This window comes from Prionailurus bengalensis, chromosome A1, assembly GCF_016509475.1.
Source record: "Prionailurus bengalensis isolate Pbe53 chromosome A1, Fcat_Pben_1.1_paternal_pri, whole genome shotgun sequence".
In the NCBI taxonomy this organism is placed as follows: Eukaryota; Metazoa; Chordata; class Mammalia; order Carnivora; family Felidae; genus Prionailurus; species Prionailurus bengalensis.
This window is the reverse complement of record NC_057343.1, coordinates 209,346,198-209,418,286: the sequence shown is the minus strand read 5'-3', so window position 1 is coordinate 209,418,286 and position 72,089 is coordinate 209,346,198. Positions and strand designations below refer to the sequence as shown.

Below are 72,089 nucleotides of genomic sequence, written 5' to 3'. Positions count from 1 at the left end.
ACTCCTGATAGTATAGTACTTGGGGTCTCAACAGAAAACAGAGTACATTAAGGGTCAAACCACTGACGGTCAAATTCCTCCTATCAAACAGTTCCTCTCCCACCTTATAGCTCTTACTAGGTCCCAGTAACTCCGCCTTCTGTCTTGCCCCTTCAAGCCTAGGGGTGGCGATGCCACTCACTGTTTCAGCCCCTTGGTGCCTCACTGTCCCTTCTGACCCCCTCTCCACACCTCTGCAAGTAGTTCCCTTTTTCATGCTCTTCAAATATTGCCCTTAATGTACTCTGCTTTCTGTTGAGACCCAAGTACTATACAACATTATAAACACTGGAGCAAAAGACATCACTTTCAGTCGAGATTTCCAGCCGCGTTCACCCATTCCCTGCCATGCACATCAACCAGTCACCTTCAAGAGAGATGCCTCTTTTGGATGCCCTGCCGCTCACATGCATATCTCCCTGCACAGATACCGTCTATAAGCGAAGTCAATCAATGCGCAGGGAGAGCATAGCAGCAGGTGAGTGTCTGCATCCTAAGCGTGTGAGCTCTGCATGACTTAGAACCTTTGACATTCTAGAACTCTTCAACCTCCCTGACATTTAGAGATGAAAAAATGTGATGTGATTATAAATTTCACAACGCCTTTTGCATGCCTCTCAATATCCACTGAAAATACAAATAATACTGTTATCACTATCCCATGTGTATTTGAAAAACAGATTTTTATTACCCCACCTTTCCTCCTACAAAAAAGGAATTGAGGAAAAAATGACATGGCTTCAAAGTATAACAGTAAGCTGAACTTTTCTTCAGGAAGAAGAAGAAAAATGTGGGGCACCTGGGTGGCTCAGTTAGTTGGGCAGCCAGCTTCAGCTCAGGTCATGATCTCGTGCTTCGCAAATTTGAGCCACGTCCTGCACTGGGCTCTGTGCTGACAGCTCAGAGCCTGGAGCCTGCTTCAGGTTCTGTGTCTCCCTCTCTCTTGCCCCTCCCCTGCTTGTGCACTTTCTCGCTCTCTCTCAAAAATAAATTAAAAAAAAAATTTTTTTTAATTTAAAAAAAAAGAAAGAAAAATGTAATGTTTTTATGCCCTCCTGAACTTTGCACTAGATGTGCTATGGAGCAAAACTCATGACTCTTTATTTAATTAGAAACTCTTTTACTCTTTGCCGTGTGCAATACTAAATGAATTGTTGCGATCAGATTTGGAGTTCATTAGTCTTGGTCCATTTGCTTTCAGAGTGTTTGTTGAATATTCTGGAGTTTAGGTGGGAGGAACAGTGAAAGGTGCTTGTCTTTGTTGGACATTTTCCAGTTGGTCCTCAATGTGCAGAAGTTTGGCCTTGCTGATTCTGGACAATAGAGAATAACGCACTTAACCATTTATTGAGCATACATAATGAGACAGATACTGTACTAGGCATTTTACATGTGAAATCTCCAATATTCACCATAATGGGGTAAAAGGTTATGATCATTCCTGTTTTACAAACTGAGAAACAAAGCAATGAAGTGATTTCTCTACAGAGATAGAGCTAGTGAGTGTTGTTCAAGATTGGGATTCAGGTTAAAAACCTCTAAAATTCTAAAATACTTCTGTCAGTCTGCCATTAGGTCCCTTGTTTTGGGGCAAAGACACCGTTTTAACTTTGTCACTAACTATATGATTTTGGATAATTCTCTTTACCTCTCTGGGCCTCAGTTTCCTCATCAGTAAAACAAAGAGGCAAAGTTAAAAGAAGTTTAAGCTCTTAGGGTGCCTGGCTGACTCAGTCGGTAGAGTGTGGGATTCTTGATCTTGGGGTTATAGGTTCAAGCCCAGCATTGGGTTTGATTACTTTAAAATTTTTTTTAAAGGGGCACCCAGGTGGCTCAGTCGGTTAAGCATCCAATTCTTGATTTTGGCTGAGGTCTTGATCTCCGGGTCATGAGTTCAAGCCCTGCATTCGGTTCTGTGCTGGGCATGAAGCCTACTTAAAAAAATAACAGTAAATAAAATAAGTTTAAGCTCTAAAATAATTTGATACTAATATTTATATAAAAAAATATTCCCTGATAATAGGTTGTATTAGTCAGGATTTGGTCTCTCTAGTTACATAGGCTAAAAGAAAGTAATTCAGGGATTTAGGTATTTACACAAGTGACTAGAAGGGCCAGAGGAGCAGATACTGGGGAGGTCTGTCAGGAACAATTCCCACAACAACTCTCCTGATTAGCAGGTTGGGATGTGGGACCCCTGGATGAGAGGCAGGTGTTAGGCAAAATAACTATGGACTCAAAGTCAAATAGCCCTTGGGAACAACTCCAGCTTTTCTATTTTTGAGTTGGGCAATGTATACAAACTCTTTGATCCTTAATTTCTTCAGCTATGAAATCAAACAACAAATGGGAAAATACCCATGACAGTTATTAGCACATAGTAGCTAGTCAATCAAGTTTTTTCCCTCTCCTCATTCCCTGGGGGTGCAAACAAGCTTGAGACTAGAGGAGGTGGGTAGGGCAGGCTGAAACAATGGGAAATAATGACAGAGAGGTAATATGGGGCCACAGAACAGAAGTCTTCCTTAAAAAAAAAGTAAGTTGGGGTGCCCCGGTGGCTCAGTTAGTTGAGCCTCAGACTCTTGGTTGTGGCTCAGGTCATGATCTTGAGGTTCGTCTTGAGGTTCGTGAGTTCAAGCCCTGTGTCAGGCTCTGCACTGACAGTGCAAAGCCTGCTGGGGATTCTCTCTCTTCCTCTCTCTGCCCTTCCCCTGCTTGTGCTTTGTCTCTCTCAAAATAAATAAGTAAATAAACATTTAAAAAAAGTAAGTAAACAAGCTTGAATTCTATAGGCAATAGGGCTGATGACAATTTTTGGGTAGGAAAGTAATAAGAGAATTTGGTTCTTTGGGCAAAAATATGGCAGCCATATTCAAGAAGCAAGTTGTTCTCATAATGGTTAATAAGAGATGCCTGCCTTTGCCAATCTCTTGAAAAGAATGTTCCTTTCAGTTTCATGGAAAATGCCCCTTGGGAAGCCATAGAAGTAGACTTAAGTCCTTATTGTTGGGAAATATTTAATTGAAACAATGCTTCCCACTGTTAAGCTTGGAAGTAGATTATATGTTCCCAAATAGGTGCAATATGGTGGGTCTGGGACCCACTCCCCCTGAGTCACAGATAAAAGGACTGAGAAATAGAGTGATCATGGTAAGACAGAACTGATATAACTTCAAGAAGACTGTGTCCCCCAGAAGGTAATTGCATAATGAGAAAACAGTAGAGATCCTCCAATCTGCCCAGGCGTAAATTTGGGCTGAGAAATCATGTGACCCCCTTAGGAACATGGCATCTGTAAAACCACTCAGGATCTCAAATGATCACAACTCAAGTGAACCTGGACATAGAAAAAAGAAATCCTTTCCAATTTCAAGACATTTTAGAACTAAAATGCACTTTAGATTGTATGTGGTAGTTGCTTAGAAGTAGATTGTATCCTCTGAACACATGCTTAAAAAATTTGAGTGCTTAGGAAATTTTGATAAAAATCACACATCATCTACCTCCAAACCCTCATGTTTTAAATAAGGTAACTAAGCCCAGAGGGTTAGGTAATTGGCCAAAGGTCACCAACTAGATAGTGGCAGAGTCAGAATTAGGACTCAAATCTCCTGACTTTCAATCGAATGTTTTAGCCTTCACTCTGTCTTGCCTTTGGCTCTTGTTTCTGAGGGAACTGGGTGTCCATGCATCATGGTGTTGCATATAAAAAAAACAATCAACTCATCTCTGTTTCTGGGATCAAAAGTAGGCCATTATAGGGGCACCTGGCTGGCTCAGTCCAGTCCTGGCTGGTGTCCAACTCTTGATTTCTGCTGGGGTCATGATCTCGTGGTTCATGGGTTTGAGCCCCACATTGGGCTCTGTGCTGGCAGTTCAGAGCTTGCTTGGGATTCTCTCTCTCACTCACTTGCTCTCTCTCAAAAATAAGTAAACTTGAAAAAATAGGCCATCATAGCCATCTTCCCAGTCCTCTGAGGTTCTTCGGACCCAGGGGTCTTCATGATGACATCTTGGAGGGGAAGCATGACTCCTATAATGCACCCAAGAGAGCCACACCAAGGACTGGCTCATATGGTCAGGCCAAAGAACAAGTTCCAGGGTGGGGCTCCTCAGTATTCACAGTTTTCTTCTGAACCCTTTACTGTTACTCATTGTATTAAACATTTCCTCTGTTCTCGGGTGTCAAAACATGAACACCACAGAGGCTAAGTAGGGTCTTAAAATACTACTAACAAATCTTACACATATACAAGAGACCAAGAAAATGAGAAAGAGAAAGAGGATAAGGGGGAGAGGAAGGGAGAGAATTAAAAAAAATAATAATAAGGACTAGAGGAGAGAGAAAGTAAATAGATGCACATGCCAATAAAGCCATTTTTTCCTGGGCCACACCCGCCATCAGAAATCTGAAAGTTGGGCTCTAATTCAAGAGCTCTGAAGATGTTTTGAGTTTCTTTCCATAGTTTCTAGGCATCTGATGCTTACCAAGGATTCCCATGGGAAACTGTTATTCTCTCAATTTGGTAACGATTATTGACAAAGACCAATTCTCTCTATTCTTCTCTGTAGGTAAAGAGTGACTCACTAAGGCTGAGGGAGAAAGTCCAACATCTCTAAGAGTTAAGAACCCCCAGCCTAACAATTTGCCATAGTAGTCACTCCTGCCAACGGGAGCATCTTGCCACAGTTCAGTCAGCGGTAACAGATGCTTCACGGAGGGTGGCCCTTAGTGACAGTATCCAAGAGCAATGACTCATCTCACAGACAGTAGAAGCTCCTCTGTGAACCGGGGGACAACTGTCAGCACTTACTTAAGTCAGTGTCTTTTCTAGGTCTCAGGGCTTTCAGCTCTTCTAGTAGTTTCTACACTTTTAACCAGAGGAAGACTGCATATGACTCTCCCAGCTCCACTTCTGAGACCAACTCCCAACAAGTTCCTGGTACCCTTTGATCAACAATTCTGTATTTTCATACATACCCTAAAGAAAAATCTCATCCGGGTTCACAAGGAGACCTGACAAGGCTAGTCACTGAAGCATCGTCTGTGATAGAGAAAAACCTGGGAGCAACTTAAACGTCCATCCATAGGAGATGAGATGAATCAATGCTGCTGGCCTTGCCAAATGGAATAAATACAGTAGATAAAATGAATGATACATAGATAAATGTAGCAACCTGGATGAATTTCAAAATATTAAGAATGAAGAAGAAAAGCAAAATATAGTAGCATTTATATAAAGCATGGAAGCATGCAAAATAATGCTTTTTATTCTACACTGAGAAAGTGAGTAGAGATCCAAAGAAAATGGAAAAAAAAAAAAGTCATGAAGACATCTGGGGGAAGAATGTTCAAGTGGACGAAAAGCAAGGGACTAAGGCCTGAGGTGAAAACACGTTTGATGGGTTTGAGTAAGAACAGGCAAGTCAGTGTGGCTTGGATAGAGCACACAAAGGAAGGGAAAGGGTAGGAAATAAGGCCAGAGAGGTAGCCAGATGTCAGACCGCGGAGGGCCTTGTAGGTGCCATTGTAAAGTTTTGACAAGGAAGCTTGTGGTGTCACACCTAAAAATAAAGTCCAATGTTATGTCTTCCATTGACAGCTGGGGGATACTAGGGAGGCCTGAAATGGCCATCCATGAGTTCCCCTCCCCGTCCTGCTTCTGCGGAATAGATGCCCTAGCCAAACAACTGGCTCATCATGGACAAGGTGCAGTTCTTGCTTATCCGTAAATTATTCAACCAATCACATCCTCCTGTGGGAATCAGGGGCATCACAGCCTTGATACTACAAAGCTTGCCTCCCACCACCTGTGGTTGCTCACTCTGTTTCTGGTGCAACCACCAGGCAGGCCATGCATGCCAGGCAGCGTGCTTCCCCAGACTGTGAGTGTGCAGTGACTAATAAACTGTTGTCAGTCTCATCTGTCCAGTGTTGGGTATCCTGTGTTGGAGCCATTAGCCACACCAGGGGCCCAAGGTGGGAACTCCTCCTTCACCAATGGGATGGATAGGCGATGATGCTAACAGGGTCACATGATCTGATTGATGCTGTAAATAGATGCTGGCTACTACGAGATGAACTATAAAGAGGTGAAAGCAAACACAGGAGTCCCAAACACAAGGTTGCGCACCATCCAGACGTGATCGTTAGTTCACGTAGACGAGAGTGGAAGTGGTAGAGGGGAGAGATGGCTGGATTGGAGATGGATTGTAAAGGTGCAGGCAGTATGATTTATTCAGAAAGTGAATGAGTGTGAAAGAAAGAGAGACATCAGAGTCAGTGCTTTTGTTCTGATAACGGGTTGCCCTTTATTCCTATGGGGAAACCGGGAGAAGGGCTGTTTCGTGGTGAATCTCCTTGTTTTCAGCAAGCTGTTGCACAAATAAGACTCAAAGGGAAAGGGTCAAACTCATTTTGTGAGGCTCGTCTAGTCTTGACACCAAGTCCAGTTCAAGAAGACAAACTATAGATCAGTTTCACTCATGAACATGAGCACAAAATCCTAATTAAAATACCGGCTATCAGAATTCAATAATTTATTTAAAACATAAAGTATGGTCAAATAGGGCCCATTAAAGAAAAATGGTTCAGGAAGAGAAAATGTAAAACTATTAAAATAATTCATCACGTTGACTGAGTAAAGGAGAAAAATCACGTGATCAGCTTGACAAATGCAGAAAAAGCATTGGATCGGGGTGCTTTGCTGGCTCAGTCAGTAGAGAACGTGACTCTTTTTTTTTTAATTAATTTATATTTTAATTTAAATCCAAGTTAGTTAACATATAGCATAATAATGATTTCAGGAGTAGAATTTAGTGATTCATCACTTACATATAACATCCAGTGTTCATCCCAGCAAGTGCTCTTTTTAATGCCCATCACCCATTTAGCCCATCCCCCCAACCCACCTCCTCTCCAGCAACCCTCAGCTTGTTCTCTGTATTTTTTTTAGACTTTTTTTTTTGGGGGGGGACAGAGAGAGACAGAGCATGAACAGGGGAGGAGCAGAGAGAGAGGGAGACACAGAATCGGAAACAGGCTCCAGGCTCTGAGCCATCAGCCCAGAGCCTGACGCGGGGCTCGAACTCACGAACCGTGAGATCGTGACCTGGCTGAAGTCGGACGCTTAACCGACTGCACCACCCAGGTGCCCCTGTTCTCTGTATTTAAGAGTGTCTTATGGTTTGTCTCCCTCTCTGTTTTTATCTTATTTTTCCTTCCCTTCTCCTATGTTCATTTGTTTTGTTTCTTAAATTCCACATAGGGGTGAAATCATATGATATTTGTATTTCTCTGACTGACTTGATTTGTTTAGCATAATGCATTCTAGTTTCAACCACATTGTTGCAAATGGCAAGATTTCATTCTTTTTGATCACTGAGTAATATTCCATTACACACACACACACACACACACACACACACACACTACATCTTCTTTATCCATTCATTAGTCAATGGACATTTGGGCTCTTTCCATACTTTGGCTATTGTCAATAGTGCTGTTATAAACATTGGGGTTCATGTGCCCCTTTGAATCAGCATTTTTTTGTCCTTTGGATAAATACCTAGTAGTATAATTGCTGGGTCATAGGGTCGTTGTATTTTTAATTTTTTGAGAAACTTCCATACTCTTTTCCAAATGCACTAGTTTGCATTCCCAGAGCATGTGACTCTTGATCTTGGGGTTGTGAGTTCAGCCCCACGTTGGGTATAGAGATTATTAAAAATAAAATCAAATCTAAAAAGAAAAAAAAGTAAAAACACTGGATAAAATTCAACATCTAAGTTTTTAAAATAAACTCTTAGAAAATGAGGAATAGAGGGGAACTTCTTTAACTTGATAAAGGCTTTCTACTAATGATCTATTGCAATCATCAAATTTAATTTAAAAATTTTAGATGCAATTTCCTTTTAAGTTAGGAACAAGACATGAATGCCTTGGTGTTACCGCTACTCTTTAACAGAGTTCAGGAAGTCCTGGTCAATGCATTAAGTAAGACCAGGAAGGAAGGAGACCAAATTGTTACTATTTACAATTGTAATACCATGATCAAATGCTTAGAAAACCTAAGAAAAGTAAACAATTATAATTAAAAGGGAGTTCAGCAAGTTTATTTCATATATATATATATATATATATATACACACACACACACATATATATATACACACACACACACACAATACACACACACAAAATTAACAGTGTTTCTATAAACAAGCAATAATCCACAGAAAATATAATAGAATATAAAATCCCACCCATAGTAGCAACAAAAAACTATAAAGCATATAGACATCAACCAAAGAAAACACAGAGCTTTATAGAGAATAAAATTTAAACTATTAAAGCACATATATACCAGAAAACCTAAATAAATGGAATATTAAATATCATGTATATTAACAGCTTGCTGTAACATCACATAGAGTTAATTCTCCCTTGATCAATCTCTAAATTCAATGCAACTACAATAAAAATCCCAGAAAAAAATTTTAAAATAAAAAGACGGATTCTAAAATTTACATGGAAAAATAAGAATTTTCAAAGGGTTAAGGCAAAACCAAAAAGAAGATAAATCAGGTATTAGGACATATTGAAGGAAATGAAGAAAACCTTTGTTGATAAAGCTAACAGAAGTGACAGACTTGGAGAATGACAACAGCTAAAACCCACACATAATTAAATGTCAAGATGTGGAAAGAAACTCTTGTAATTCAGTTAAGTCAATATTGACAATGAAATTAGGGGCGCCTGGGCGGCTCGGTGGGTTAGGCGACTGACTTTGACTCAGGTCATGATCTTGTGGTTCGTGGGTTCAAGCCCCGTGTCAGCCTCTGTGCTGACCACTCAGACCCTGGAGCTACTTTGGATTCTGTGTCTCCCTCTCTCTCTCTGTCCCTCCCCCACTAGCTCTCCCCTCTCTCTCAAAAATAAATAAACATCTAAAAAATTTTTTAAAATGAAGTTCAAAGCAGAGAAAATGGGGAGAATAACCCACACTAAGAGAAAATAAGGCAAATTAAAGAGTCATAACCATAAACACCAGCAAAGTTAGGAACCACGGTAAGGAAAAACAAAACAAAACAAAACAAAACAACATGGGCAAAGATATAAACAGTCAAATCACAGGAGGGAACCCCAAGTGGCTAAAAATTATATGAAGAATGTACTACCTCACTAGCAATCCAATTGATGTAAATTAATGTGAAAGTGATATACCACTTAATACACAGAGATTGGCAAAAATTAGAAAGCCAGAAGATAACTAGCGCTGGTAAGCATGTGGAAAAACAGTAATCCTCGTACAGCATTGGAGGAAGTACAAAGCAATGCAGCCTTTCTAGAAAGCAACCAGCAATGCTTCGTGAAAGTAAGATGCATACACACGATGACCCGTAAATCCTATTCCTGCATATATAATTCAAAAAAAATCTCATTTTAAGTGTGGACAAAGATATATTAGAGGGCGCTCATGCCAGATTGCTTGTGGTAGCAAGGAGTTGGAGCCAACCTAAATACCCATTGATAGGGGAAATCTATAAAGAAAAGTGTGGTATAATATGACGGAATCCTATGTAACCATTAGACACAGTGAACAAGATTTTCACCTAACAACATTGACGAATCTCAAACTGTTGAGTAAAGAAAGAATGAAAAAAGATGAGAATTGAATCTTGACGGCAATTATGAAAATCGAAAACACTGATGCATAATAACATTCGTTTTCAAGGACATACATGTCTAGTTTAACACCGGGAAGGGGGACTGCAAAAATAGAGATACAGTACAGCGAGTGCACATAGAAGGAAGGAAGGGATACTTCAGATGGAGGGGGAAAATATGAAAATAGTAAGAGCAGCCTCACCTGGACTGATGTTGGTAATGGGTCATGAAGAGAAGAGTTTTAATAACTCAATTCTGCCCACCGGAGGCCTAAGGAAGGCAAAGCGAAGAAAGGAAAAGAACCAAAAGGTGGGTTGAAAAATCCTTCTGGCTGATCTGTTACTTGGTGTTCTGAACTGTCTGTCTGGCTTCTTCAGAAAAGAATTAACCCATTAGCTAGGATCCAGTCAAAGAGAAGGTGTCTTCCCCAGGACACTCACTTAACTTTTTAAGCCTCAGTTTCTTTACCTGTAAGTAACAGTCCCTATCTGCGAGGTCAAAGCAGTAGATTGAAACAGCTGAACCATGCACATCTCTGCAGGGTGTCTGCTTTCAAGCAAGTGCCCCATACCTGGCAACCACTGTTATTTGGAGATACGGATTATTAGACCTTGACAAAATCTGATAGGTGACTGAGTCAACGCTTGTTTCATAACTATGGGACCAGGTGACCAGAGGGATGTGATTTCCCCGTAGTCCAGAGAGAAGGGGGAGAACAGAAATGAGACGCCAGGTCAACTCACGCTGCATCCAGTTTTGTCCACTACCTCTCGTGCCTCTCCAGGCTTCCTCAAGAAGATATATATAAACTCATTTTTCTGGGTCCAAGAGGAATGTATGATTAAACCCATATGGTTGTCAATATTTCTGGGCAGTGGGACATTGTAGAAGGAACAGCAAATACAGAAAACAGAAAAGACTATCACATCAGCTTTTTTAAAGGACTTAATGCAATTTCCAAATCAGGCCAGTGATTGTCCAAAACTAGGACGAAAAACACCTATGGGATCAGTAAGAGGAAGTTACAAAGCAGATTATTACGGATCAGGGTGTAGTAAGCCAGCAAGCTGTGCATTGTACCTTGAAGGCCATCATTTTGAGACCCTGCAATGTAGAAAAGGAAGAGGCATTTAAAACCAGGGCTCTCCACCCATCCTCCAGAAGAATGCCTTAATTTCTTGGTCTCCCAAATCACATGTGAACGCTAGCAAGCTGCAGCCAACAGCGGGAAGACTTTCGTTTTGATGGACCGCTGCTGTCCCCGCAGAGGCGTCAATACCATGGACCATTATGAACACATGAGAACGGTGACCTCGCAAGGCACGGCCAGGATTAGAACATCAGTTTCAGCCATAACGTCAAATATAGTGAGAGTTTACATGGGAGTTGGCATCAAAACAGGATGGTTTACAAGAACCCAAATCTTGAGAGTCCAAAGCCAGAATCTCGATGATGCCTTGGTATAAACAGCATTATTATTTAACTAAACAGACTCTTGCCCTTCTTATTGACTTTTCCCCTTCCTCTCTCCTTCAGCTACTTTCTATTATTTCTTCAAATGCAAAAACGTAGAGCTTTTTGGTATTTGCTTTGTAATCCAGTACATATGTTCCCATCTTTAGGGCAAACACTCGCACTGTATTTCCCCTCTCCTATACGCCAAAAGAAAATCAAACATCTTCTGTTCGCTGTCTGTGATACTGTCATTCTATCACATTTCCTCTTGTGAACTCTGAATTCTGCCTGTAATCTGTTTTAACCCTTTCAATAGAAATGACAACTCAGAGAGATGGTCATGTCTGTGGGTAACAGAAAACAAATCATTAACTCTGTGTATGTATACTCAAATGCCAGGCAAGGTTTCCCCCAAAATCACTCCTTGTGAGAAGAGGGAACCATTTTATATTCAGAGTCTCCTACAATAGGGTGTTCGTATCATTATTTTATTTTGAATAACACAGTTCTTTTCAGGGAAGATACATTATCTCCAAACACCCTCAATCAATGCAAGATTCAGATGTTTAGAAGTGAAATCGGTGAACTTCAATACATATTTAATTATTCTTTCACTTAGGTGAATGGCCTCACATTTGCAAGAGTGGATGTTAATGTGAACAAGCCTTTTAAATATCACTTTTTACAGTATTACAGTAAGTGGCCACATAGTGGATGTTGAGAATATGCAACGGCAGGAAGGAGAAAACAACTCTCCTGATGCTAGATGCTGTTACTTGGGATAAACTGAAATGTGAAAGTGACAAAAATAGGACTATAGTAATATTTCTTTATGTGAAATATAAAATATATAGAAAATGCTATTCCTATATCAATTTTGTAAGTCCATAAAGTGATTTTAAAAGTATACATGACTAAATTAATAAATTAAGTAATTATAAGTAAAGGGTTGGTGTTTTTTGCTATACCTCTCAAACTTTCGGTGGAGGGAGGGGGTGGACTGACGTGGAAAATGGAAAAGGGTCTCATATTTGACATTGACTTATGTTAGGACACACATGGTAAACACACAGAGTAGGGCCGAATCCTAACTGAGGTCCAAGAGAAAAGAACAGCCAACACATTCACAGCAAATTCTTTTCTTTCCCCCGTGTTACTGACAATTGTTTACCTGAGTCTTTATCTTGATTCTAGATCGTTAGTAAATGATGGCTCTTCCCTACCCATGACCATGCCAATTTGTGAAACAAGCACTCTTCATTTTCTAGAAGAAAGTGGGTGAGGTGCTATTGCAAAGGAGCCATTTTAGGAGACCCTATACATTTCTTCAAAGAATGCCAGTCACTGACCAAAGCTGCTTGGAAAGGTCTCTTTGAGGACTGCCTCCAGAGTCAGCTCACAGGCCAAACGATGGAGCTAGGCTCTGCACTTTATAGACAGCATTTTTTTTTAACCCCAAATGGTTATACTCACGCCATTTACCAGATTGGCCTCTGGATGACTTTCTGCTCTTTCCAGAAATCATTAAATCCACTCCCTTGCCCTGGCTCCCATCCCCCACCCCACCCCAAAGGATGAAGACTTGGCACAGAGTGGAACTGTCAGAAAAAATGCTCTGCAGGCTCTGAAGACAATTCCACGAGAGGAGTTCCAAATGTTTAGACGAAAACAACACAATTAGAGTAAGTATATGACCTCCCAACGAGAATGTGCTGAAAAGAGACAACATTCCTTTGGGTTCTAAGTTCTGGGAGATCTAGTTTTAAGAATCATTTTTCTATTCCTACGTCACGTTTCAAATTGATAAGCCTTGCATTTCACACCAGGTAGCCAGGTTTAGCAAATAGTTTCATCTGCTGACTACTTAATCGAAACAGAAAGCCTTAAGCTCCTTTTTCTTCTCTTCTTTTAAAACTAAGACCATAAACACGAGCACAATTGACCTGCTTTGCCCATTAGCTTGTTTAGCAGAACAGTGGGACCGTCACCCCAAGTAACAACACTAGAGGCAGACCTGTAGAGGCAAGCATGTGATAGCAGTGTATGTTAGCCAACTTGACAATAAATTATATTTACAAAAAAGAAGAGAAAAAAATTAATTAAAAAAAAACCCCAACAACGTAGGAGTCATGATTCCTCATCTTCAGTTACTCATTTGCGGAGGTCCTGAAAGCCACAGTTATATGGACTTGTCTTGTTTGCAGGCCTGGTTAATACATCTTTCCTCTTACATTCTGGCCTTCGTATGCGGCAGCCTCTCCATATATCATACTCCTGTTTTAGTCTTTGCTGCGTGGTTATTTGGTCATGAATTCATTACTATTCATTTTTCAACACAGTCTCTCAGCACATAAGCTATTCCTTGTTGGGAAATTATGCGGCTTTAGAAACTTACTTTAACTCTTTCAAGCTACTAGGATATTACTTAGTAAGTTCACGGAGGCAGTAATTTCCCATGTAAGAGCAGCTGACCCCTTAAAGGTTGTCAAGTAGCCAACCTGAGAATTGATAGGAAGATTCAATAAATGCAGACTTAATGCAACCAATCCCAGTTAAGAAATAAGTTACTCTGGGGATTTAAAAAGAGAAAACGAGTCCAGAGAAATTGGCTAATTCTCTTGGACAGAATTCTAAAATTAGGGAATGAAGGAAAACAAATTAGACTTTCACATATTTGGATTTTAGAAGAGCATTTGATTCAGAAAAGTAATTTTACAGATAGATTAATTCAAGCTGGGTTGACTATTTGCAGACTAAAATACATCATTCTAGTATGATACTCATTAGATTCACATTTCCCGTTACCTCTAGAGAGCGCATATTGCCAAATGCAGGCATTTAAGATAAGCCCTTTCACTGTGCAAAAGTTTTAGGAAACTTTTTCCAGGAATTTAACCCAGAGGAAAACCCAACAGAAACAAAAACAATTTACATTTGTCCACAGTAGAGCATTTCTCTGGGTTCTGCCAGGCATTTTTTAGATATTCTCAAATCAATTCCTCATTCCTACCTCTGGCATCTCACTACAACAATACCAGACATTGATAGAGTGTTTGCAGTGGTCGAATGCTTTCTTTCTACGTCATCAGGTCAGATCCGCGCAACCATTTTGTGCGTTTAGACACGCTTCTCCACCTGAATGCAGGCTCTAAGAGGGAGGAATTTTGCCTACCTTGTATATTGTTATATCCTCAGAAACCAGAGAAGTGCCTGGTACATGGAAGGCATCGGCAACCATTCGTTGACTTGTGTAGACCAGGAAACTCAGGGGCCTCCAGAGGAGTAATAATGACACGTTTGTTAAGCTCCCTGAAATCTTTAGACAGCTGTTCTATTTATTCTGTTTTTGCAGACTCCAATATTTTATGAGGACACTACCTTCCTTTTCTGTCATAATTACACATTATACGCACCCACCCACCCCACCCCTACACACACACTTGCACATATACACTTGTATTGTCTCTTGTTCTTCACTTAAGACTCTTCCTGAGAAATTATATCTGTTGAAAGCATGCGTTTGGTGTGCTAGTTGTATAATTTTTCTAATACACATAAAAATAAGGACAAAGCTTTAAATTAAAAGAAGTAATAAAGGCTTTAGCCACGCACCATCAGAAATCACTCTCACATGGCTCCAGTTGCTAGGCCGGCCACATTGGCAACAACACTATTATCCTGGTTCCTTGGAACAGCCCTGTGGGAGAGACCCTGTGAGCTAAGCCAAGTGGGCACTGTTAGCTCTAATTTACCAACGAATAAACTGAGGTGAATGGATTCGGGGTCACACAACCCCCAAGTGGTAGATTTTGGACCATGACCAAGTCTCCTCATCGCCAGTTCAAGGCCTTCTATTTTACCCCTCCCCCAGCATTCCTGGGGAAATCCGCAGCTCAGCTGCCATTTGCTCCTTTTTAGGGAGGCTGCTTGTACGGAGGGTCTAGTTTATAGCTGTTTAGAAGCAATCATGAGAGGATGATTGCAGACACAGAGAGGTCACCTTAGGTAGGCCTTCATTTGTAGTTGCGATCTAAGGGAGGAAGCACATGCTTGAAAATTGTTGGTGAAAACTCTAATTGGTAATAATGAGCACAGGATGGAAAAGGGTAGAGAGCTGGAATGTGAAGGGGGAAAAAATAGAAATTAGCTGCCAAGAAACACTCCCTGGAAGCTTGTTTGCATGTACTATAACCAACTGGCCTGTTTCACACAATGATTTTAACAACAATTAAGGTAGATGGGCATACCGACTCATGCCGACTGGGCCAGTGTGTTATGTGCATTGTCTCATGTATTACTCAGGGCAGGTAGGCTTCCTGCGCAGAGTGACCTTCACATGCTTGAAAGAAAGCAGAATTAGCCTTTGAACATAGTCTTTCTGTTTCCCAGAGTGCAAATTCTTTCCTTTCCCTTTCCATGGCTCTGTGTTGTTAGCTCAGCGATTACAAAGGACTCACATTAACCTTCAGCATATAACCACACTTTGGTCAGATAATGAGACCGAATAACTCTGGATACTGGTAGGTAAAAGCTTACGTGGCCTGCAGGCCCATGGAGATGGGCAGCTGTGAGATGTGGTCATGGCATCGTGGTGCACTTTCACCTTGGGATCTGGCCCAAACCTTTGGAGGACTATGCAGCAACTACAGGAGCTGTTTTTACCCCACCCAACCTTGAGTGGACCAAGGGATACATGCTGAACTGCGCAATAACGTCCTGAAGTTGCCAAAAGTGCTGACAAAATCTTTAGGACTAGTCTGGATGAACAGAGTGATCCAAGGTCAAACGGCTGAAGTCCAAAATAAGGCCTTCCCAGGCTGCCATAATCTTGGCCCATATTTTTATTTTTTTATTTTTTTTAATGTTTTTTATTTATGAGATAGAGAGAGACAGAGCATGAGCACGGAAGGGGCAGAGAGAGAGGGAGACACAGAATCCGAAACAGGCTCCAGGCTCCAAGCTGTCAGTACAGAGCTTGACGCGGGGCTCGAACTCACGGACTGTGAGATCACGACCCGAGCTGAAGTGGGACGCTTAACTGACTGAGCCACCCAGGTGCCCCATGGCCCATATTTTTAATAATGACTTGGAATGATCTTGCATCTGGGTTCAAGAAAGGATGACAAAGAGAAGAGCAAAATGCTGTCCTCTGGCTGTTACTCTATTGACTGATAGTTTCTCCTATCACATGCAGCTCTCGGCTCTCCCATGCCATTTAGCACTGGATTCTGATGGACTATAGATGTCAGAGAATAGACGGTCTAGGGAGCAAGGGAAATATTTTTTCCTTATACATCTCCTGTCTCTCACCTGTAAGAAGGCTTATGGAAAGATTATAAATCTGTATATTTTTAACCAAACAAAACAAAACAAAAAAAAAAAGAAAAAATGTCTTTGGTAATACATCCCAGTTCACATACCTTAGTTCGAAAAGTCTTGACTAAAGTCTAAACAAAATCCCTACTGAATTCCAGCTCATTTCTCTATCCTCAGGAAAAACTAAAGAGAAAGCTCTCACGAGGGGGCAACTCCCACATTTTGAAGGACCAGGGCAGGAAGGGTCCAGTTGACTACTTGTGGAGGAGGTGGAAGAAAAGTTAAGACTGCCAGGACCCAAAAAATCTGGTGGCTTCATATTACAAGGAGGGAGTATCACAGAACAGTTCAATGTACAGAGCTGGAGATTTCCAGATGGAGAAGGGGATGGAGAGGGTATATATGGAAGGAGGTATATGAGTCTGCCTGTGTCTTTTCAGACATCTCCTTAGAAAACCTTGTAATTAGGTTCATTGTTTCTTAAATTCTCTTGCAATTGCACATTACTTCAGAGTGTCCCTTAATGGTTATTTAGCTATTTTTTTTAAACTTCCTTTTTAAATTTTTTTTATTGAGTAAAAAAAAAAAAAAAGGCTCACTGTTCCCATGAGAAGTTGTTCCCATGAGAAGTCTAGTGGTTCTCACTCAGAGGTGTCCGAAACTCCACTGTTCACCTAACTGCAGACAAAGTACTTAGAAGAAACTATGAACCTCCACCTTCCAATTTCTGCTATCAGATAGGATTCAACATCATAATCCTGTTTCAAAGAATTAGTCACTCAAATGTACCCCCAAGACTCCGTGACCACCCATTCCATGAGAGGATATTGAAGGAGAAATGTACCAGTCATTATCAGTAGCTGTTCTTGTTTGCTCTCCCATGAGGGATTCTAGGAACCAGCTTCCCTAAGTCTTCTCCTTCCTTTAGAACACCAAGATGATTCTCTTGGTGATTCTCTTGGTGATGATTCACCAAGATGAATTCTCTTTGGTCGGGTTTGACCTCCTCTTCGGTAAACCACCTTTGCTTATCCCCCCTCCATTTCCTGATGGCTTAACTTAGTTACTGCAGCTGCTGTCACTTCTGTGTGATGCAGGAGTTAGACCTGTACCCATTTCTGTGTGGTCCTTTTCCACCTGCTCTCGCAGAGTGGCTTGGTATGGTGCCCTCTTTGCCGTACCTGCTACTGCCTCACTGAAATGGAGAAAGGAGGAGGGAAAGGAGAGGAGGGAAGAGTAAGAAGGCGTCAGGTTTCATGCATCAGTGTTACAACTCTCCCTAGGCTCTTCAAATGGTGGGTTTACTCTCCTGATTTCTTACTGTGCCTGTAACGGACCACTAGGCTGTCTACTCTTTTACAAACCGCTATCTTCTTGGGGGATTTGGAATAAGTTCTGCTGGACATTTAGGACTTTCTACATCACGTCACACTCCTAAGCTTTCCTCCCCACAATCGGCTTGATGCCTTGGCGCCTTTCCTCTCTTCTGCTACAGGATAAGTTGTCGTTCCTGTTTGGGAGCTGGCCAAGAGAACAGTATGTCCATTCCCTACATGCCCCATTGTGTCCAGCTGTCAGTATAAGCATCCAGCCCTTCCTGCTTATCTTCAAGTCCTTATTACTTCATTACTCTTTCTCCCAGGGATCAATACGATTCTCCAGCAAATGGAACACTCAGAAGCATACTGTAGGCCACAGTGGTTTCTAAAATGGGTTTGTGGATTAATTTCTCACTTTACCCCAGGACTCTTCAACTCTGATGGAAATAATATTATAACCCAAAGTAAAAGCCACTAATTGGTGTATTTTATATATAAGGCGAAAGGCGTTATGTAAAGCATGCCCAGCCTTCTGCCATGACTATCAGCTTCCTTTGGCAGGCAAACTGGTCCTCTTCCTGGCCACCTGTCATACCTGGGGGCCTTATCCAGCACGAGGTAGGACTGAGGGCAATTGCCAGCTCTCTGTTCTTGAACTGTTGGTGACAAACTTGTTGTGTCACTTGTGGAGACTTGCTCCCTCATCTTGGGGCTATTCTTTTTTGTTGTAATGTGGGTTTATCCTCTTGACCTTCCTTTCTGAAGTCCTATTGCTTTCAGCATTCTCTGAGCATCTAGCTGGAGACTCCAATCTCCCTACATAAAAATTGCTTCCTGTCCGTAACTTAAGAAACTCTCGATTCTGAGTTCATCTCTGCCCTCTGGAGCCAATGGCAGACCCCTCTCTGCAGCAACTGCCTTCTTGATTGAGACCCTGTTGAAATGCAGACAGCCAAAATCGACCTTTCCTGAATGAGTCAGTCTGACCTCTCTGGCTTCTCTTAGCTGTCCCTTTTAGCTGTCACCCAGAAGCCTTGGGTGCTGACAAACTGGAGAAAAGTAGTGTCTAAAACAACCACATTAAAATGCCTGAGCATGTCACTACTCCACCCCACCCCCCCTTCCCATCCCCCCTACATCCCTACCGCCACCCCCCCCTCCCCTTGCATGTTTCATTGTGTGACAGTGGCCAGCAGCGATCTTTAACTTTTAAGAATTGGTGGAAGCTCTTTAATTAGGAACATTAAAAACCAGTAGAGATTCAACATCAAAAGGAAATAATGACAATTTTGAAATAATAACACTTCAAGTTGGAGCCCTTTCACAGTTCTGAAAGGCCGTGGGTATGTTCACATTTATTCTTTGATTTTTTTTTAAACCTTTCATTATGATAATTCTCAAGCATACACAAAATACAGAGAGTAGTATACTGAATCCTTATGAGCCCAACATTCAGTTTCAACAATGATCAACTTAGGGTCAATCTTGCCTCATTTATAACACACACATATTTCTGTCCTACCCTCACTGGATTATTTTGAAGCAAATCCCAGATGCTATTATCATTTCACCCATAAATATTTCAGGCTATATCTCTAAATGATAAGATTTCTAAAAAATTACAACTAAAAACAGTTGAAATAATTCCTTAAATGCCATAAAATATCCCACTGGGGTTCAAAATTTCCTGAAATGTTTATAACACTGTTTTCATAGCTGCTTTTTTGAAACCAGGGTCTAAAAATTCCACCCCTTGCATTTGGTTGACACATTTCCAGGCTCATAATCCACAGCCCCCTCCCTCTTTTCTTTTCTTTTTGCAATTTATTTGTTGAAGACACCAGGTTATTTATCCTGTAGAGTTTCCCACTGTCTGGGTTTTGCTAATTTTATTTCCATGCTATTGTATAAGACGTTCCTCTGCCCCCTCTTTTCTGTAAACTGAAGGCTGAATTTAGAGGTGGGAGCTGATTGAGGTTCCATTTTTTTTTTTTTTTATTGTAGACACTTTATTGATTGTGTTGTGTGCTCTCTTCAGGAAGTACATCATCATCGTTTCTCTTTTGGTCATTTTAGCCACCATGATCTATTCTTGAAAAGTAAATGTATCCCATTTTTTTTCTGGGGTGATGGTATACCCACTTTCAAATATTTATATAACACACCTCCAAGTTTTATTGTGGTCTTAGCCCATTTTCATTTCCATTAGTGATACTACATTCAAGCATCAGCTTCCAAAATTCCCATTAATCTCAGTACTGCGCCATTTATTCTGCAATAATTTATTTATTCTGCAATGTGGTGGTTACTCTTGCTCTGATTCTTCCTTCCTCCACCTCTTGTCCAGCCCCACTTCCTCCAGGAGGGGGATAGGAATACCTTGATGGTGCATTTGGTATTTTATAGCAATTCTTTTAGAGTATTGTCTTGTTCTAACAGCATTTTCTTCTGCCTATCCCATAGTGCCTTATCTCCTGGGCCATTAACCTCTCTTCCTCTTCTTTCTCATTCTTACTTTTGCGGGTACATGGTATTTGCTGTACATGAATATATTTCATTTCCTTGCAGCTGCTAGCTAAAGTCTCACGGATTGGAGGTCCTCACTCAGCCTTCTCTTTTGTCTCCAGGTTCTTACCTAATCCAGGAGACACTGAGCACTCCCTTGTTTGAAACACCATTTCTCTTCCAGGCACCTCTTTCTCCTGGTTTACCCCAGCCTCTCATATTACTCCTCCTTAACCTCCGTCTATGTCACCTCTTCCTCCACCCACGCTTGAAATGTGAGCGCTGCCCAGGGTTTTGTCTTTGGCCCTCTCCCTTCACATGATGCTGATCCACCCCCATGGCTTCAACCACCAACACAGGAGGATGACTCCCAATTCCAGAGGCTTCTGTCTCTACTTAGCTCTAGGATTGCATATCCACCTGTTACCTAGAAATCACTCCCAGATAATTCCTCAGTAGGTACAGAGCAGAACCCATTATCTTCCATTTCCAGCTGGTCATACTCCTGGGCCCCAAACCGGTCTTACCTCACTCGCCAACCCTGTGAATTGCACCGCTATCAACCACAATCATCAGATCAGAAACCTGGGCCCCTCCTAAGTGCCTTCTTCCGTCAGGTCTGACCCATGACTGCTTATGCTGACTGCTCTTTTTCTTGCCTAGTTTGCTGGCCTCCTTCCTGATTTGTGCCCCTTCTATCCATTTTCACTCTGCTACCAAAATAATCTTTCTGAAACACAAATCTGAGTTACGGCATTTTCCCATTTAAAGTCCAAACTCCTTGACGGGACAGTCTTCGTTCAGGCTTTGGCCGCTGACTTTCTACCCCCCACTAAGCACACCCCAATGATCAAATGCAGTAACACATGTTAGTTTCCTAAATAGTGCCTGGTTCAATATACAGCAACTATTTTCAATTTTTGCACAAGATATTTGCTCCTCCTCTTATGTCACATGCCGTTTCGTGCTGTCACATCTTTATACATGCTCTCTCATTTTCCCCACCCCTGCCTGGCCTCCTCCTCCTCCACCTAGAGAGCTCTTACTTATCTTTGAAGCCTTAGCTCAAGCCTACTTACCTCAAGAAGCCTTTTGTTGAAAGCATATGCAACTCAACACCTCTTCTCTGTGCTTCTAAATGTCCCTCCGTTACTTCTGTCATGGTCCCTACATAGTTTAGTGCTGGGTTACTGGCCCCACAGATTGTAAGCAATGTGTGGTAGGTCTTGGGGTTCAATATTTGTACTCCCCAATAATAGACACAGTGTCTGGCCTGTTGTGGGTGTTCAAGGAAGGCAAAAATAAATGCAGCCTGGTCATTTCTACCTCTATACACGCATGGTGAGTTTAGGCCTTCATTGTCTCTACCTGGATAGCCATAATTACTTCGAAGCTGATTTTCGTGATTTCAGTCTCCATCGTGGTCAATTCATCTCCCAGCCCTGATCCTACCATTTCCCTCCTTAAGAGTCCACAATCCTACAATTCCAATATGACCCTTCAGTAGGGCAGGCGCCCGTTGACATTTGGGATTGTTGTACCATGGATATAAATGGGATGGAGGCAGAAAACTGGTTGAGAAACACACAGCCATCCAGACTTTCATCTTTTCACCTGAACCAAAATGCCCTGGGGTCTCCGGCATTCAAGTCTTTGCTAAGAAGGCACGTGATGAAGTCTGGAATTCTTTCCTTCACACAATCTTCATTCTTCAGGATCCATCTGAAATGCCACTTTGTGAAGTCCTCCCTGACTCTCTGTGCATCCCCACCCCCCACCCCCCACCCCCCACCCCCCCACCCCCCGCCCCCGGCATGTTTTGACTCCCACCACTCCTTTACTTAAGGTCCAGACTCCTGTTTTAGTGAGTGCGTTTTAAATTTGTCCCACTCTGCATCATGTCACACAGTGAGGGGTTGATAGCACTCTCCGACACTGGTGCATAAAATCCTTAATGAAGATGTAAGGCATTTATCTTATTCATTTTTGTAGCATTATCTCTTCCCGCTCCCTCCTCCAGCCCCACCACCCAGAACAGTTCTTGATGGTCAATATTTGCATAATCCAATTTGCATTTTTCTCAGTAAAAGTGGTTCTTCTCCTATAGCCCACAGTTACTGGAAACCACCACTCCCTCCATGGGTGAATGCTAATTCTCCGAATCTCTTACTTCTCCTTTTCTATCCACAGTGGACCCTTGGCCTCATCTTACCTTGAAACACAAGGTAAGAACCACATTCTTCACATTTCCTTCCGCCAGAACTTTCCTTTGCTGGGAAAGAAACATTCTACCCTAATCTTTTTTGGAAATATAATATCTTAGCATGCTCAAGATTTCTTCCATCTCATTCTCCTCTATGCTTCAGATGCCACATCTGTTTCCTTTAAGAGGCCAGGCATACCCAGCATAGCCTGCTTTTGTATTTTGAACCATTAATGCCTCTTCATTTCTGCCTCCCACCCACTCTGGAACACCATTGTTTCTTTTTTTAGATCTTGACTTTTTAAAACTGCTTAACCCCATCCATCCATTCTTTTTCTTTTTCTTTTTTTTTTTTTTTTTTTTTTTGAGCGAGAGAGAGCACATGCACACCAGTGGGGGAAGGGCAGAGAGAGAGAGCAGGTTCCATGTTCAGCACCGAGTCCATGGTGGGGGGTGGGGGGGTGGGGTCTATCCTAAGACCCAGGGATCATGACCTGAGCTGAAATCAAGAGTTGGACGTTTAACCGACCGAGCCACCCAGGCGCTCCTTCCATCCATTCTTACGTTGTCTTCTCAACGGAAGAATGGGAAACATTAAAAAAGCCTTGTGCAGATAAAGCCCTGGCTCCAATATTCCAGCCTCCTTCACCAGAACTCAAGTGTCATTGCGCCCTTAATCACATTTATTTTATTGTATCCATAAAGCAATAAATATCCATAAAATATTTCAATCCACACACTGTGCAAACAGTAGGCTGCAGCCAGCTCTAACTAATGAAGATTAAAAACTGGCTCCCAGGCTATTTGATGTAGCGGGTTTGGGTTGCAGAGGGCATTTCTCCTCTACTTTTCTTGTCCTCTCACCTTGCTAAGTGTCTCTCTGTTGTCTGGGCTTTTCCCACTCTGCTTTTGCCTTGTGCTTCCTATCCATTTGGATTCTAATTGGGACCTTCTTTTCCCTTTTGTTTTCTTTAGAATGCTTCTGCCTTACACATCTCAGTCTGAACTGATGGGAATTGTCTCCAGTGTCTTCTCTGCATGTTCACTGAGATTTCATGTAGTCCACTTATTGCCATATGTCTGCAGAGAGAGTACAGCATGGGGATCACATGTCCTGTCTGGGGCATCAGCCTCCACTTGGATGCTCTGCCCTGCCACTTTCTAGTTGTGTAATCATGGACAAGTTGTTTAACATCTCTGAGCCCTGATTTCCTCATGGAGCAGGGATAATAGGACTACTTAGTTCATAATGAACATTAACATTAGCAGTCGTTATCAGGGGCTCTTTGGCTCCAACTAGATTAGAAAACATGAGTCTTTCTTGCAGCATTTGCATGCTGCGTAGGTTCTTATGTTCCTCCCCCACCATCACTATGACTATTTTTAAAACGTGTATGTGTGTGTGTGTGTGTGTGTGTCTGTCTGTCTGTCTGTTTGTCAGTGGGGTGTCTCTGGCAAATAAAAAATAGCAGTTTGTAAATTCATCTCTATCTTGAAGCACTTGACCCTAGGACTAGGGGGTCTGAGAGGTCTCTGGGCCTATCCTTAGGCTTTGGAGCCACCAAAGATGAAGGATGCCTTTGGAATTTGTGTTTGGTTTGCTAAGGTCCCCCTGAGAGTAGAGTGGGCCACCTTCATACCCATGAGCAACAGGATTTGAGGTGGGGTGGAAAGATCCAGAACTCTTCTCCCTCTGTCAGGTGTCATCAGTCCTTCAGGAATAAACAAGAGCTCTAATGTCCAGGGGAATCCCATTATCCATTAAAGCTTTCATAACTGGGTCCAAAATAAGCACAAAACCAGGGCAACAAGCAGCCTCGGCCCATTTTCCAAGGGCCAGGATGCTAGATCTTCAATTCGGACAGGAAAAACGAACAAACAAATAAAAAACAACTCAGAGGGTTGGGTGACCTGCCATATTAGCTGTGTGACTCTAGGCAAATAAGTTGCTCTCTCTGGACCTTGGTTTCCTGATCTAGAAGCAGAGGGCTGGATATTGATGAGGAGGCTGTGTCAATGGATTACTAAGATCTGTTCCATCATGACCAGTTTGTGATTCTTTCTATAAAGCAGGTCTTCATCAGCCAGGCCAGTCACGTGCCCATCCTCAAAGGCATCCATACCTATCCTGGATTTTCCAGTATAGCAATGGTTTCTCTAATTCTCAAAGCATACGCACAATTTTTACGGCAGCAAATACTGCCAATTTGAGAGTGGCTTCTGTTCATTGACAATAATGGTGGCCGATTTGCTTGATGGGTTCAGTGGTGGCTCTCCGGGTCAGGGCCCACTGGAAGGCTGTGATGCTACCCATACCTTCATCCCCAGCAGCTGGCTGAGCCCGGCTTAGGAACCAAGCTTTTTACTTATTGAGCCAGCACTTATGTGGCACTTACAGTATACCAAGAGCCATTCTAACACTATGCAAATATCAACTCATTTACCGTTCGTAACTGTATGAATTGAGGATTTTTATTGTTCCCACTAGACAAATGGGAAGCTAAGGCACAGAGAGGCTAAGTGACCCAAGTCATAGAGCCAGTAAGTAGCCAATCTAGCTTTTAACCCTACATTAAGCTGCTGCTGTCAGCTCCAGGCACATGAGAGGGAGCCATAAGGATTGCTGGACACTCAGCTCTGGCTCTTGGTCTGTATTTCTTCCCAACTTTACTGTCTTCAGTTTCTAAGGGCCAATCACGATGAATCTCTCAGCAGACCTCCAGACTTCAACCTATAAGCAGCTGTGGTACAGTGGAAGACTGTCATTCTTATAGTCAAAACACGTGGGTCCCATCCCCACTCTACCTTTTACTGGTTCTGTGACTTCCCATCACCTGCCTCTCCCAGTTCGTTTTAAAATAAGGCTATTCGTACCTGCTCAGCAACAGAGAGAAAATCAAGTGAGACCACAAATGGTGAAGTATCTTAAAAACAATAAGAAGTGAAATAGAAATGAAGGGATAATTGTGACCCTTACATGTCATGGTCACTTAATTACACATTTGTTGACTTGATCACAGACAAGAAGCAACACAAAAATTAGGAGAGGATACTGACGCATGAAGGCATCTAGTAGGCAGTGGTTGCCCTAGCTAGGTTTGCAATAGGGAAACTGAAACCATTATTTCCCTAAGCCCCGTGTACCTTTAAAATGATCCGCTCTAAACAAGCACATTTTCCTCCAAGAAGCTCGCAAGCTGGGTCCTCTGGAACCCTCGTGCGTGTGTCCAATAGAGCCAGGTGACGGGTTGGGCCGAACCACAGGCCTGGGCTCTGGGGATGAGTGGTGGAGGAAGCTGCTGGGTGTGGTTAGGAGGGACGTCTGTGTCTACTGAGGGCAGCAATTCCTCCAAGCTGTCCTGTGAGCTTGGTGACAAGGACCCAAACTGATGCTAACCAGAGCCAGTTTTAGGTAAATCTAAATTTTTTTTTAAATTTTCAATGTTTATTTATTTTTGACAGAGAGAGAGAGAGAGAGACAGAGAGACAGAGCATGAGCGGGGGAGGGGCAGAGAGACAGGGAGACACAGAATCCGAAGCAGGCTCCAGGCTCTGAGCTGTCAGCACAGAGCCGACGTGGGGCTTGAACCCACGAACTGCGAGATCATGACTTGAGCCGAAGTTGGACGCTCAACCGACTGAGCCACCCAGGTGCCCCAAGTTTTAGCTAAACCTAAAGAAGAGACTTAAAAGACTTACTTTTTAAAGTCCCTACAAATGGAAGCTTGAAATCAGTAGCCCATAATGCCACCCCGGTCTGCAGGTAACACCACCAGGTGGGCCCTACTGGTGATAATGGTAAGCGCTCCCGCCATTGCCAGGCACCGGGCGAGGGCCCGGGGTTTGCTGAGCCTCTCCGTTCTAGCACGGCTTAGCTCTATTGACTTGAAAGAATTACTGAGCCTCTGAGCATAAGCAGTGTCCCCTTTTCAGTGAAAAATAAATTTTTTTAAATAACAAAATAAACAGGCCCTGCTGGCTTGAGGAATCCCTGTGGGCTTCCAGGAACCAACATTCCCCGACTCTCATTCATTTTCGAGAGTGAAGCACAGCCTGCGTGCAATAGCGCTGACTTGTTTAGACACCATCTGGTCTGTGTCCAGTGAGCAGGAATGGGACCACTCGGGCAACAAGGGCTACTGAGAAACTGCCTGTGGCTGATGAAGGAAGAAACATGACCACACATACATTCAAGGAAGAGAAAGTGTGGGCTCGAGGTGAGAAATGTAGAGTCAGCATCACTGAATCCCCAGATATTTTTATAGGGGTGGGGGGGGGGTTGAAAGGGGAAAAAAAATTTACCCAAAACTCCCCACAGGCCCAGACAAAGCCACAATGTGTTCCCATTTACCGCCAGCCTGATAGTCACACCCTTCGTGTCTTTTACAGTCAAGGCTGGAGCTCAGCGAGTGGAAGGCACTTCCTATAAACAAAGGCCAGCAGAGATCACATTGCCTTCCATCTCCTTTTCCCCCCTCTGCAGAGCTAGGAGGTCAAACAACTGCTTAACCTCTTGTGTTAATTAACATTTTGGCTCCCTTTTGCATACTAAGAGCCAGAGATAAACGATACATGAATCCGTCATCCGAACTGGTGAAGGAAAGCTTGTGAGCAGCCAGCGGGCTGCTCGGTGTCACAGCCACCCGCCCCCAAAGCGGGCTCTGTGCAAACTGAGGCTGGGGCCGGTTCCGCCTCCCAGGCTGCAAGGTTTGGCTCTCTCCACAGAACACAGCATCTCTCTGCCCGCCCCGCCCAGAGCAAGGGCTGCAGTTCTTGGAAGACAGTGTTCTGTGTGGAAGATGGCGGGACTCAGAGTTCTAACCCACAGCCCAACTGTGGAAAGAGAACCTCATGCCCGTTCTGGACCCTTGCCTTCTCTCCTAGCCTTTGGTCCCCAGGAGGGAGCCCTCTTACTCCTCTCTCCTTCCTGTTTATTTTCCGTACTGTCCTCCTAACCCCCAAGGTTTGGCTCCGGTCCCCGTCGCCTTCCCCCATGTGAGCCCCTCATGTTCTCACTGGCTTCCAAACCTGAAACTCTGAGGGACAGGGCCCTTCCTTGGGCCTTACAGATCACTGCTTGGCACCTGTAGTTGTCTCCTTTGTTATTCTCCTCTCACTGTGCGAAAAAAGATTGCTTTCCTAAAGCATTACCCTCCTTCCCTGTCCACTAGTGTGTAAGGTCCGTGAGGCAGCTCCTGAAAAGCACGGCTTTCATATATCTGCCACCGCCTATAAGCACAGTTTTTAAAAAGTTGAATACCTGCTCAATCAAATGTGAGCTGGCCACATTCTCTGTCTCTCTCAAGGCCGAGCTTGGGTCCTGCAGCGCCCATGTGTGGCCCTGCCTCCATCCAACCAGCAAGTCCATATTTCAGGCTGTGGTCAGCCTGCACTTTACCTTTTGTCCCACCTTTCTTACAGCTTCTCACTGGGGAAAGGGTCCTCGGGGGTCTTTTCTCCACCTCTCTAGCCACCCATGGACTCCACAGGAACTGGTCACCCTTTTGCTGCTTATAATTCGTCTCATGAGGTATGGGACTTTGTGGTGATGAGGGTTTTCTGTGTGTGTATAAATTTTGTGTCCTTCAGAAGACTGCATGGCAGTAGCTGTCGATCTACAGCATGTGTAAGTATCACTTGGACACTCAGCGAAACATAGATTCTGTCTGCCACCTGCAGAGACTTTAGGAGATCAATGGCTGGAGTTGAGCCTGGGAACCTAGCTCGGAGTCAGTCACTCTCCAGCTAACTCAGGGCAGACCAGGTCTTCAACTGCTTTTGTGTCATCCATGGTGCCAGACAGAGCGGAGTCTGGGCAAGGTGACTGCTGACAGAGCCACCAGCTGACTGATTACAACGAAGCGGGATTCCCATCCCAAACCAGTCTTCTATCTTCCACTATAGGGTTAAGAATTTTCACCTGGGCCCCTCTGCATTAAATAACCTCCACAAAACACATCAGGAAAATCCCTTAAATTCCAAGCTGACTGAGAGATTCCAGGGATAGTTAGAAAATACTTCTCCCTTCTCTACTGAGAGTCAGTAAGAACAATAGTTGGCTCTCAGCCCACACGGCAAATATCATCCTACCGGGTTCTCAGCAATTTTTCACTCTTTTACTACAACATCTATGAAAATAGAACTTTTCTGAAATAGAATTCCAAGTCTAAAAGAGAAAATTTTATGATACCTGGAGGCAAACTCTTCAGATGTTTTGAGTTAATTTGGCATGGCTGAAAGAATTTTTACATTTGCAAAAATATCAAAGTTCATTTTCTGCCTCCAGAGTTTTCAAACTGTAATGAATCTGGCATGAACAATGGACGCCATTTCTCAATATGTGACTTTTGTGACGGCTAAAAAAAAAAAAAAAAAAACCCCTACAACAAAAAACAAACAAAAAACCCCGAAAGAAATGGAGTGTGAACGAATAGAGTAACAGATTTCAGCATCACAAAATGCTGAAACTAAAGCAATGCTAGTCATTTCTCCTTGTCCGGACCCAACTTTTACAGCTGAGAAAACTAAGGCTTTCTCTGAGACACCTAAATAGTAACCGAACAACAATAGAAGCCACAGTTCTCAAAGACTACTTTGCCCCAGGTGGGAATTTCAGTAAAGTATAAATGAAGTGCACATAGGACGATGTAACACAATACTTTTAGTGGAGCAAAATGTTCTGTGAATGCGAGGTGTCCATAGAGGGGGATGGGGCAGGAAGAATGATAGATTGGGAGACAGGAGGCAGGGGTTCAATGTCCCATCTTGGCCATACTGCAATTTCAGAACCGTGGGTGAGTCATGGCTGAGGCTTAGTGTTTTCATCTGAAAAATCAAGGCAGTAACTTGGTGGATGTTAAAGCTGAAGGGAAGGAAATGAAAGGGATTCTTAACTCCCAGATCCTGTTGTGTCTGTGATACGACATGTATGGAGTTGCATCCGGATGGTCTGCTTAGAGGTAAGTCTTCAGGCTCCCTTAGCTGACAGTTCCTTCAGCCTCACCACCAAAGTATAATCCAATTTTTGACCCTGGTTGTCTATGGCCCTTTTGTCTTCTCTGATCCCATCCTGCCACCAAAAGGAGTGCCCCTTGGCCCAGTGATGCCCATCTGCATTCTGGATCCAGAAGAACAGAAAGACAAGCCAATTTCTTGCATTTCTGTCTCCCAGGACCCACACAGTTCCCTGGCCTATGGCAGGTCCTTAATGCTTATCAAACTGTACTGAAAGGAAGAGAATAAAATGAAAAGGAATCGAGTTGAATTTTGTAAAAATGAATTCTACTTCTTCCCTCTCCAAACTGGTTCACCTTAAAAGAGAAGACTGAACTAAGAGGTTTTTATCTGAGGAGATACAGATTTAAAGAAAACAGTGAGTTCTACCTATTGCCGACAAGTGGGAAAGATTTTTTTCTATTTTTTTTCTTAAGTGGTCTCTTTTCAGATCTGCTGTCTACTTCTCCCAGGAAAAAAACGGTCCTCTTTCTTCTAGGAGGAAGTGTATAGGTCTATGTGGGAGGATGGTGTTGATTTGTCACAAGATTTTGTTTGCAAGCTCTCATTATGGGCAAAATTATCATTATTTCTCTTTGGTGGCTCTGAAGTTTTTCTAAGAGTCATGGTGGGGAGACTCCTAGAAAAAGCAGACAGTAACTCAAAGTAATCATTTTTTTGGCTTGCTTTTATTGTCTAGTCTAAGAACTGTGGCTCTTGCCACAGTCCTGTCTGTGGGTTTGGGGGCTCTCCCCAGCAGGAGGTTCTCACTTAAACAGCACCTCGTTACAAACCTAGCTCGGCAAAACCTCCAACAGCAGGTACAAGACACTAAATATGCCTGAGTCAAAGATGTATTAACACAAGACTTCATCAGCTTTGCAGGTTAGACTGTTTACCATGGCAAGAGCCAGGTATAAGGGGGTGGTCTCTCCTTGGAGAGTTCAAGTCTTTGCCTGTGGAGGGACTACCCCCACCCCTTACTGGATACATGGGATGTTTGGAATGTCATGAAATGCCCTGCATACTGGCCATCCTCCCGGCATCCCTGGGATAGAGTCTTCCTTCTGTCCCTATGGAGCAGCCTCGACAACTTTCACCTATTCTCTCTCCTCCAACCACGAGAGAACAAGGCTGCATTAGGAAAGGAAGACTAAACCACTCTCTGAAAACACATGAACACACTTTTTTTTTTTTTTTTTTTTTTTGACAGTCACAACAAAGTTTATTGCAATGAGAGGCGAGGCCAAACGATCGGGACCGACACTCTTGACGGACCGACACTCTTGACCAGAGTGCAGTCTCCTGAACACACATTTTTATCTTACCTAGGAGCTACTAGAAGGCAGGAGAGTGACATCTGAAAAAGATTGCTTTGGCTACTCTGTGTAATGACTGCGAAGACTGTATATGTCTTCTTAAAAGCATTGGATATTTGTACAGAATGTTAGAGTTGACAAAATTGTTTTCACAGGCATTGTCTCAGTTGATGGTGGCACCCCATGACTCAAGAGGATTGCTGCCCTTGTTTTAGGGATGAGAAAACAGCAGCTCAGAGAAGGTCTTTAACCACTCCCCCCCCCCCCCCCAGCCCTCCAGCAATTATGCAGAACAGGCAGCTGACAAACACTGATAAATCAGATCAGGTCACTGCCGTCCTCAGCAACACGTGAGGGAAGGAAACAAACTCTGAGCCCCGGTGGGTCAGGCAGGGGCTGGATATTCCACATTTTCTCCAAGTTCCCCCAACTCAGACTCCCTGGGTCCAAATCCCAGCTCCAACACTTACTAGCAGCATGGCCTTGTAGGCCAGTCATATGCTCGCTCAGCCTGTGTCTCAGTCTTCTCACATGTGACACGAAGGTAACAATATGCCCTCCTTACAGTGTCGTGAGGTTTAAAGCAGGCAGTCCACTAAAACACATAGCCCTGTGTTAAGTAAGGACGCCTTGCACATTACCAACTATCACTATTGTTACTGCCCCTTGTTTCACACAGGAAAGAAGAATGCTCGTGATGATGAAGCGGGAACATTACTGAGATTAGAACTTAAGTTTGACTCCAAAGATCTTATTTTCTGCTGCCTTCAGGTACCTGTTTACTTCCTCCTTTCTGCTCTTTTTCATCCTCCTGGACCCTTCCTCCATTGCCCTGATCCTGGGCCGCCTGCATCAGAATAATCACTATGGACATTCTCCCTTCCTCCCCTATGGACGGAACCAGAAGTTCTGAAGCCAGGACCCAGAAATCTGCATTTTTTCACAAACAGCACAGATGACTCTTTTGCGCCCTGAGGAAGTGAAGAACCACTGACCCAGAGGGCCCACTGCAGCAGCCCTCTGCTCCCCAGCCCCCCTTCACCTCCCCCTTCACCCAGGAAGTGCTCCAAATCTGTGTTGCTGTAAACCCTCCCTCCCCTGCACAGTCCCCATCTGCTTTTTCATGATTAGCAATGATTAGCAATACAAGGCTGATGCCAGCTCTCTCTGTGGTGGCTGGTCATTCGATCCACTTTGAATAATGGCTTTCTTGAAGTGACGGCTTATTTTGCCTCCAAGTCAGGCAGGTAGGGCATAGAGAAGGGAAGAGGAGAGGCAGAGAGAGGGTCAGGTGATCTCCATTCCATGCACAAGACCCACCATGCACAAAAATACAACAATTACCCGCCTAGAAAATCTCAAAGGGTACCAGGGTCCAGCCTACAAAAATGAGATAACACAACAAGGCAGGCCAGCACAAAAGAGGAGAAACTAAATTAGTATTTGCATTGGAGTTTTATCTTATCTCACAAGCACAGCAGATGCCTTCCAGCACAAGGAGGCCAGGAGGCCAGGTGTCATTTACCACATGCTTTCACTTATTCCTACTTTGCAAATAATTGTCAACCCTCTCCACCCCATCCATTCCGTCCACCAAAAAGCTTTTACCAAAGACCTTCAGAGAATACCATGGAGCCTCAAAATATAACCCTAAGGCAAACAACATTTCTGTTTTCTTAGGTAATTTTTTCCCCCAAATGTCTTCTTAACTAGACTTAATGTCCAGTTGTGTAAACAGCTGAAGATATCCTAATTCCTGAGAGGATGTCAAAGATTCATACTTGAGTGGGGAAGATAGTGAGGGTGTGGGGAAGAATGGAAGGAAAACTAGCATTAACTATTAAACACGGACAAGATTTTAAAAATTACATACCATTTGGCACTTCTCATCTCCAAAGTATGCTGCCCCCATTAAAGGCAAGGAAAGGCAAGCTTCTCACCATGGCAAATTGGCCTAATTATGCTTTCTCTCTCCTAACCTGGGAAGGGTTTGCATGCACTGGTTTAAAAACACGCTTCCTATGAGTGACCGCCTTTGCTCTGGATGGGAATGCAGTTACCCTATCCGCACCGGTTTGATGCGGTCTCTCATTTTACAAACTGGACTTGGAACCACTTAACAAAAGGCAATCAGCGAATGCATGTGGAAAATATGCAAGTCAGCTCTCCAGGCCAGAGTCCCGGGCATGTTCTTAGAACAGAAACCCTGCTCTCAGCTTTATTTTGCTGCAGGAGCTTGGGGCAGGTCAGTGGTTCAGGGTCTGCGTGTTGAAGGCAAGGTTGGAAATAAAGACGTTCCTGATGTGCCTCACCCTCCACAAACAGGTAGGCGTGGGTTTACCCACCATATTTTCCATATCATTGAATTTCTGCTACAGGTTTCATATTGCTATTGCAACTTATCGTCACCCAATGATTTGGGTGGCGGGTATTTGGATCTGGGGCTGGGAGGTCTAGTTGCTGCAATCACAGGCCTGTCCTCCTGGCACTTGGAGCTCAGGTGAGGATCGCCCACGTCAGTCATGCCCAACAGCCCCTCTTAGACCCTGGGGAGTCACCTAATGTCAGAGACCAAATCATCCGGGTTGCCATCTAGTCCAACTCCCTCATTTTACAGATGGGCAAACTGAGGCCCAATGGTCTGGTGTCACTATGACATGGTGACTTGATGGCTATACAAAGGCATGAATTTGGGTCCCGTGAATCTTAGTCCCAAAACTGCCATGTTGCTCTTTAAGTCTGAAAAGAATAGAGATAATATTAACACATTCTCTGAAGTCTTCATTACCTTAAAAAGGAGAGAGACAGAAAAGATAAAGATAAAGAAGGAAGCCATGTGTAAGAGTGAGCAGGGGGCAGAGAGGTCTGGGCTCAAGCTCTGAGAGGACGCACGACGTGGATCGGCCACGAAGTTGACGAGTGGACTCGGGATTTACCTAATGTTCTTGAGCCTTAATCCTCATCTTTAAAACAGAGACATAGTGCCTACTTCACGGAGTTGCGTTAGGATTAAAGGAGATAATACTCAGGTCCTGGCACACACAAAATGCTTAATAAATATTGGCTCTTGTTACATCCCCAGTGCAGACATCCAAGGACTTAAATAGACTGCCAAGGCATCTGTCCTGGGGGGCCTGTCCTTAAGCCAAACCTCCTCCTTGCCAACTCCTCTCTTCCGGTCCAGGACCCTGGCTGCCCACACCCTCCCTCTCATCCCTCCAAACAAGACAGTCATGACAATGTTAGTGCCCAGCTCCACGGGATCTTTCCAGAGGGGAGGCAACGTACTGACTAGAAACGAAGTTGCAAAAGGACATGGGATAAAGGGTGCTTTTAGCAAATGACAATGAGAAAGTTAGGAGAGTGACCTACAGGGTTCCTTTCATTTGTTATTACAATGCTGGGTTATGTAATAAAGCCTTTATGGTATAGGGAGTATAAAATACAATCACCAGCATGCCAGTCTCCATGGAAGTTAGAATGGCAGCAAAATGAATGCCCGTTACTCTTCTCTTCCCTTGCATAAGTCATCAGACACCCTGGCTTAGTGCATAAGGTTGGTTTTCTCCCCTCCAAGACCATTAAAACTGTCTCACAGAAGGTGATTTAAGTGGCATTCTGATCACTAGTTCTCTGCTCGGTTACTGTACAATGATAATTAATATTTATAAAGATGACCTTGATTTAACACATAAAGATCAAATTAATATTAATCAATATAAATAATATAAGTTAAAATACATATTATTAATTCAATACGGTTTTCAGGAGAAATGCGTTCGATCACGTTCTGAGTCTCCAAAAGTCGACCACATATTCATCACGCATGTTAACCAGAACACCCTATTTTCTGGCTATATCAGAAAATATAATTCACTCTTTTTCTAAAACTCCAGATTTGCAGTTTTCCTTTTGAGTCCCCATTTATCTTCTTACGAAACATGTGCCCGAGAGGACAACAGGATAACATTTTCTCAGGACAATATTTGGTTTTGCAGAGTGTGTCCCTGATACTGGATACCACCCGGCTGCTGGAGACCCTTGGGCTGAGAGTCTGAGGCTCTGACGTTGCAATTCAAACCCCAAAGCGCAGCGGATTTTCATCTGGGTTTCAGAGGAGGCATTATCTTCACTTTGTTTCTGGACACTGGAGCTGAACCCCCTCCCCCAGAGATAAGAACAAACAGAATGTGTTCTGTCTTCCCAAAGATGCTACATCAGCATGTATTTTCCACTTAAGGCTTTTAAGCATTTGACTTACACATTTATGAACACCCCCAGTGGACCGTTAGGGTTTGGTTTAATCCCCAAGAAAACTGGCATTAAAATAGACCTTTTCCCGGCAATAATAATCTCATTTACGATAAATTATTCTATTCTCAGTACCTTTGAGACACATGAGAGCTTTTATGTAATAAAGAAGCCATTTATTTCCGAATATTTTAATGCATGTTTCCATATTTTTCTCATTTTTAATGCAAGGGCCACCGACAGTATTGTAAGAGAATGTCTTTTAAAAGCAAATTTATGGCAAATGTTCCAGGGAAATGGACGGCAGCATGCATCATCGCACAGCTATACCACGAGAGGAACAGGACAGAGATGTTCTAATTCTCATTTATGTGCATAAAAGAGTAACCTCTACAGAGAAAGACAATGTTATTGAGTAAATTGATAAGATATGGAAGACCTCGATTCAATTTGGACTCCAACCTTTGATGTGCTATATGTACTCAGCTATTGCAATGTCTCATATGCCTGAAATACAGGAGGCAAAGGGACAGATGCTGGGGAAGATCGTGATGACCACCAAGGAAAAGAAAGTCAAGTCGGAGCCTTTATGTGTTAACTGGACAGAAACCTTGTTTTGAAAGGCCAGGGAATCAAGGAGCAGATAGAACGGGCCCTGCTAGAAGTTCGGTTACCTTGATTTTCGAAACTTTCATTTCAGAACTACTCATCTGGGTGCCATCTGTCTGAAAAGCCACCAAGATGGCGATTCTCACCTGGGAAGGTGGTGGCAGGGTCTGGCTGCGGAGACAGTGTCAGAATCAAAATACACACGCCTCTGGTTCGGTGATTTTAATTTATGCTAGACTCCTGGAGCATAAAAGCACTTTAAGGAATCTCAGATGTGCAATTCTGATATGCTTCCTGATTAAGAACCACTGCACTAGCATAAGTGTGAGATTTACTTCAAGCACCATTGTATGTACTTATCAGAGACAAGAAAGTGAACCTTGGACATGAGCTGTATAGCACTTCTGGGATAAGAAGCCAACCCTCATGGGTAGACCTCCCATAGGAAATGTCTAAGGAGGCTGGGACCATGGGGACTGATGGCTCAGAGCTGCACTAATGGCAGCCAGTGGCACGTATAGCTGCTGAGCACTCGAAATGGGCCAGTGCAAATTAAGATGTGTTGTAAGAGTAAACTACGCATTAAATTTATTATTTTTTCAAATTTTTTTAACATTTGTTTATTTTTTGAGAGACAGACAGTGAGTGGGCAAGGGGAAAAGAGAGAGACAGGGAGTCACAGATTCCAAAGCAGGCTCCAGGCTCTGTGCTGTCAGCACAGAGTCCAACAGGGTCTCAAACTCACAAACCGTGAGATCGTGACCCGAGTCGAAGTCAGACGCCCAACCAACTGAGCCACCCAGGCGCCCCAGAGATTTTAAAATTTAGTACAAATTAAAAAACATGTTATCGCATGAATAATTTTTTTAATAAAGCTTATTTTATTTTTGAAGGGACAGAGACAGTGCAAGTGGGAAGGGGCAGAGAGAGAGGGAGACAGAGAATCAATCCCACGCAGGCTCTGTGCTGCCAGCATAGAGCCTGACAGAGGGCTCGAACCCACAAAACCACGAGGTCATGAGCTGAGCCTAAACCAAGAGTTGGACACTTAACTGACCAAGCCACCCAGGCGCCCCTAGTGAGTAATTTTTTTATATTAAATATATGTTATTCTGATAATATTTTGGATATTGGGCTTAATAAAATATATTGTTAAAATTAATTCACCTCTTTCTTTTTTCCCTGTTCAAATGGGTGACCATTAGAAAAGTTAATGCTATATATATGAGGCTTGACCTTGGGGCTCTCACTATACTTCTGATAGGTGCACTGGTTCAGGCTGTTAGTCAAACCCAGTTCTGAAGTCTAGAAGGGGGGGGCGGGGGGACAACCAAAACTCTGATGTAAGGTGATAATCTGCTGTTACTCAGGACTTCACAAAGGTTCCACACCCTGCATGTGGACCGAGCCTCTGAGTTGCTGAATTTAAGTGGAGGCACTGTGAATCCCCTAGGCCTATACCAATGGCACAGGCTTTGACCAAGGGCCGCTGGGAAGAGCTGTCTCCTCTCCAAACAGACAGAAGAGCTGAGTCCTTGTGTGTCAAAAGAAGCATGATAGAAAAGCAGGGAGTGCTCAAAAACCACGTGAAGTGGCTTCAGGGAGCAGTGGTGTTAAAATGTGGATAAGCGAAACAAAACTTGGAGAAATTAGGAATCAAAAGGGAATCTATTTTTGCACTTTCTAACCTCAAGCTTTCAAAAACTGAACAGGAATTCTGTTAGTAGAAAAGTGGGTATTCCCTGCACCCTTCAGGACACCCAATACTGTGCTAAGTGTTGACATGCATCAGCCTCTCTAATCCTATGAAAAGCACTATTAGGCAGTCACTGCTATTATCCTGTGGTACAAACGCAGAAGACAAGCCTTGGGGAGTCTAATGACATGCTAAGTTTTCACTTCTGCTAAGTGGCAGAACTGGGCTTAAAGCTGAGAGTCTAGGTCTACCCATGTAGACCATGGTCTCCACCAATGCACAGCTCAAAACACGACTCCAATCTCAAGAGGTTCGGGGGGCCTTGGGGAGAAGACAAGGGGTGGGGATATGTCCCAAACAAAGTCCCTGGAGTCATTTTCAGGACAATCCTGGGAGCAGGGACCATAAAGAAAGGTGATGAAGGCAAGTAGCCAGGAGTTGAGAGTCCCTGTTTGGGTGACTGAGCAAGAAAAAGTACAACATAGTCACTGAGGGTGTGGACTGTGGAGGCCCCTACCGGGGTTTGAATCCCACTGTGACCCCTTCCTAAATGGCTATGTAAAGGCAGTTCCCCAAGCTTTAAGTTGGGTTCATCCTAGGAGCTGCCTCAAAGAGCTGCAAGAATTAAATGAGATAGAGGTATGGAACGTGCCGGTAAGCACACACAGTGAGTCCAACAATGGATATGGCTGTTCTTACCGCAGGGCGGTTTTAGGATAAAGCTCTTAAGCCTCGTTCCCCATTCACCCTTATCACTACCCGCTTCTGACAGGTATGGGGAGTCAGCATGTTTAGAGTCATGAAACGTAGAAGTACTCAAGAGCAAGCCAGCTTCGCCCTGCTCCAGAGAGAAGAGGCACAAAAGAAAATTGCCATAAGCTTGTGCTTTCTTCCTCAGATGACAGAGTGTTGAGATACCTGAGGATACCTCCTGGATGCTTAACGGTGCAAAAGTTGGGCTCAGTTTGACCTCCCCTTGCCACAGTAAAGAAAGAGCCCTGTGCCCTGAGTGGGTGAAGCACCTTTCTAGGGAAGAGGACCCACCAGGTTCCCCAGGTCACCCCGCTGTAGACACATCTCCATGGCCTGGCATAGCAGGGTGGGCCAGCAGTGTGCCCAGGAATGGCCCGTGTCAGAGGCCGGGTGGACTGGGCCAGCACAAAGGATGGAGGCAGGACTGAAGAGCCTATGCTCTTAGTGGTCAGGAAGTGGAATGGCCACAGCAGGCCACAGAGGAGAAAGAACTCGGGGAGCTTCTGGAGGCTTCTTAAGTAGGAACGCTTCCCACTTATAATTCAGGTAACCCAATTCCCTATCTTTGGAAGTGTTGCTTAGAAGCTAGAGATACTTGAGCATGGTTTTCCAAGACTTGGTGCATCTCCTAGGAGGTGTTCCTCTGAAGCTTAGGCCAAAATTTTATTATGGTCAGTGGAAGTGAAGGGAGCACTTCAGAATGAGAGCATTGACTGTTTCGTTGCATTACAGAGGAGTCAGAGGTGGTCCACCTTGGGTGGGAACTAAGGAGAAAGGGAGTCTGGGGCCAGACCTTGAAAGGTGGTCTCTCCTTCCTTCCTGTTTCTCTGTTAAAGAGTACACGTTACAGACAGCCTAGAGCAGAGAAGACTCTGAGCAGAGAAGGCCCCTGGATACTGCTGGCAAGGATTATACCATCTCATAAAGGAAGAGATTCTCTATCACAACGGGGAGTCTCAAATTAGTCAAAGACTTGGAATGGTTTCCTGATAAATGAAATATAATCAATTATAGTGACTTCTTTTGGGGATGTTAAATGTCTTGTTCCTTTCCCTTTGTTTTCTTTGGATTGCCACTGAGGTCAAGTGCAAAGTTGTTGATCTCACCACAATAGCCCAGAATACATGAGCACATCTGCAGCCCAGGATACAACAGCACTCCAGTGACCAGAGTGAAATGTGGTGCTAAGTGAACCAAGCAGAGAAGGAAACACATTCTGGCAATAATCTTTAGCCATTAGAAAGTGAGATATATATATACACATATACATTTAAATGATATTTTAAAAAGAGATACGACAACACAAAATGTTGGAGCAACTTCAACTCTCATACGTGGCTGGTGGGAATGGAAATAAATATGAGCACTTTAGAAGCCTGTTTGGCAATATCTCCTAAGCTTAAATATGTAAATATCTTCTGTTCCAACAATTCCACTCCTACGAATAGACGAACAGAAATATGTACACATGTGCACCAAGCCACATGTGTAAAAATGCTCACAGATTCAAAAAAGCCAATACACGAGCATCTCTTTTGCACAACCTCAAAATCCACTTGACCTTACCTTTGCTGACACAGGTGGTTTCACGCAGACTTTGGCTTCTTGTGGGTGAAGTCAGTAATGCCGTGTCTAGGACCTGCACCACATACATTTGACTTCCTGCAACACAGCCTCTCTGCCTTGGGATTCCCTCGAAACTCTCACGCGTGCATAACCTGGAAGAAGAGAAGTTATACTGATGGGATCATCCTTGACCAACGGGGGGCAGGAGCCAATGGGCAATGAACAAATGTTTCCACTGCTGTTCTCCCTGGTGAGCGGTTCTGAAATGCGTTGCATACAGTCCCTCAGAAGACCCTGATAGGATTGAGCACCAGCCGACCATGGTAGTGGTTAACCTAGAAACACATCCAGAGGGGGCCTCCCTTCTTCCATTTCACTCTACCTGGCCTGCATACCAATTCTCAGGAAAACCATTCTCAAATGAAGTTTTCACAGGTAAACCTTTATCTCAGGCTCTCCTTTTGGGGGAACCTGGGCTAAGATAGCTCAATTTGGAAACCACCCAGTAGTAAAATGAATGAATGAATTGTGGAATATTCATAGAAAGAACCGTGGCATTCATCCATTCCAAAAAATGACTGGAACTCACAAATAGAAGGTTGAATCAAAGAACCCAGAGGTAAAGAATATATATACACTCTAGATCCGATTTACATCAAGTCCAAAAGTAGGAAAAACTAAATTATAGTGTCAGCAGTCAGGAGAATGGTTGCCTTTAGGAAGGAGGAAGGGAGCAGTAAGGGGGAAAAGGAGGAAGTTCTGCTTATACTGTCAATATTTTCTTTCTTGAATATTATTGAATGAAGCTCACTTTATGATAGTTCCTTGAGCTGGGCTTTTAGGTTTTGCACATCTGTGTTATACTTGAATAAGAAATGTTTTAAAAGAGCTTAAAGTCCAGATTGTGGTGACTGACTTCTTTTCCCTGACTCAACAATGCACAAGCTTGCTTTAGGAAGATCACCATTTATATCCATAGTCTATTACAGGAGATGAAAATTCCAGTGCCTTCCCTAGCCAGGGCATAACATAAGCAAGTGAAGATGGCCCAGCAGGACTGTGCTTTTCTAAACAACATGAATCCCCTTTAAGTTCCAGCCAGCGTTATGGTGATAAACTGGGACTCCAAGTAAAGGAGAAAAACAGTTAAGTAAGCAAGTGAGCATGTGAGCGAGGGGAGAGAAAGACAGAGCCAGAGACAGAAAGAAGGAAAGATGGAGGGAGGAGGGGAGAATGAAGGAAGGAAAGAAAAAAGAAAGGAAGGAAGGAAGAGAGGGAGGGCAGGAGGAAGGCAGGTCAAGACAGGGGAAATAAAAGCACTAATTTGTAGTTTGGCCAATATCTGTTGAGTAAATCATCCCACTATGGCTGGTTTCAGGCTATCAAGTGTTTAACAATGGGCTTTCAACATTCCTGAACACTTTGTATTTGGTTCTTATGAGTCAGTCTGAGTGGGCTCCAACATGCCACCAGTCCTGGCCAATAGTTGTCATCTTTGAAAATGGTTCCAATGTGTCCTGATCTTGGAATTTTTCAAAAGAAGCCAGATATCTGGATTTGTATCTGAAAACCCTTGATTTTTAAAAGGGTATCAGCTAGTCCAAATGTTTAAAAAAACATTTTTCAAACTCAGAAAAAAAGCACACCTGCAAACTAGATTTGGCCCATAAGATGCCAGTGTTTGAACTCTGGCCTACAAACTCTTTGAAGGAGGGTCTCAAGCCTCAGTGATGAAGCATTGTCTTTTGGACACATAGGGTGCAGACTTACTCTGAGTGGCTATATGGTGCAGTGAAGGACTACTACCTACCCGGGGGTCAGGAGAACTGGATTCTAGCCCCAGTTTTCAGTATTGCAATTGCTTTACTTACCCGAGCCTCAGTTTCCCCATCTGTGTTAGGATGCCTTCTGAAGATGTTCTTGTTGTATTAGAACTTCCAGCATAATGTAATGAGCATACACATCTGTAAGGCTATCCTTTGGGACAAGAAAGATTTTGCAGCATGGCAGGGATAATTCAGTGGTGCCTGGTCACTGGACAGAGAGTGCAACCCACCCATCAAAGAGAAGGTGAGGCTTTCTCGAGGCCATCAGTAGAATGACATCCATTGGCTTGCTGGGCAAGTCCCGTCTGGGTGCTCCATAGTCCTCAGCCTCCTTGATTTCTTGAAGGTAACAAGTCCACTTTCTTGAAAGGAAACAGATTGTAGCAGGAAGCCTTGAACCTGAGAGTTTGTGAGACCTGGGCTTGAATTGTGGCTCTGGAACTTGTCAACTAGGGATTTCAACCTCACTTTCCCCATGAGCTCCTTCTACCTTACACAGATTGTGACAAGAACCATCAGCTGTTTAAAGTGTCTTACACAGTTTCTGGAACAGTGGCAAATAAATGTTAATCGCCATTATCATTGTTACGACTTATCCAGGCATCTATGTATAGGTGCTGGACAGCCAACAGCCCAGATATTCATTACAATTTAATCTTATGTCTCCTTTGGTTTCGTTCTGTCTCTTTACTCTGTTATTTTGGAGATTCAGCCAGAGCTAATATTTCTGCAAGATCCAGACAGGCCTGGACGCAGATATTCTGATCTAATCCAAATGTATGGGCTCAGGAATGCTCACAGAGAGATGCTGCTATGTATTCTGCTGGAGAAAGTTCACACACTGGAAGGGAAAGATTCAAACTTGGAACATCTGAGAAGGCAATTAGGTGGCTTAATCTGGGTCGTTAACTTATTTTAAAATAACATGTGTAAGTTCCCAAAAGACAGGATCAGAACTGTATCGGAACTTGGGACAAAGCGAATAATCATGCAGCCTGATCCTGTTTGTATCTAAAATGTTGATCTTGGCTCATCATGGCTTTTTTCATTCAGTTCGATTTTTAAAATATTTCATGAAAATATTGCCTGGATCACTGCCTTTTTTGGTGCCCATTAAATTTTGTACTTCTTCACCTTGGTCCCAACCCTGCTCACTGTCATGTGAGCACCCTAAGCCAACAGCTCCTTGGAAGGGTTGTTGTGTTTTTGAGAATTTCTAGTTGAATTTCAATCAGGAATGAGATCCAAGTCTCTTTACATGCTGAGGCAAGACTTTGTGGAGAAAGGAAAGCACTAGGAGTCAGAAAGCCGGGTTCTAGCTTGAATCTGGGTGTGCTATATCACTTGAGTGGATCATTAGACTTTTCTGTTTCTTTGACTTTGAAGTAAGGATAAAACACATGCATACATTTTTGGCAAGGCTGGAATATCTTAATGTTGACTAAAATATTACATGAAAATATTCACTTTTCTGCTGAGTTCTTGGTACGCCCTATATGTACAAAGAGAGTTAGATGCTTGGTTGCAGACAGAATTCACTGTGGTTACCCCAACTGTGGTCACTGCACTACACTGGCTATTGCACGGGCTAATTGTTCCAGGAGAGACTGCTGGTACAGTCTTGGGAACCGTACCTGGGACCATCGTCACCTCTGCCTCCGTAGACGCCGTGTCTCTCTGTCACCCTAACTGAAAGTCTTCTACTCAGCACTCTGGACTCTGCAAACTCTCCTTCTAATCAAAGTCTTGCATGCGTGCATCTAAGGAGGCCAGGCCTATGCTTCTATCCAGTTGCAAAGGAATTTGGGGAACGATTTCTCGCTCCTTCCTGGGGAACTGGAATCAGAAATCAGGAAAATTTCAAACCCACACGGGGTCTTGGGGAAGTGCTGAGCAGTTAGATGTCATGATGGATGTCCACTGCAGAGGGGTGGCTTTTGCAGGCTCGAAGAGCGTTCATGGGTGTATGTGCAAACACAGGGGCAAGGGATCAAAGGTACACTTGGAAAACCACCTCCCTCTTCCCTGAAGTCACACATGCTTGAAGCCACCCCATTTCCCTGCACATCCTGGAAACAGAAGTGTTTATGAGAAACCAGTCTGACAGTCACTCCTGGTGTCCCATCATTCACTTAAACCCTTAGATTCCCCTGTTTTCTGGTAATCTGATAATGTGACTTCCTTGCCCCTGCGGGAGGCTCTCTGGACTCATTAATCTGAAAATCCTTGGGAAATTCATCTGCAAAGGCCTATGGCTAACTGCACCATGGTCAGCTCACAGACAGGCAGCTGAATATTTACAAGTTCTAAAATCCTGGCCCTAGCCTGTCACTTTACCTAACCTGGCTAGATTCTCTGGATAGGACAGAAACAACTCAAAATGACTGCCCTGTCTCTTTTATGCAGATTACCAGGGGTTCAGGGCACCAGCACAGGAAGGTGTGCAGTGAAATGAAACAGTGAAGTTCCCCCCCGCCACCCAGGGGCATTTCCTTCTCTGCAGCTTCTCTTTAGCAGCTGCCTCATTGTGTGTGTGTGTGTGTGTGTGTGTGTGTGTGTGTGTTTGCTTTGCTCCTTTTATATTTTGAACTGATCGATGTTCAGGACCAGAACTCATCTTTGCCTTCTCTGCCCCAACAATGTCTCAAAAAAAAGATAGTTAATTTTTTTTGAAATAACTTCTATATTTATGCAATAATATTCTTTTGCTCCTTTTCATCACAAACGAGTTGGTTTTTCCACAGAAGGAATAAGGAATATAATAAATGATGATTATATCCTAAAGGTAACATCACAGATGACTATTTAACCAATAGTATTGTCGAAAATTGTTTATTGCAGAGAAAAGAAATAAGAAAGCTCTTTTTTTTCCTACACTCCTACTCAAATGAAACATAAAATCAGTAATCCCAAGTAAGAGATTATTTCGGAGAGATTCTATACCTCGAAGGAGGCTGAAACTCAAAGAAGAGCAGGTGGCCTCAGAAGCAGCAGGCAGTGGAGCATCTGTGGGCTCCTCACAAGACTCCGTAGACGTGAACTTCTGGCAAGTCAGAAGATGCCAACATTGGTTCTTTGTTTAATCTAATTTCATTCCAAACACCAGGGCAGTTAAATCTCTAGAACTATTCTTAGGTTTATTAGACTTAATACAGCTTGTCTTTTGGCTCACAAATGGGACCAAGAAAGGAGAAGGAATGCTCTTCTCCAGGAAGCCTTTCCCACCTCCTGCCTCCAAGTTCAGAAATTATATCTCCTTCCCGGGCAATTCCATAGTTTCTTTGTTTCTTCCCCCCCCCCCCTTATAATATTGATTATATCTTCCTGTGTTTTCTGGTAACTGGGTATACAGTGTTCCTCTTCACCAAATTACACATTTCCCAAAACATAGGAGGGTTTGTGCTTTACTTTCTTCACCTGCTATAATAAAAAATATCACAAACCGGGAGGCTTAAGGACAACAGAAATGGGTTTCTCACAGTTCTGGCTGCTGGGAAGCCCAAGATTATGGCACTGGCAGATTCTGTGTCTGCTGAGAGTCAGCTTTCCCACTGATGGCTGTCTTCTCACTGTGCCCTTACATGGCAGAAGGGACAAGGGAACTCTCTGGCATCTTTTATAGGCATTAATCCCATTTATAAGGGCTCTGCTCTAGCAACTGAATCATTTCCCAATGGCCCCACTTCTTAATACCAGCACCTTAGGGGTTTGATTTCAATACATGAATTTGATGGGGGGGGCACAAATATTCAGATCATAGCCACTTGGAATAGAGTTTAGTCATAGAAAGTGTTCTATTATCATTGCTACTATTGTCTCAATTCATCTAATTCCTACATCAAGCTATTCTGTGGGCACTCGATCTGTGCTTGCTAAATGAATGAGCAGATTCTCATGGCTCTGTGTTTATAGTGACTCCCCCAGGGCCCCTCCCCCACGTCCCAGTATACACACACACTCAGAGTACCATGACACCATTCCTTTACTCTCAGGTCCATGTTTTTATTTGGAGAGGGGAGCACTACTTTACAAAACAGTGAGGACTTCTGTTCGAATGAAGATGTCTAATTTTTCCTGGGGGACCAAAAAGGGGTCAGACCACGCTGACTGCAGGGAGTGCCTCTAAGTCAGGAGGTTGAGTCCTGGAGGAGAATTTGCACCCACACAGGGGTTCCCTTCCTCTGTATTTTGGGGAACATTGCTGAAGACTGATGAGGGGTTTCCTGAGATCAACATCCATTCCCTTGTCCCATACAAGACCTTGGTTTGACTGCCAAAAGTTCTCAAATTCGTTTATGACTGAGTCGCTAAACACACTTTCATAGAGCTGAATACCTACATAAAGAAAACATGATACCCAGAAATGCCATTATTTTGCACGGACACCCTTTTCTCTTCTTTCACGTGTGGCTGCCTAGGCAAGTCTTCAAGTCTTCCATGCGGTGAGGAAGGCGGCAGCCGGCTCTTGTGTTGGGTAATCAGGCGTTGGTGCCAGGACCTTTGCACGGCCACTCTTACAAAGACAAGCAGTGTGGTGTTTTGTGTACTTAAAGTGCCTCAAAGGTATTTTTAGGTGTTACAGGATACAATAAGAATACACTGATGGCTGAATTTGAAGGCAAAATCCAGACAGTTTGATTATTAACTCTCTGATTTACTGGTGTGTAAATTCAGTTCCAGCTGGAGGTGGGCATCTGCTGCATTGGAGGGCTCTTGACATCTACTCCTTTAAACGGGAACCAGCAAATTGAGATCAAAGGTAAGTCCTGGGGGGAAGGGCTACTTAAAAGGTGCATTTTGTCCATCCGGGACAGACTGTCTCCAGCTGAGTAGAGAAAGAAGCCCGTGGCCACACATGGGCAGGCAGCAGCAAGGTCCAGCAGGCCTGTGGGATTCCCCAGCCGGCCAACCCACTTTCTCACCTCTCCCCGTCCCTTAGCAGTGCCCCTCATTGGTCCTCGCAGTACAAAGCAAATGCCTGAGAGGAAGGCAGCTGGCCTCTTCACGCCTGCTCGTCTCTGCCTGAGTTTTGAAGTTCTTCCAGGGCCTTTTTGTAGCAGACATTCATCCCCTTGGCTGAAAAGGAGCACGGCTCCACGGGAGCCATGTGGGCTCAGGGCCAGGGAGGCTGAGGAGCATACAAGATGGAGACAGAGCTCAGTCCCACGGCAACCCACCAGGATGAACCTGCTCCAAGCTGGCCTGTCCTACAGAGCCCACTTCCTCACCATTGCCTTGAATTATTCATCAGCTCTTGCAGAGAAACAAAAGGCAAAGCCATTTCATCTCCTCCAGAACTGACTGTCCTCCTCTTTGACCTCAGGGAGTCTTAAAATTCAAGACACGCATCCAAAACTCCCATGCACTTTCGGAAGAAACAGGAAAATGCCCCATCATCTTCCCCTTCCAGACTCGCTGAGCCCTGCTGAGCAAGTGTCTCTGGCTACTTGATCCCTCAGCCTGTGCTTTGTCCTTTTTCTCACTGATCATGAGAAGGACGGGCAGGGATCCTTGGCCTCCTATTGAATGACCTGGACATCTTAATAGGTGCCAGGGGTCGGGACAAATGCTCTACCTAGACCCTAGGGCCATCTATGCTCAGCCTCCTAGGCTTCTCTTCAGAGAAGCTCTACCCTCCTGGTCCTGGATAGCCCTGCTTCCCAGACGACTGTGAACGGGGCAAACAAAAGGCACTTTGTCCAGTCGCCGCTGAACTTAAGCCCTCTACCAATCCCGCCCCCTTTACTTCAACCCGAGTCCTGGATCTCCGCTTCACCAAGGAAACGCGAGCCACCAGGCAGAAGCTTCTCCTCCCTCCACCTCTAGAATTAGAGGTGCCTAATTCTAGGCCTTCACGCCATCACCCCCTTTCCTGACTCGAAGGAATCTCTCCTCTTAAAACAACTACTGTCTCCAGTTCTGCCCTTTGCCCAAAAGCCCTGCCCCCTCGCCAGGACCCTGCTGGCCTGTGTGCACCTCCTCTGACAGAGTGGCAGTGTGCCATGCTAATACCTTTTATTTAATAAGTAAATAAAAAATGAAAGATGAGTGCCTTGCTGACATCTTTTATGTGAGCACTGCCACCTAGCAGCCATGTGACCCGGGGCAGTTTCAAGCTGCCCTGGGCTGTGGGGTAGTTAGGCAATTGTCAGGGCTTCTGGGAGACAATAGCAATCTCTGGCGATCAGAGGTAAAGCAGCCCTGGACAAGCTCACTGACAGGTGCCCGTTACCATGGCAGCAAGTCTGAGATCAAATTCTGCTAAACAAGCAGCACTATCGCCAAGCAGGCACAAAACCCTCGCCTTAAATCTGTTTCGCAAGCTTGGCCTGGCCCTGCTCCATCCTCAAGCACTCCGATGAGCACCTCGCATGAGAGGATAGCTTCCAAGCAGACAGAACCGAACTCTGACGGCAGGCCCAGCCAGCAAGACTGGGAAGGGGGGCTCGGGAGACACCGCTGCTTCTTCACAGGTCACACCGAAGTGTCTGCTGAAAGATCTTCAATCATCCCACACACAGTCCGAGAATACGTGACTTAAGCTCTTTGGTACAGCTCTTTCCTCCTTCTGGAAAAATGGCAATAATGATGGCATCTGCCCTCTAGGGATGCCGGGAGAAGGAAGTGAGTTAGTCAACACATCCACAACATGTAAGAGAGAGGCTGGCTACGGTCAGCGCCCGCTCCATTTATTTCTTATTATCATGTTTCTCTGAACTCTCTCATTCTCATCAACCTACAGGATGCCTCCTTAGATCTTACCTTTCTGTCAGTTTACACCCTCTGTGCTGCTCGACTTCTTCAAAGATTAACCTTCAGTCTGTGTCTCTACTGAATCAATTCTACCTCAACTTTCCACTCAAGTCCACAGTTTCCCATAATTTCCTATTCAATTCCTCCAATATCTGTGACACCCCTTGCAGGTACACTGGCCATCCTGTGGCAGGTGCAGGAGAGATTTCAAGAGGTATATCTGAGGAAGTGTACCTCTTTAAGGAGCTCTGGAAAGAGAAAAGAATGCCAAATCGCACATTCCTCAAAGGCCAGGGCCTCATCTTAAAATGTGACTTAACATTTTTTTTAAATGTTTATTTTTGAGAGAGAGACAGAGACAGAGACAGAGAGAGAGGGAGAAACAGAGAGAGAGGGAGACACAGAATCGGAAGCAGGCTCCAGGCTCTGAGCTGTCAGCACAGAGCCTGACGCGGGGCTTGAACTCACAAACCCTGAGATCATGACTGACCTGAAGTTGGACACTTAACCAACCGAATCACCCAGGTGCCCCTTAAAATGTGACCGTGAAGTAGAGGTAGGCCTGTCCACATGTCACAGATGGAAGTGACTCACTACCCACAGTAGAACACGCATCGACATCTTAATACTCCTAGGAGTTGTGAGGTTCTAAAAATAGGGGTGATCAGACAACGCAGGAATCTCCCAATTCAAGGCTGTTTTGTGTTTGACATAAAATACTTTTACGTATCTTAAGATCCAAAGAAAAGTAAAATTCAATCAAATGACCAATCAAATTGAAGGCAAGCTGAAAGTTTCTTTGAACAGCAGGATCACTCATTGTCCAACATAAAAGGGAAAGCCATGCCTGGGGACACCGCAAGGAGCGTTCTTGACAATGGGGGCAACAGGTGAGGGTTGAGTCAGTATCTAGACCAAAATCTCTGCTTGCTGTGTAATCTCCAGCAAGCTGAGAAAGCAACCCCCCAAACTCCGAGAATACGGCAGGATGATCTGAATTGTCCCCTGATACCTTTTATTTGAGAAAGAGGTAAAAACAAGTATAGAAATGTTTAAGAGTATCAAAACTACAGCATTAATATTTTGCCTTAGGAATCTGTGCATGTTTGGTATTTTAGGTATGTGAAAAATTTAGGATAATTTGGCCTATTTCAGTTGTAAACAGATCAATGTTGAAATTTCATCCTGAATGTCAGGTGGATAACTAATTTAGACTTTTGACTTCAAGTAGAAACCTCACTAAGTTTATATAGCATTGAAACATCTAAGAAAACTTAAGCTTTTCTTTTAACCACCACACTTTTAAGATTGTGACCTGTTAGTTCTTTAAGAGCTGATTCGAGCACTCAGGATGTTTTGTTAAATCAGGCAATTGAGTTACTTAAAAAGGAAATCAAATGTATTAAATTTGTACACACAGTCTAAACTATTTAAAGTAGTTTAACTGCATTTGGAAGTGATACAACATATTAATCTAAGGCCTTCAAAAATGATTTTTCAGATTTTCTAGATGTACAAATCTTACTCTATTTATAAGCAGAATTTAAAATCAAGAACTTGAGTTTCAAATGTGTACCTTAATAAATTGAACTTTAAAGAAACAAACAACAAACACAAAAACAACCCCCCTGACTAATTTGTTTTGGCACAAAAACTGCCTGTAAGTAACTAAAGCAATTAAATAATTACTGTCTACTCACCTAGCCTGTGCTGCCTAAATCCTTATACTATCTTGGGCATAAGTCTCATCTCTCTAACAAGTTTGTTTGTGGCACCGGCTGGGTTGTCTATTTCTGCTCTATCCTCCAGAGGACCAGCGGTACATACTCAGCAAATTCTTTTCTCACCTGACTATATGACTTTGGACAAGTCACTCTGAGCCTCAGGCATCTGAAAAGGAGGGAGTGGACATCCTGCTAAGAGGTGGTCTCCATGAGAGAAGGACCTATGTCTGTCTCATCACGTTGTATCCCCAGAGCCCAGACCTGTATGAGGCACACGGCAGGTACTCAACAAACACCACCGCACGAATGAGCAAATGCACTAGATAGTTCTAAGGCTCCTTTTACATGGACCCCAACTGTTATGTCTCACAATGTCTCAACGGGCCACAGGAGCAGTCCATCAACAGAAAGACAGTAACCTTAGTCACAGCAGATTAGGGTCACAGTTGGAATGAGGCAAAGTAGATCTTGACTATTGCTGTCTGGTCACCTTTCAACCAAAATGGAGTCTGCTGCAGACCAGTCTGCCTTGCTCTGCTGTTTCAATCTTCCTGTCCCAGAATGATCTCCTCCTGGCGCCGTCTGAGAAAGCTAACACCCTTCAGAGGAGAGCACAGCAAGCCCTGCTTTGCCAACCTGGCTTATATGAGTGGCCTCCTGTAGCGTTGTTTTCCTGCATTCTCACACTAAGAGACCCCCTCCGCCCCAGGGGTAGTGGACAAGGAGGCAGGAGGGAAAGGAGACCAATAACCCCCTGCCCCACATACCTGGAGGGAAGTGAGAGAACGTGGGAGCTTCAGCGCTGTGGCCAGTGGTTAATCGGCAAAGTGACCTGGGTGACATGGTGGGTACAGAGTTTTCTTCCCAACTCTGCCTCGAGCTCTGTGCGACCTCAAGCAATGAATCTCCTTCTCTCTTCGGGACCTCCTTCTCCAGACCTACAGAACAAGGGCAGAAATAGAAGATCTAAGGCAGCAATTCCCAAACTTTTTGGTCTCAGGAACTCTTCAGCACTCTTAAAAAGTACCGAACCCCCCCCAAAAGCTTTTGTTGTATCTATTGGATTATATTTACTGATATTTACTGTAGTAGAAACTGAAACTGGGAAACCTTTAAAACATAAGAATTCAGAAGCACGCATTCTACTTGTCATCAGAGTGAGGATGTCACCTCCCTAAAAGAATTCCGTGATACATTTGAAGGAAACCAGAATACATCACCCCAGGATGTGCCTCTTTGACATAAAAATTGTTTTGAGCCGAAGACAATTAGGAGCAGTAAAGGCAGAAAAAGCTCTCCCTTCTCTGCCTGAAGGCAGGACATATGTTCTCCTTCGCTGAAGACAGACTCCCGTCAGCCCTGAGACGGCATCAGAGGAATCCGCAAACAAACCTTGTTAAACTCACTCTTCCCTTTCCAGTTACTCCCTCACCATTCCCAGCCCTAGCCCAAGCTTCTTTGTTTTGACAAATCTTCACAAATGTATTGTTTCTTTGTCTAAAAACTATAAAAGCTGCCTGCGCTGGCCAGTTTGTGGGGTCTTCATTCTCTTACAAAGGCTCCCGTGTATGTGGAACAATTCAGTACAATGTGTATACTTTTCTCCTGTTCACCTGTCTTTGTCAGTTTGATTTTCAGATCCACCCAGAGACCTTATGGTCCTCCCCTATACACTTAGGAGAGAATCAACGTTTTAAAAAATCTTAATGTCATTATGGAAGTAGTTTTGACCTCCAGGACCACACATCTCACCTTGAGGACTACACCCCACTTTGATGCCCCCTCATCAGAATGGTGACATTAGCTTTCATTAAGAAAAGAACAGGGGTGCCTGGATGGCTCAGTCGGTTGAGCGGCCAACTTCGGCTCAGGTCATGATCTCGCGGCTCGCGAGTTCGAGCCCCGCGTCGGGCGCTGTGCTGACAGCTTGGAGCCTGCTTCTGATTCTGTGTCTCCCTCTCTCTCTGCCCGTCCCCCACTCATGCTCTGTCTCTCTCTGTCTCAGAAATAAATAAACATTTAAAAAAATTAAAAAAGAGAAAAGAACAGACTGAGGGGCATCTGGGGGGCTCAGTAGGTTGAGTGGAGGGTCATGAACCAGCAGTTTGTGAAATCGAGCCCCAAGGCGGGCTCTGTGCTGACAGCATGGAGCCTGCTTGGGATTCTCTCTCTCTCTCTCTCTCTATCTGCCCCTCCCCTGCTCAAGTTCACATGCTCTCTCTCTCTCAAAATAAATAAATAAACTTAAAAAAAAAAAAAGGAACAGACTGGAAGTTATTAACTCCAAACTGAAGATGCCACCTGACACCTTCATGCCCTCCCATTGGCCTTCACTGCTTGGGACCACACCACCATGGCCTCCTGAGAACTCCTTTCGTTTTACACGTCCTGCCTGTTGTTGCCAGTGGAGCATCTCAGATCGTCCCTCCCTCCTGTCCCGTTCCTGCCAGGCCAGCCCAAGTCAAGGCGCCACGACACAGCTGCCCCTGTGAGAACAGGCACACCGTGTAGAACAACTTCTGGAGCTCCTGGAAAACTGACTTCTAAAGGGACGGGTGCTTCCTTAGACCCAGGGAACCCGGTGAACTTTCTGCCCAAACTGCCTTTCCAGGCAGACACCCTAAGCAAGAGGCAAGAGTCTGGGGGACGACAGGAGAAGAGGATGAAGGGGACCGAGCAGGCAGCACTAGGATGGTGGGTGAGGTCAGGGAGAGGGGCGAGTGGTCCCCACCAACAGGGTGCCCCCCCCTCCCCCCGCCGGGGCGGAGAAGCCTGCATCCGGTTCTTCGAGTCTCAGGCTAAGAGCATAATCAAGGACTCCCACCCGGTCCCTCGGGAAGATCCAGGGGTCTGATCAGCTGCCTCCTGCTGCCAGCATCCCCCTGCCCACTGGTTTCTGTTGTCGAGCCATGGCCAGTGCAGAATGAACGGCCCGGCACAACCCAGTTGGGTACACAAGTTCGGTCCCCGGTAGCACCTGCGCACATCTGAGCAAGCGCGCTGGAGGGTCGTGTTCCAGCTCAGGGTCCGTTAGCTTCACACTCCCTTAGGGGCCGGTCACCAACAGCTCAGCAGAGGAGACCCACCAGTGATGAGGACCACAGTCCCACCTGCAGACAAAATCGTGAAGGGGGCCGGCTGCCCCTCTCCACACCTTCCGTTTCTGTACTCATCTCCCACCACCAAGGGCGGGGAGCTGTAAAGTGCTTTGTTCTGGGACCTCCTAACATTTTGGGAAAAACTACGTATCCTTCTCAGACATTATTTATTATTTAAAAAAAATTTTTTTTAATGTTTATTTCTGAAAGGGAGAGAGAGACAGAGCAGGAGCAGGGAAGGGCAGAGAGAGAGAGAGAGAGACAGACAGACAGACAGACAGACAATCTGAAGCAGGCTCCAGGCTCTGAGGTGTCAGCACAGAGCCCGATGTGGGTCTCAAACTCAGGAACCGGGGAGATCATGACCTCAGCCAAAGTAGGACACTTAACCGACTGAGCCACCCAGGCGCCCCTATCCTCCTCAGACATTTTAAAAATCACATATAAAATTTGTATGTCAAGTTTAAGTTATTAAGAAATATGTTAGCTTCTGGCACATTGACTTTTCAAATTGTTAAATCACTCGTTTAATGTATTGAATACCCACCTTCATCTATTGAAAAGACACATGAACAAGCTGTTTTTAACAGCCATAAATTTTCCATCATTTATGATGCCTCCTTGTACTCGTATTTCCAACTATGTGACCCACACAACTTTATCTTAGTAGGATAAGCTTTTAAGCTTGAAAGTCTTATATTGGTCACCATACCATAATCCTTGGTTATAAAATATGTACAGAAGTTAAAATTTTACGTATTAAAATTTCCTAGATTATTTGTTATATTTATTATTAATTCAAAATTGAAAAAGTTAAAATTTCCTGTCACCCTAAGAATCTACATGTTACTCAATACTATAGATCGATTTGTCATTGCAACTTATATTAGTAAATAATTGGGTAAAATGAAATAACTATCCTATACAGTTTTTAAATAATCATCAAGCATAAAAAAGGGAACTAGTCTTTTTTTAAAGATTAGTGTTTGTATTTTGATGAATATTGCGTATTGCTAGAGTAAGACAATATTTCATGGAAATTACCAGCAAAAAGAAGAGAAGCTATTAATAGGGCCACTAAATATACAGAAAAGCTGAAGCAAGCAGGAGACTTGTACCCAAATTAAAAATGCATATTAGCTCACAATACACAATAATCTTCTGCGTAAAAGCGAAAGAAGATTGTTTTCCCACGCATTGGAGCAAATGATTAAGAAAATACCTCATATAATTTACTTTAACTTGAAGCTATAATCTTAGTCTTTCACCCCCTCCTACTTGAAATCAATCCCCAGTATGTACTAGAGACTCGGACACCAATATTTCAAGTTGATCCTTTATTTGGCGCACTGGAGGGTCTCCACCTAACAAGACGCAGCATGCGAGAAAGAGGTCCCCTGGGGGCTTCTGCAAAAGGGGAGTTGCGGGGAGAGAATCAGCCTGACACCTCGAATGTACCCCCAAGGACATCAGTTTTAGGGAAAAGCACATACGGAAACCAGGACCTGGAAATCGATTCTACTGAAATTACCCACATCCACGTCCTCCTTGATGGAGCTTTGAGTGCTCCCAATGGTGGTTGTTCTGGGGTGCTCTGTCCATCATCTTCCCCTGCCTGCACCCGCCCCGATATCCATTTCGTTCAAGCCAAAGATCTAAAGCCAAAGATCTAAAGCCCCCATCGGCAAGCCAGCAAGATGTTCTCCTGCAAGTTCCAGTTGTTCATGTCTTGTCCCCTCCCTTCCCTCAATCTTCCGGACACGGTGGCCACTCCCAGGGACTTGGGGTCGTGGTTTCTGACTGTTGCACAGTAAGAGGTACCTGCTGATGAGCTGACATACTAACCTGCAATCCATAGGGAGATGATTTCTAAAGGCCTTGCCTCTGGTGGGTGACACAAGTGAGGATGTGCTTATCTTCCTATGTCCTGTGTTTTTCCCTTCTCCTGCCTCACCTGGACACTCTGCAGTATCTCAGCGTTTCTAGACACAGTAAGCTGCAAATGCCTAAGACACCACCAGATATGCAAATATAACCTCAATTTGCTGGACAGACTCAACCGTGGCCCCCTAGCTCAGAAGGCTCCCAGAAGCCCAGTTTCTGGAGGGAGTGACATAGGAGGGTGGGATGGGGTTTCTCAAACGTGGTCGTGATATAAGAGCAGAATCAGAGGGTGCTAGGTACCTCAGTGAGTGAGCGGCTGAACAAGAGAACCTAAGAACCCTGCTGGTGTCCCCACTGCCCCTCCTCTCCCTGCACCGTTCCTGTCACTGGAGGAGTGCCACGGCAGAGCAGAAGAACAGGACTGAGAACGGGGGCAGGAGGAAGGTGGTGACTCCTAATTTCGAGTTCTATCTTCCTGGATGAAGGGAGAGGGAAAGAACTGGCCTTAGGCCACATCTCTAAGCAAAACAGGATTTCCTGCGCATCCTGTTGTCTTTTTTCTGAAACCCCTCCAATAGTGCCTCCCACATGGTTTCTTCCCTACCCCACCCGGCTCCCTGGCAGGTATTTTTAGGCTGAGGGGCCTCTCTCGGTGGTAACTGTTGAAGAGGAATGCCCAAGCACCTGCATCCCCTGCGGTTTCCTGGACTCAGAAATCCAGGGGTTCCTCCTTCTTCCAGCCTCAGCTGGACAACCCAAGAGCCCTCAAGAACTTTCTAGAAGTGGATCACTGAATCCAGATGAGTGATCTATTGAATACTTTTGTAGCTATAAAATAAGAATTCATTCATTTAGAGTTTTGTCCAGTTGCAGTGTGTAGCCTGAGTCAGAAGGCCATTAGCCGTACGTTATTACAGCACGGTCTGCTTAAAATGTTTAGTGACTTCTGGGGAGAAGCAAGACATTCCTGTGTATTAGGTATGATGTTACTACTATTATCCTCATTTTACACATGAGAAATCAGTAGTTTGCCCAAACCCACACAGTCAATACCTGATAGAGAGGAAATGTGAACTCGGGTGTTCCTTTTACCTGATTCCAAGGCCACGCTTGTTCTTGGCTCCACACTGCCTTCCAGCTTCCTAGCCTAGACCCTCAACAAGCCTCTCCCACCTTTCATACCTTTTACTTCTACCCCTTCTCAAATGGTAAGAGCCCAAACACACAATAATTAACGTGACGAGTAGCACCTAACAAGAGACATTATCAACACCTCCTGAATTTCAGCTCTATACACCCATGCAAATTCCGCCCCCACCCCAAGGATGCCTGCCACCCTACCTGGGTTTATATTGTCCTCTTGATCTTGACATCTATCCCTACCTTACTTTCTGCTCCTCCTTATGACCCCATTGCTTCTCCCATGGGAGGAAAGGGTTCTCCCCAACCAAACTTTGTCTCCTTAGAGCTCTGTTTCATATCAAGGTAGGATCTAAAAGCAGATAATGTAGGGGCACCTGGGTGGCTCAGCCGGTTAAGCATCTGACTTCGGTTCAGGTCGTGATCTCACAGTTTGTGGGTTCAAGCCCTGTGTCGGGCTCTGTGCTGACAGTTTGGAGCCTGCTTCTGATTCTGTCTCTCCCTCTCTCTCTGTCCCTCCCCTGCCTGCAGTCTGCCTCTCTCTTTCTCTCTCTCAAAAATAAACATTAAAAAACATTTTTTTAAAGCAGATAATGTAGATGATTCTTGGTAAGAAAGGTAGAATCTCTACTAGCACAATAACACACTGGGGTAATGCTATTTGTCCATATTGGCAAGAGGAAGTTAAAGATTTTTAAGAAAATATTTGGTCAGATGGTTGTTGAATGAATGAATGATACACTCTGAAGCTAGACCAGGAAAGATGCTTTTCCATGCCTATGCCTCAGCACAAGCAGAAACCAAAGTAGAAGGGCCCAGAGGGAGGGCAGAGGGGGGGAAAAGCAAAAAAAAAAAAAAAAAAAAAAAAGACTCTGGAAGAGGAACCCAGAAAGAGGGCAGGAGTATTCTTGAGCCCCATCTGAGGTAACTGATCACAGACTGACAGGTATCCCCAGGGCAGAGTCAAGGGCTACTTTGAGCCACTCTACTCTTGCCTGTTGGTGCTTGATACAGGTTTTCTGTCTGTACATGGGGTCGCTTCCACACTTCAACAGGTCAAGGGATAATTAAAAGGTTACATGTAGGGGCGCCTGGGTGGCTCAGTGGGTTAAGTGTCTGACTCTTGATTTCCCCTCAGGTCATGATCTCATGGTCATGAGATTGAGTCCCACATTGGGCTCCATGCTGCGTAGAGCCTGCTTAAGATTCTTTCGCCCTCTCCCTCTGCCCCTCCCACGCTTGCTCTTTCTCTTTCTTTCTTTCTTTCTTTCTTTCTTTCTTTCTTTCTTTCTCACTCAAAAAAACAAAACAAAAAAAGCCAAAGCACAAAGTTACACTTACGTGTGTGTGTTTCACCTACAAAGTGAAAAACTTCTTGAAAGCAGAATCCTGGTCTGATTCATCCTTAGTTTCCCATAGATCTGACCCCACGTTACATGACATAGTGCCTTGTAGGTAGCAGGCGCTCGATACATATTACAGATTTGTGACTAAAAGAGTGCATATGCCCCTTTTATGAAACAGACGGTTACATCTTGATTACCACACACCATCCTCCAATTTGTCATACACTTAACATTTCCCTGATATACAGCTTCAAGCCACATGCAGCGATTTTCAGGAATATATTCTTTGATAACTCTGCTCTATCTCTCAAGCAGATCTGTGGAATCAACACAACACAACCAAACAAAACATCATATGATGAACTTCCAAATGTTCTTATCCTAGTGCTGTATAGTTTGTTTACCAACTAGAAGAACATGAAAGCCGACTGTGTAAATAGACACCAGATAAATTTTTGAGCAAACTGTGTTCACCAAATTTAGGAACCTTGATTCCCTAAAAACAGGATATTTGAGAGTAGGGATTCCTAAACTGAGATAAGGAAAATGTGGAAGGGTAGATAGGCAGAGGGTGCTGGCCACTGAAAAACATAAGGTGCTATGCCTACTCTTCATACATTTGTAATCCCTTTGAATCAACTACACATATAGAGATGATAACAAGACCCATCTTGGTGTCTCAGTTCAAATGAGTACCAAGTTCTTGGGCTGGTTAGGGAAAGCTGCTGGAGGAGCTGAGATGTGAGCAGGATCCTGAAAAATGATGAGAATCTGGGGTCCATTTGAAAGGTCCATTAGAGAAGGCTAAGACTTCAGCCTGGGAAGGGGCCGGGACCAGACAGAACCCGACTTCCCACGCATGGCATCTTCGCACCCCTACACAGCCATCTCTGGGCCAGCCTGAGTCCTGGGACTCTTCCCGCGTTTCCTCCTCCTGCTGAACTACACCATCTCTGCCCCCCAGAGCTGTGACTCTCTCAGCCCAGATGGTGGAGGGGGACATTTGCCGTGTGTGGCAGAGGCTGCTGGTCAACACGATAGCTCTTGTCCCTCTGTTTTCCTTAGAAATAAAACTAAGTGCTGGCCAATGCGATATACACAGGGGTGGTGTGCACCTTCTAGAAAATGTCCTTCAAGGTAAGTGGCTTATCCCACCCCACCCCCATCTCCTTCCTGCCAACGGGAATGCAAATCATGTGGTAAGAGCTCATCCTGAGGAATGCAGAACAGTAAGATCTACTGAGCCCCGGTCCCTGACAGCTTGGAGCGCCAGGCAGCACTGGTCTGCACCCGGACTTCTGTCATGTGGGTAAGAAAAAGCCACTGTTAAATTTTCTATTGTTCAAAATTTTTTTTGTTTTTGTCTTCAGCCAAACTTAACGTTAATTTTACACTCTACAATTGGAGGACACAACACACACACACACACAGATTAGTTCCAGTAATTTAACAAAAGGAAAGACGGTTGTCTACTTAGAAGTTAAAGAAATAGAAATTAAAGACATGAGATGCCATTTTGTCTGCTAAATTCTAAAAAAAAAAAAAGAAAACCGATAAAAATGATAATGTGTCTTCGGGGAAACAAGTAAGCTAATGACAGTGTAATAAACTGGTACAATTCTTCTAGAAAACAATGGCCACTTCAGATATGTTTTTATACCACTACCCAGTGGCCTAATTCCTAAAAGGTTGGAAAAGGCATCACAATCAATTAACCCGAGAGTAAAAAATGTATAGGGGCACCTGGGTGGCTCAGTTGGTTAAGCCTCTAACTTGATTTTGGCACAGGTCACAATCTCACAGTTCATGAGTTCGAGCCCCAAATTGGGCTCTGTGTTGACAGTGTGGAGCCCGCTTGGGGTTCTCTCTCTCCCCTCTCTCTTTGCCTCTACCCTGCTCATGTTCTCTCCTCCTCAAAATAAATAAACTTAAAAACTGTTTTTAAAAGGTAAAAATGTAGAAGAATGATGACGGCAGAGCTATTTTAATAGCAGAAAACCCAAACTGCCCAAATAAGATGCTACAGGGAAATGGTAAAGGATGACATACTAATTTGATGGAGAACCATCCAGCCATTGAAAATAATATATGACAAATACCATGCAATAACTTGAAAACATACAATATCTTACGTAAAAAAATACTTCAGGAAACCGAATAAACGTTAGGACAACAGCTGCCAAATTGTGGCCGTTTTCCCAGTCCTGTGCCTTTAATCAGGTTCAACTTATCTCTCTCTACAGTGCCCAGTGAGAACTGTATGTCCCGGATCCGTTCCTTGCAAATTCCTGGTCTTTTTCTATGTTGCTACCCTTGCAGAAACAATCCCTTCCTATTCTTTTGTTTTGTTTTGAAACTTATTTGTTCTTGAATTTTGAGTTTCGGGTTTTACAAGATGGTTTCCAGGGGAACATCTCAGGTAGACAAAAGAACTTCTAACAATCTTAGTGGGATTGCTTCACAGCAGCCAGACATGCCCAAAGAACGGAGACGCCAGTCTCAAAAAGAATTTATGGATGTGGTTTTAGAGCATGTAGTCAACTGAAGTGACAATAATAGAACACGTACGGCATTTTAAAGAGAGTTGTACTGAAAAAAGAGACGATACATTCTGGAAAATCTAAGACGACAATAAACAGATGGGTGGTTGCCAGGGTTTGGTGGGGATGAATAGGCAAAACACAGAGATTCTTCAGGGAGCTGAAAATACTCTGTCTGAGCCTATAATGATGGTATGTATCGTTATACGTTTGCCCCAAACCAGAGAATGTAGAACATTGAGACTGAACCGTAACGTAAACTATGGACCTTGGACGATTATGATGTGTCAATGCAGGTTCATCAGTAGTAACACATGTACTACTCTGGTGGAGGATGTTGACAACAGAAGGGCTGTACATGTGTAGAGGAAGAGGGTTGATGAGAAATTTCTGTACTTTCCCCTCAATTTTGCTGTGAACCCAAAACAATTCTAAAAAAAAAAAAAATAAACTCTTAATTAAAAGCAAACAAACTACAACAACAAAATATATAGCCAGCTTGGAGTAAAAGAGCTAAAATTTCACAAACTGCAAAATGGTCTTTGGGGGCCCCCAATCTTTTTTGTTTTTGTTTTTGTTTTGTTTAGTAAGAAGTTGTCTCAGAAAGCTACTCAGAAGCCAACACAGACTATTTCTTAAGCAAAAGAGGAAGGCAAAGCCAAGAACCAGGATGGAGACACCAAAAGCAATGGGGAATAATGGATCAGGAAGGGACTCCCAGGGACAGGACTGGGTCTTGCTCTCAGAACAGAAAGACCTGGCAACACGTGCCTGGCGGGATCCCAGATTTCTTATGAATTCTGTGCCTGCTGTGTATCTTCCCTTAATTCCCGTTTTGAAGGGAAGTATTTACTGCAATTGTCCTGGCCCTATCTTTCATTGTTTGTTGAGTGTTCGCAGAGCATGTAATTTGTCTCTTCCACTTACAGGTTTCTGAATCCAAAGGAACCACAGCCAAGGAATTCACCCTCATTTGGACTTGATAGAAATCACAGGACTCAGGCCTTGGAGCCTAATGCTACAGGTAAATGAGATTGGTAGGGGTGCTCAGAGGGAGGGAGTATATTTTGCACATGACAGGAGAATGAATAATTGGAATTAGGAAAAAGGTTGTGGTCTACTTTTGTAGTAGTGGGCACCAGTGATTCATGCCTTTAGGTAGCCACTTCCCATATTGACTCTGGGCTTGGCCGTGTGACTTACTTTGGTCTGTGGGACACAAACAGAGATAATGCAAGCAGAGGCTTGAAGAAACACTTGCTCAGTGGGGCTTGCCCTTTCTTGCTTTTTCCATGGAGGCCTTCCACTACCATACAGAGAAGCCCAGAGACCTAGTGGAGAATGAGAGATCACGTGGAGACAGGCCTCAAGCTGTCCCACGTGAGACATTCCAGGTGAGGTCTCAAAGATGAGAATGAGGGGGCGCCTGGGTGGCGCAGTCGGTTAAGCGTCCGACTTCAGCCAGGTCATGATCTCGCGGTCCGTGAGTTCGAGCCCCGCGTCGGGCTCTGGGCTGATGGCTCAGAGCCTGGAGCCTGTTTCCGATTCTGTGTCTCCCTCTCTCTCTGCCCCTCCCCCGTTCATGCTCTGTCTCTCTCTGTCCCAAAAATAAATAAACGTTGAAAAAAAAAAATTTTTTAAAGATGAGAATGAGTCCCATTCTGGCCCAGCTGGTCCAGACTAGAAGAAACATCCAGCTATCCTATAGAATTATGGTAGTGGTGTTAAGCCATCAAGTTTTAAGGTGGCTTTTTAACCAGCAGATACAGCGAAACTCAAATAGGGGCAAATCTAGCTTATGGAAGGTGGGAGAGGTGACTTTGAAGCAGAGAAATCTCTGGGAAGAACAGGCCTACGTGTGTGGGCAGTTTCCCAAGACAAACTAATGCAGATTCACAGGGGGAGGCCATAACGATGATTAATGAGGGGCCAAGAAGAAGAAAGTGCCAGAAGTTAAGTCTAATAATGGGAAAAGTGAAGATGAAAACTGGAGGATGAGCAGTACTTTTGGAAGTTGGTGGGATTAAGAAGAAGCAAAGTAGTGGGAGAAATGAATGGGTCAGAACAAGTCAATTCAGAAATAAAGCTTTGAACCCAGAGAGTTCTAGGTCTTCTTTCAACGGAGCAGCTAACAGCTAATTCGTGTGGTGTGCAGTAAACACTGAATCAGAATATGTGAGGGTGTGACCCTGGAATCTGCATGCTTAACAAGCTCCCCAGGACATGTTAATGTATACTTTCTTCTCAGTGAGCTGCCCTACATATGAAGGAGTATTGAAAGGGGTAAATTCTGTCAAGTTACCAAAGTTCTAGAATACCCTTTCCCTAGGACAACAGGTCCTCGCTCCCCTCAAACACAACCATGGAAGATCAGTAGTTCTCAAAACAAGATCAGTAGTTCTCAAAACAAGATCAGTGGTTGAGAACAAGTGGTTCTCAAGACATTAGAATCACCTGGGAAACCCAGAAAAAGAAAGAAAGAAAAAGAAACTCTATGTCCTACTGCACAAGAATTCAATCTGAATCTCTGAGAGTAGCATCTAAACATCAGTACTTTAAAAACGTCCCAGGTGATTGGATTATGGGGTGGAGGAAGACTCTGGAAGAGATGATGTAATCTCTAAACCAAGAATCCATCAGGTTTCTGAGAAATGAGTAATAAATGCAAAATCTCTCTGAACCTCCTCATTTTCATGTATTTGGCGATTGATCTAAACTGCCATTAAACTCAAAGAGCAGTGTTCAGAATTTGGTGACTAATGGCTATTTCTGAGTCAAAAATGAAATAGCATTTATTTTCATCATGTAATAAAAGTCAGGCGAACATTAACTCAGACCCAATGAATCAGCAAACGTGATTATTCAAACAGCCTGAAGTCAAGTTATCTATGAAAATATATTTTTGCTTAATTTGTTACACAAAACTTCAAGATTTTGGTAGAAATGTTTAAACTACTACTACTAAAAAAAAAAAGAAAAAAGAAAAAACGGGATCTAAGTGAATAAATGAATAGAGCTAGCCTGATGTCTGAGACAATAAAGAGTAGTTGGGAGCTGTGACAAATCAAATTTTCAGGGATGAGAAGATTTTTGTGCCAGTCAAACCTAAAAGGATTGGAGCCCAATTTAGCTGACAGGCTGCTGGTCTACGGGCCTCTGAGTCATAACAGAAACTATTAGGATATAGACAAGAACATAAGTATGAAACTGTGATAGCTAAGGGATCAGGAAAGATTTTAAAGAAGTGGGGACCGTGGAAACATTTTAAAGGCTGGGGATTTTTTCAAGTTTTAAAATGTAATTTAAAGAGTGTTAAACTTTTCATTTTGAAGTGATTTCATGTGCAAGTATGTTATAAATTTAGTACAAAGACTTCCTGTATATTCTTTACCCAGGTTCTCCAGATGTTAACATCCAACATAACTTCTGTACAAAGATCAATATCAGGAAGTTTACTACAATACTGTTATTAATCTACAGACCTTATTTGAATATCACCGACTGTTCCACTAATGTCTTTCTTTTCTTCTTTCTTTCTTTCTTTCTTTCTTTCTTTCTTTCTTTTTTTCTTTTCTTTTTCTCCTTTCTTTTCCTTCTTTCCTTTCTTTTCTTCCTTCCTTGCTTGCTTCCTTCCTTCCTTCCTCTCTCTCTCTCTCTCTCTTTCTTTCTTTCAGGTTCAAGGCCTAATCCAGGATCACACTTTGCATTTGGTTATTGTGTCTCCTTGGTTTCCTTTAATCTGGCATAGTTTCTCTTTGTCTTTCATTGCCTTTCATGATCTTGACATTTTTAAAGAGTGCTGGTCAATTATTTTATAGAATGGCCCTCAGTTTGGATTCGCCTGATGGTTGCTCATGATTTAAATTCAGTTTATATATTTTTGGAACAAATAACACAGAGTGATGCTGTATCTATCTGAGTGTGTTCTAACCAGAGACATATGATAGTGACTTGGACCATTACAGTAAGTAAAATTAAATCACTAAATGAAGCTGGGGCTTGTCATGTTTCTCTATTATAAGCTTACTATTTTTCCCACTGGAATTAATCATAAGCTTTTGGGAAGATACTTTGACATTATGTAAATATCCTATTCCTCATACTTCTGTTTACTAATGTTAGCATTTATTAATGACTTATGTCTGAAACAATTACTACTGTGGTGTTTGCCAAATGGTGATTTTCTTTTCTTTTTTTAATTTTTTTTTTAATGTTTATTTATTTTTGAGACAGAGAAAGACAGAGCATGAATGGGGGAGGGTCAGAGAGAGAGGGAAACACAGAATCTGAAACAGGCTCTGGACCCTGAGCTGTCAGCACAGAGCCTGAACGTGGGGCTCGAACTCACGAACCGCGAGATCATGACCTGAGCCAAAGTTGGATGCTTACCCAACTGAGCCACCCAGGCACCCCCAAATAGTGATTTTCTAATTTCATTACTCTTTCTATGTTTATTAGTGGAATTCTATTTACTTTTCTTCTCTCTCATTTGTTTGTATATGTAAGTATAGTTTGTGGATTCTCACTTTATTCTATGGGTTATAATTCTATATTCTATGGGTTATTATTAGCATTATTCATTTTGTTGTTCAAGTTGTCCCAGATTTGATCATTAGGTACCCCTTCAAGTAGGCTCCTATGTCCTTTTGACATATCCCCATCGTTTCTGTTTTAGTACTTCCTTACTTCTGGCAGCACAAGACACTGCATGCCTATCCTGCATTTTCTCCACCTCAGACCTAGAACAAGCCATTTCTCCAAGGAACCCTACTAATTTCCGTTAGAGAATGGTAACCAGAAACCATGATCTGGGCAATTAGTGTGCCCATTGGTACTGAGTGCCATGGCTTCTAGGCTTTCTCTGCAGATAGGTATCTCGGTCTATTGTCATATGCATCTACATATTAAAAATTACAAGTTCATGGTGATGACCTCCAATTTGATTCCAACGTGACCAAGTTCATTCTTGCCTTCCCCTTTTCCTTATTTATAACTCCTTTCCCTGACCGTGAGAAGCTTGGCTCTCATTCTCCATACCATTTTAAATTATTTGCTCAATCCTAGTTTACACGTTAGGTGGTTTTAGACAGTCTACCCTTTTTACTACACAACACCTATATACATCTATCTTCCCATACATGCATCCATCCACATTTACATAAAGTACAATCATTCCATCCCCCAAAATAGACAATCCAAGTATCATTTAAAAGCATCCATCCACATCTACATAAAGTACAATCATTCCATCCCCCAAAATAGACAATCCCAGTATCATTCATTACTGCATCTAGTTCCAAGTCCAGGACTTCTTTCAGTCTGCATGTCACTCTTCATGGTTGGTTAAAGCATGCATAAGACAGATTTATCAATCACCAACAAATCCAGTACATAACAGCAGAGAAAGACCAGGGATGACCACAATGGAAGAAATCTCTATTATAAAAGAGGAGAATTGGGAAAACATACACACACATGAACACAGACACATCCTGAACAACAATACACATAAGACATAATTCTCCTGGGGTGACTATGTGACTTGGAAGTGAACATGACTTAAATTGTCTAATCTGGGTGAATCTCAGAACTCTGGCTTAGAAATGCTGTACTAAGGATCTGCTTTTTTCTTCTCAGCCTCATCATCTGAAAATGCTCTAACAGTAGAGGAATAGATTAATCAATTTGGCAGCCTCTGGTTTTCTTCTCCTGGAGGCTTTTTGTTCATTGAAATAGCTAGCGATGTTTCCCTTTCTAGGAGCTACATAATTTTAGCATCCCCTTTTCTGTGTGTGACTTCAAAGAGCCTGAGAGTGTCTTAGGAGTTGAACAGTCATGGACTGTGGTTGTCCAGGATTGGGATTTCTTTGGCAATATAACTCCTTTACAAACTTAGTTATCATCAAGAGATTTTGACATAGGCTAAGAACCATAAACAGACAGCCTGCCTCTGGTCATTGTATTTAAGTCTAGGACTTTAGACTGTCTAACAATAAGCCTTTGTTGTATGACCATCCCCTAAAGCCTTAGTGTAATGGCTGCTACTTTTGGGTTGGCTTCTGCTTCTGGACAGTTTCTGACCATAACTTGCTGTGGAATGATTTGTTCCATCATAGCTGCTCTTATCTGCCTTGTCAGGTGAATACTGTTTTGTAGGAAGCTTTGGGGAGTGGTCTAAAGAGTCAGGCTTGTCTTTTGCCCTAGTCTTACCTCCTATCTTTACTTCACTTGGAGTAGAGTATTTGGTCTTTGCAATGCTGCTAGATTTCAGTCATCTTGATTTCAGTCCATACCCAAAAAGGGAATTTCTAAGCAAAATCATATACCTTTCCTTCTCTGCCTTCAGATGGGTCACTTCATCTTAAGGTCATTTCTTTATTTTTTATTAGTTATTTATTTATTTATTTTTAGAGGGGGAGAGAGAGAGTGAGTGAGCATGCAAGCAGGGGAGAGGGGAAGAGGGAGAGAGAGAGAAAGAGAGAGAGAAAGAGAGAGAGGGAGAGAGAATCTTAAGCAGGCTACATGCTCAGCACAGAGCCCAATGCTGGGTTCAATCCCATGACCCTGGGATCATGACCTGAGCCAAAATCAAGAGTCAGACTCTCACCCAACTGAGCCACTCAGGTGACACGTCAGGTTTTTCTTTATTGTAGGACCTTTCTGTAATAAAAAACCCTGGATATTTCCTACTATTTCCCCTTATGTGCCTTGTAGGTTCAGGCCTGACTCTCAACAGGTCACTGCTGCTTACCTCATCACCTCTGCTCAGCCAAATCCACATTTTAGGGTTTGTATTTTACTGTACCCCACTCCTGGAACCAAATTTCTGTATCAGTTATGAATTCTCTGGTGCAAGAAACAGAAGAGTTTGCTCAAGTCAGCATAAGCAACGAAGGGATCTAGGAGCTTTTATAAATTGAAATTCGGTGATGAGGCAAACCTCAGAGTCAGCTCACCTCAGACTGGGATCCACTTAGCTGCACACGTCTCTTCACATTGGCTTCCTCCTTGAGCTCTTTCCATCCTAGCAGCAAAATGGCCCCAGCAGTTCTTGTCTTTCCATCTTTATCCTCTGGTTCTGAGAGGAAAAGCAATTAAAACAACTTTGGTACCATGACTGCATGCCAGAGCCCCAAGATCAGCGCTGATTGGACTGTTGAGATTACATGGCTACCTCTAAACCAATAGGAGTTTAGTATATTTGGCCTAAGCCAACCAGTGCCCATCTCATGGGTCGTGCGTGACAACAGTAGAAACCTAATTGAAAACAGTAGGCCATTAGCAAGGGGAAAGTGGATTCTGGGTAGGCAACTAATAATAATCCACTTCCAAGCCTTTCAAAATAAATTTGTTACCAGGCCTTTAAAAAATAACTTCACGTTATCTTTTTTTTTTTTTAATAAAATTAATCTGTATCTGAAATGATGTCTTTCTGAAGAATCTAAGGCTTCGTGAGAACGGGGACCTTATCTGTCCTGTTCATTTCACTTGAAATACAATGCCTGGCATTCAATAAATATTTGCTTAATAAATGAATGAATGCATTGTGTTTATCCTGAATCTCTGAGACCTTCCAGCATAATGTCCCAAACCTCTAGGGCATGAATATTTCATTTGAGATGCTTGGGCTTAAAGCTTCACAGCTGGTAAGTGGATGGCCAAAACCTGAACTCAGGCTTGCTGACTCCACATATCATGCATTTCCGACTATTCCAAGCTGCTCTCATGTGTTAAAATAAGCCCTCAGAGTTTTAGCACAGCTGTGTTCAGAATACATGTAGGGACTACATAAAATATGCTGACAGCTAGTGTCCAAATAACAATTTGGAGGATTAATGGGACTCTAAAACTCACGTGAATTGATGTTTGCTTTTCTGATCTGAGCTATCAACATGCTCCAAGTTAAAATCATATCCTGCCTAACAGTATATGAAAGAATGGGATTGATCTGTTGCTAGCCTACTTTCTCATTTTGTCATGGCAATAACAGAAGGCACATTATAATTTTCTTATTGCTTATAGCTTCTGTCGAAGGTAAAACCTTTTTATCTGATAGTGTTAGCAGAGAAGACTGATCAACAGAGTAATAACATTAACTGATTATCTACCATGAGCTAGGTACTTACTCATTTACATATTTTAATTTTTATCCATTTATTGCATATTTATTGAATACCTTCCATGTGGCAGGCACTGTGCTACAGGAAAGGGAAACAACACTTAGCACAGGCTAGGGAGATATTACAGATTAAAGTGCATTGATTAAGACGACAAACTCTGGAGTCAGAAAGATCTGAGTTCAAACCGTGGCTTTGCTGTAGCCTGTGAGATCCTGGGCATACACAGTTAACTTATCTTTGTCTTATTTGCTTCATTGCATGAAATTGTTCTTTAACTTATATACAGTTGTTTTGTGAGTCTTCAGTGAGATAATTTAAATGTTGTACTTGCCATGCCTGACAAATAGGAGTTGCTCAATTAAATGTTATTTTTATTATCAGATGGTCTCTATCTTCAAGTTGGTTACAATGAGTGCAGAAAACAGACATAAGCCTTCACACTTAATTTCTCCCAAAACGTTCTGAGTGTTATTTTTCCCCTTTATGAGCAAGGAAATTGAGAATTTCAAGAGTTTGTTCAAGGCCTTCATTAATGAGTAAATGAGGCAGAATTCAAAATTCAAAGATGTCTAAGTCCAAAGCCATGTTATCTTCAATCATCTGAATGAAGAATTGAGACAGTGGTTCCGGTCCTGACGTTAATGGTTCTCAACCCTGGAGAGAGTCTATAAAGCACCAACTGCCAGAACCCTGTTCCAATTCAATTAAATCAGAGTATCAGAATCGAGGCTGAGTAGGGCATCAAGTTTTTTCAAAATCTCCTCAGGAGATTCTAGCAGGCAGCCAGAGTGGAGACCCACTCAACTCTCTGAAGACTCTTCCAGCTTTAACAGTCTGATCCTTTTATATATGGTGGCGGTTGTCAGAATGAGATCAGTGCTTGTAGAAGCAGGGATATTCCAGGACTTCCCTCCACTGTGGCTCCGTGTCACCCCTGTGTCCTTTAGAGGAAAGGCCCAGGGCAGGTGGAGCTCCCTTCACCTAGGGCCACCGCCGTGGGTTGTAAAACCCAGTAGAGTACCCACCTGGCATACCCAGCAGCTGCATGAGTGCTGGCAAAGGAGGCTGGTGAGAATCCAAGCTCCCTCTTCAGGGCTGGGTCGACAGATCAACGGTATCCTTCACACATGGAGGAAGGAGCGGCCTGGGAAATGTCCCAAACAGATGCAGCTGTTCTTTGTTGCTGGAGAGGATGCCAATAACATTTTGTTCCTTGGGGTTCTCAAGAATGAAAAGTGTGCATAGCTATAAAAACAAATAAGCCCATAGGGATAATCATCATACTAACCTAAATGTCATATAGACACATATTTAAGTTAATTAAGTCATAACCGATATTTTGACCTATTCTGCCACAGACTTTACATTGAGATATTCAATAAAGGGAAGAAAAACCGTCCATCAACCATGGGGTGCCCTCTGGGATATGTCAGTCACTTAGCGTCAAAGCTTCTGCAGCTCCTGAAACTGGGGTCATTTTAGGAACTCATTCCAGAGTCCGGTCCACATAAGTCTAACCTGTCCACTCTCTGATTCGCTCCTCACAGCAATTCTGTGAGATGCATGGTCAAGCATCACTATTCTTATTTTACAGAGTTAGGAACTGAGGCTTAAAAAGGTTAAGTGATTTGCTCGCTGACTGGAAAATGCATATCCTACATTCAAGCATGCCCCTCTGGATTCTATATTCTTAAGCTGACTATCTACACAGCTCTTCCCATCAAAATCTCTGCAGAGTGAGCAGAAGACAGGAGCTCTTCAACTCCAGAGATAAGCTAGATCGGGTTATCAAAGATAGAGGTCAGTTCAGGTTGTTACAGAAATAAAGCGACTATTTTTACACACCGAGTACCAAGACCACATGCAGTGCGCAAAGACACCTTTCTCTGGAATCCTTGCTCAGATAAGTGAACTATTGAGGGGCTAGAGCGTCATGGAACAAACTCAGTTTTTTGTTTTTTTTTTGTTTTTTTTTTCTGAAATTTATTGACAAATTGGTTTCCATACAACACCCAGTGCTCATCCCAAAAGGTGCCCTCCTCAATACCCATCACCCACCCTCTCCTCCCTCCCACCCCCCATCAACCCTCAGTTTGTTCTCAGTTTTTAACAGTCTCTTATGCTTTGGCTCTCTCCCATTCTAACCTCTTTTTTTTTTTTTTCCTTCCCCTCCCCCATGGGTTCCTGGTAAGTTTCTCAGGATCCACATAACAGTGAAACCATATGGTATCTGTCTTTCTCTGTATGGCTTATTTCACTTAGCATCACACTCTCCAGTTCCATCCACGTTGCTACAAAAGGCCATATTTCATTTTTTCTCATTGCCACGTAATATTCCATTGTGTATATAAACCACAATTTCTTTATCCATTCATCAGTTGATGGACATTTAGGCTCTTTCCATAATTTGGCTATTGTTGAGAGTGCTGCTATGAACATTGGGGTACAAGTGGCCCTATGCATCAGTGCTCCTGTATCCCTTGGATAAATTCCTAGCAGTGCTATTGCTGGGTCATAGGGTAGGTCTATTTTTAATTTTCTGAGGAACCTCCACACTGCTTTCCAGAGCGGCTGCACCAATTTGCATTCCCACCAACAGTGCAAGAGGGTTCCCGTTTCTCCACATCCTCTCCAGCATCTATAGTCTCCTGATTTGTTCATTTTGGCCACTCTGACTGGCGTGAGGTGATACCTGAGTGTGGTTTTGATTTGTATTTCCCTGATAAGGAGCGACGCTGAACATCTTTTCATGTGCCTGTTGGCCATCCGGATGTCTTCTTTAGAGAAGTGTCTATTCATGTTTTCTGCCCATTTCTTCACTGGGTTATTTGTTTTTCGGGTGTGGAGTTTGGTGAGCTCTTTATAGATTTTGGATACTAGCCCTTTGTCCGATATGTCATTTGCGAATATCTTTTCCCATTCCGTTGGTTGCCTTTTAGTTTTGTTGGTTGTTTCCTTTGCTGTGCAGAAGCTTTTTATCTTCATAAGGTCCCAGTAATTCACTTTTGCTTTTAATTCCCTTGCCTTTGGGGATGTGTCGAGTAAGAGATTGCTACGGCTGAGGTCAGAGAGGTCTTTTCCTGCTTTCTCCTCTAAGGTTTTGATGGTTTCCTGTCTCACATTTAGGTCCTTTATCCATTTTGAGTTTATTTTTGTGAATGGTGTGAGAAAGTGGTCTAGTTTCAACCTTCTGCATGTTGCTGTCCAGTTCTCCCAGCACCATTTGTTAAAGAGGCTGTCTTTTTTCCATTGGATGTTCTTTCCTGCTTTGTCAAAGATGAGTTGGCCATACATTTGTGGGTCTAGTTCTGGGGTTTCTATTCTATTCCATTGGTCTATGTGTCTGTTTTGGTGCCAATACCATGCTGTCTTGATGATGACAGCTTTGTAGTAGAGGCTAAAGTCTGGGATTGTGATGCCTCCTGCTTTGGTCTTCTTCTTCAAAATTCCTTTGGCTATTCGGGGCCTTTTGTGGTTCCATATGAATTTTAGGATTGCTTGTTCTAGTTTCGAGAAGAATGCTGGTGCAATTTTGATTGGGATTGCATTGAATGTGTAGATAGCTTTGGGTAGTATTGACATTTTGACAATATTTATTTTTCCAATCCATGAGCAGGGAATGTCTTTCCATTTCTTTAAATCTTCTTCAATTTCCTTCAGAAGCTTTCTATAGTTTTCAGCATACAGATCCTTTACATCTTTGGTTAGATTTATTCCTAGGTATTTTATGCTTCTTGGTGCAATTGTGAATGGGATCAGTTTCTTTATTTGTCTTTCTGTTGCTTCATTGTTAGTGTATAAGAATGCAACTGATTTCTGTACATTGATTTTGTATCCTGCAACTTTGCTGAATTCCTGTATCAGTTCTAGCAGACTTTTGGTGGAGTCTATCGGATTTTCCATGTATAATATCATGTCATCTGCAAAAAGCGAAAGCTTGACTTCATCTTTGCCAATTTTG

At 43.4% G+C, this 72,089-nt stretch overlaps 2 long non-coding RNA genes across 2 annotated transcripts; one reads left to right on the top strand and one right to left on the bottom strand.

Annotated features, from left to right (window-relative positions):
- Positions 1-32,353: 32,353 nt before the first annotated feature.
- LOC122494445 lies at positions 32,354-35,262 on the top strand. The gene is made up of 2 exons (XR_006300171.1): positions 32,354-33,147; positions 34,821-35,262. It is a non-coding gene; the product is annotated as an uncharacterized LOC122494445 (long non-coding RNA).
- Positions 35,263-36,821: 1,559 nt separating this feature from the next.
- LOC122494441 lies at positions 36,822-69,368 on the bottom strand. The gene is made up of 4 exons (XR_006300170.1): positions 69,154-69,368; positions 66,965-67,086; positions 50,768-50,938; positions 36,822-39,849 (listed from the first exon to the last, which is right to left on the bottom strand). It is a non-coding gene; the product is annotated as an uncharacterized LOC122494441 (long non-coding RNA).
- Between the last annotated feature and the right edge of the window lie 2,721 nt (positions 69,369-72,089).